This window comes from Haemaphysalis longicornis, unplaced genomic scaffold (genome assembly GCF_048455015.1).
Source record: "Haemaphysalis longicornis isolate Haplotype H1 unplaced genomic scaffold, Haemaphysalis longicornis Haplotype H1 scaffold_6, whole genome shotgun sequence".
NCBI classification, from domain to species: Eukaryota; Metazoa; Arthropoda; class Arachnida; order Ixodida; family Ixodidae; genus Haemaphysalis; species Haemaphysalis longicornis.
Window position 1 is genome coordinate 17,968,210 of NW_027526407.1, and position 72,089 is coordinate 18,040,298.

The 72,089-nt window shown below is 45.8% G+C and overlaps 1 long non-coding RNA gene across 1 annotated transcript; it reads left to right on the forward strand.

Moving 5' to 3' along the window:
* The first annotated feature begins 4,112 nt into the window (after window positions 1-4,112).
* On the forward strand, window positions 4,113-27,456 carry LOC144141421 (uncharacterized). Its single transcript, XR_013316591.1, has 3 exons — window positions 4,113-4,300; window positions 27,084-27,240; window positions 27,374-27,456. It is a non-coding gene; the product is annotated as an uncharacterized LOC144141421 (long non-coding RNA).
* The last annotated feature ends 44,633 nt before the right edge of the window (window positions 27,457-72,089 follow it).

Consider the following 72,089-nt stretch of genomic DNA (forward strand, 5'->3'; position numbering starts at 1 on the left):
GTCCAGGGCGTGGGGAGCACCACAGATGGCACAGGTAGTGATGTGGCAGAGGGCGTCGCTGCGGCTGCCTCTGTCTCCATCTCACCCGTGGCCTAGCGTATGCTTTCGGCTGGTGGAGAGGAAACCGTGGATGCAGCGGCATCCTCAACCGACGTGGTTGCCACCAAGGCCGCTGCTGGCTCAGCGAGTTGTACGGAGGTAGGTTGGGCTGCCTGGGGCAACCCGGTGGGAGGGGAAGGAGAGACCAAGTCAGACTCAAGGTGCCGGATCCCCGCTGAAACCAGACGCAGCTCCGCCCCCCAGCAAGCTGAGGCAGCGTACCTCCCCAGAGGGAAAAAAGCTAACCTCTTCCCCACCTCTGGGAGATGTTCTCGGTGACTTTCGCATTGAATATCCTGTTTTCCTGATGTAACTTTTGACACCTGCGGGACCATTCCAGGTACAGCTCCTGACAGTTTGCACAGCTGAAGGTGGTGGAGTCATACTTTTCGGTGGGGTGGTCAGGTGCAGCGCATTTTGCGCAGTCCGTTTTCTGGCTACAAAAAGTTGTAGCGTGCCCAAACTCCTGCCACTTGAAGCAGCGGCTCGGATTGGGTAGGTACGGACACAATAAACACCTAACGAAACCATCATTGATGTGCTCAGAAAGTTTTGATCTTTTGAATGTCGACATTATGCCATTTTTTGGTATTTCTACATTGTCGCACAGGATGGTGATTCTCCTGACAGCTGTAACGCCCTGATCCTGCAACCCTTCCAGAAGGTTGGCCTCTTTTTCACTTAGCAGATCTGGCTGAGATATCACACCCTGAGAGCTGTTGAGGCTGCGCTGGGGTGTGACACTTATGTCCAGATCTGCCTTGCGCGCTTGGGAAGGAGATTTGTGGCTTGCAGCTGCGTCTTCACTTCAAGCAGCACTTCGCCTGTTAGTAGTTTTTTTACCTGAAAAGATTTTCCAATATTCCTTAAAATAACTTGGAGACGACAAAAAAAGGCTAGGAGGAGTTGGGTTTTTATTAATGTACTGATTCAAGAACAAAAAAAACGGGGATTGTTGTCAGGTTTCGGAATGTTGATGGTTGATAGGGATTCAGAGGAAACTTTGGTGGGGCCCTTTTTCAGGGACCGATCCAATTTTGAGGGGGGTTGATTTATCCCTATCGCACATAAAAAAGCAAGGGACGGGGCACTTTCTTCGCTCGGCTTACCCTGATACTGCGAGAGGTCCCAGAGCTGCCTGCCTGGTAAACAGACTGGGAGCCCATCCGTCGGAGCTTCACCTTGGCTCCGACGACCACTGTCTATGGTTTATAACTCTTTAACTTTAAACACATCTCCATGGTTGGCTACTACTTATGTATGAAGTCCACTATGTCGTCATGCCGTCACCAAGCTTCAGGCTCATACTGGTCAGTCCAGTGTTCTACTACATCGAAAGCGTTGCTATAGAACAGGACAGTTGTACGGGCGAGGTCGGCTAGAAAATAATGAAATTCTCAAGCGCTTCAGCTTGCTGCGACCGCAACGTCATGCTAACTGCACGTGTCACCTGTGTCCTTTGGGATCCCCGGTCAACTACCCGAATTTCGGTGCTTGGTTTTGAAGACGTCAAGTGGTGCGAATACCGGGCGCCTTGCGGAAGGATCGCCTGGCCGGATTCACTTCGGGATTCACCTGCGGGGCCATGAGTGGGTACGCATCGTTCATCGGCAAACCCGGCTCCTCAACCAGTGTCACGAATGACACTTGGGCCGTCCAAAGATGAAGGCTATAAAGAAACTAATTATGTCTAAACTCAAAGCTGCATCGTAGATTAGTGACGGCAAGACCTTGTTCGAGCGTGCTCGTCTTCTTCTCTCACTTGGCGATGATCATAGTAGCAGCATTTCTTCTCTCACTTGCTGGGGATGGTAGCAGCAGATATTTACGTAGCTGTATTTGTGGCTTTTTGGAGAAAAGGTTCCTATCTTTGGAAGCAATTGTGAACTGTTTTATGCAAAACGGGCGAAGAAAGCCCATCCGGGCTCTGCATACGTAGACACACAAAAACAACGGAAACGAAGCGTCTCTTAGTCCGACGAGTAGGTCAGGCGGTGACATGGTGCCGTTCAAATATGCGAAAATTGGCGACGCGTACATCTTAGGACACTTAGTGGGAACAAACGTGGCCCTATTATAAAAATATTGTTTATTCATTGATTGTGCGTCATAAATGTTTTTTCTTGCTAAGAAATGCGTATTGCGTCTATTTCCAAGCGTGTGACACACATGACAATTAAGTTTCTCCATCAATATTAAAAACCAACAGAGGGAAGGAATCATGTACTGTACCGTAGAATGATGTGGGAAATGATTTCGCTTGGTCCTCACAACGGAAAATCCTTGACCTAATTTGGTACGCTTGTGTCTCACGGATTATTGAAAAAAAAGTTGCGCACGAAATGCTGTAATTATGAAAAGGATAAAGGGGTGTCTTGTAGATGGTGGGTAGTTTTTTCTGCCCCAAAACACGAACTAAAACATTTAGGCAAAGTTAGAATGCCACTTTCCACGAATATAAATAGCAATGGACATGAATGTTACTACGCTAAAGAGAAATTTAATACGTGTGCTCACATTACCACCTGACCTTCTGCATTGGTAAACGTATTAATGAATGTTTGCAAGTACACGCACAGAACTGTGATGGCTTGAGGCAGTAACCATTTAGGCAGCCAAATGATTGCACTCATTTCAGGCCTTCTAAAAATTCAAATATTGTATATTGTTTTGTTTTCATTGTATAATGTTTGGCCGTGATATGGTTGGCTGCACGTGTTGAAGCACATGAGTTGTGTTCGAATGTGCACACAGCAGTTTGCTGCGGCAACAAATTATAATAAACAGTAAGTCTTGAGAGTGCCTTTCTGCTGGAGGTAAAACAGGGAATATTAATTGGGGTTTTCTTTTGTATGCTTGCTGTATGATGGCTGTGGTGCAAATGCTGCATGCGTGGTCAGCAAATCACGCCTACAAGTGATGTTGCACTCATCAAGTTTGGGACACGGAGGCCGACAAAACAATTTATTGTACAAGGTACAGGACGCAGACCACATAGCATGCACAAAAAAGTACGGTAGTGCACTAAAGATTTTTTCCGTCAAGAATTATCTGTAAACATCGCAGGTTGACAACAGCGGCGGCGTATTACAAAGCGGCGGACGGAAAAAGTGCTTCTTTTTGCAAAAGTTCAAAAAGATTCGAACGATCTTTATAGTTCGTTGCAAAAAAAGGCAATAGTGATCTTCTTTTTGTCTGCCCAGATGACGTGAGCACTTGAATATAAATGAGAGCAGACTGGTAATTTTCATAAGAGTCGTCAATATTGGCATATTCTTAGCCGACGAACAACATCACTTCTGCACAATCTTCAAAATCGCAATCGATTATCAGGAATCTCACGCTTCTTGCCAATTTTGTGCTTAATTTCTGTAGCTGAACACAAACGTTTATCACTAGAAACACAGCGGATGCCAAACGTTTTATTTTGTAGAATTCAGAAACAAAACAAACATTTTCCAACACAGAGGTAACTAACAAAATGCCATACCATTTGCTTTATTATTAACACTTCATGGAGATTATAGCACTAGTAGTTTTGCCACTGCGAACAAAAGATGACAATACACCCCCGGCCCCTTACAACTACCTGACTGCGACAGAAATACTTTATTAATAGCAAATGTTGCCAACAAGACAGCTGTGTTTTTTCATTTTCCCATCTGTGCAGTTCATCAAATTTCTGCTAAGGTAACTGAATAAATGCGCCGAGCGAATACTTGCACGCGTGAAAGAAATATTGCTACCACTTTGCATTGCAAACTTGGCCACCGGGTCACTTTTCGCGCGCACAGAAGTGACGCATAACATGAACTTTTCAAAACATAACTTTATGAATTTCCCCAGTTTCAAAATGTGGGGCGTTGCATTGACCATTCAAGGATGACATTTTTACAATCTTCAAAGACCTGCGGTCTGTCTTTAGAAGAACCGAACGGTTTTTTTTTTCACAATGTTTTCACAAGCATTCTTATTTTTGTATCTGCGCGGTGTTTGCAATTTGCAATGTTTCATTTACCGTGAAGAACAGATATAGGTCGTAAAATCAATTTTACACCCACTTGTTGAACAGTTCAAGATGTCTAGCAGTAATATGCTCATGTTCTGTTCGTTGTCTGCTACTATTTTGGTGACAGCGTCAAACAAATCAAGCCGTTTCCCGGACCCTCCTTCAAGTCTTCCACCAATACCTCCATTCTGGGTATGATTTCGCCCTAATGTTTATATTGTCTTTTCATAAGAGCATCTTTGACACTCGCCGATGAGAACATTTAGTGTATTGTGAACTTAAGATGTGTATAAACACCTTGTTCGGCTTCCTAGCATCACTTCACTATGCTGTTCTCAGAATGTATTCTGCTAATATGATGAACATTCATTTCATTGCGCTTAGGCTGACCACACAAATGCTTGTTGTACTTGGTCTGTTTATTGCGAAACATTGTTCACTTACAATCTAAAAATGTTTATTGTGAACATGTCAAACCCATGTGAATATCACGCTCAAGCAGAACGTTTTCTTGCAAAGTATACAAGCCCTCCTTTTAAGGACTTCCTAGATGTTGGCACTTGTTACGTGGGAAATGTTGCTTACAATATTCCGGGCCAGAAAACTGTTCTTCAATTTTTCCTTCAATGTGCTTGTTGATATTATGAATAAGATGTGCCAAGTTTGCCTGTTGTACTTCAAGTCCATCAATATTTTCCTTCTTCGGAGATTATACATGCGCATGGTTAGGAAAATGACTAAAATTATCTCATCTCTGTTACTCAAGTGCTATATGGGTACAGTGAATTGATTAGCATCTCTACAAACGAACATGTTATTTTTCTGTACGGCTACCAACTTTTGTACCACACTGCTCATAAGAGTAGATTTACCGAAGCCAAAAATATTGAACTGGTAATGAGAATCAAAAATGGTTGCTATCGTCCCTGCGCAATCAGTTTTTTTTCTGAAATGGTTAGAACCCGGTGTGGATACATACACGTCGTAGCGAAACATGCATCTGTGACTACTCAATGAGCCTCTAACCACTGATATTCACTTCCAGCTGCAGAAACTTTTATTTGGTTCAAAACACAAAAATTTTGCTTTATTGGAGTGGCGTTGAACCTACTCCTGTCTGCTTGTATGAGGGCTCTTTGGTACGCTCAACTATTGTTGGGCTCTTACTTCATTTTACCTTGTTTTTTTACGGCACAACTGCCAAGTAGCGTTAGTAAGTTTTCTCAGAATGGTGCTTAAGCTTCTGCCTGCACAGAACGATATAGCTTGAGTAGAACGTAATCCGTGTTTTTTATGGCACAGGAAACAACAAAAATACATAGTTTTCTCAAGCTCTCCCCATGAAACAAATACAAACTGGAGATTGCATACTCGCATACAGTATTATACAAGAACGTTTTACAATTCGCAACGAAGCAATATTGCCACAGCAAGACTCCCCAGAAAGGCATAAAAGCTAGTGTATTTCACCCATGGTATCACCCACCAAACAATATGTACACAGACGAAGCTTCAATTGTACCTCAGCGAGCGTACGATAAACATGTAAGAATGTGTAGCCCAAGTGTACAGGTACCAAAATGAGACAGCGTGTGAAAAAACGCGTCCGCACAAGATAGTGTGCTTGGCATTGTAAGTGTCCGACGCGGCAATGTAGCTGAGCACACATTTATTGAGTTTCCGAAAACTGTGGCATGGTAGCATAGAGCATCGTAGGGAGATGTACTGCTTCATCTGGGTGCAAACCCTGTTCCCCGCAGAAGGCGGTTGAGAATGATTACATAGGGAGATGATGGCGTCGATACAGGGTGGCACCCGCCCGAAACCCCCTGCGCAGTAAAAGTTAAAGAACTAGTTTTTTTAAAACGCCGGCGGGGGGTGACAAACAGCAGCTTTTTGTGGTACTGTAGGCCTATGCGGAATATTAGGACAAGCTTAGTAGTCTGTACAGGAACACGTAAATGTTTACTGCAGTCAGAAAAAGTTCAGTCAGCAGTTCTTTTTCATATCCTGCAAGGGTTTCACAGATCGGTAGAAAGTGGTCTAGGATTGGAGTGCGACCCAGAAAGCACTGCGGAAGGTGGGGCAAGCTCTACAATGGTTTGTTGGGCGAACTTCAGACGTAACGCCATGGACCGCGAAAAAATGAAGCCTGGCGCAGCTCAATCACAGCCAACGTGCGGGTTTGACTGGGGTTTGGTGTGACCTTTGTGGCTTCTTGGCGGTCTGGAGAGCTTGTACTACCGCGTTTCCACCTGTAATTTATGGGAGGGCCAGCGTAGAGCTCTGATAACATGCACATGCGTTTTTTATTTCTACGTGTATGTGAGCTCCCCTGGTCTTCTTGTTAGGCTGCCGGGTTAGCTCCTTTAAAGACGCCTACCGAACACTACATTGAAGCGTGGTGTTCGTCTAGATCTTGTAACATGTCTTTTATACCTCCTTAATTTGCCTGACATGGCTTACTGTGTTTTTCGGTGGCTGTTGTTGGGAGGCCTGGCGTATGAATGTAGACCGTTACAGCTAGGGTCTTCAAAAACACACACGAAAGCGCGGCTGATGAGATTGGCTTACGATAGGTGTGTTTCACGTTTCTTGTGGCCGTTCACCCATCGGAATCATGGTGTGACGCTCGCGCATGGAGGATTTCTTAACTTCGCGGATATGTTGGGCTCCAAAAGTCTCCAACCAGTCTGTGGCTGCTGAAGCGGCAGAATCCGAGTTGGCAAGAGGGATGTCGGAATCTTCGAGTGGAGTGGTCCAGAAGATCCCTGTCACCCGTGCTCTGTTGCGGAGGTGGTACAGTTATCCGGCTACAACCACCAAACCAGTCGCAACTAGGCTGTGTTCGAATAGCGGACGCGACAACCCGTAGTGATGCGTGTTGATGTCTGAATCAATTTTACGTAGTGATAGAACAATTCCAGTCGTGCCGCAAGACGTATCTAGTGCTCGCGTTTCTTGACGAGGCGAGGCTGGGCATTCAGGGGAAGTTTTATATACAGGTGCTGTGGGATTGCGTCGTTTTTACTAGTAAAGGGACCAGGGTAGCCATTGTAAGGCACCACAGTCGCTTCAGCGAAGCAAGCCGACCGTGTGGAACCGCTCGTCAGTGTAATACCGGTGGTGGTCAGCGCAACATGGCTGTTCAACGCTTTCTGTCATTCCGTTGGAGTGTGGCTTGCAAAGAGTACCTAGCCACAAGGACGTTTTTCAGATGGCAATGTCTTGAACGTGCAGGTGACCTTTGTGAGGCATGCCATGCCTGTGATACTAAGTAATTAAAAATAGCAGACGATGCCTATTGCGAAGCTCAAGATGGAAGTAAATCTGCATATGCAAGTCCGTTCATTTCTACGAATATTTCATGCATACATGAAGTTTTGCGTATCGAGAAATATATTGCAGCTAAATGCTCCTACAAAGCCAGTGTGTGCAGCCGATTTAGGAATGCTGCGGCGCTGGCCTTTCAAAGTTGATGACGAAACGGCGTCTTTCACAAGTGAAAGAACATGTTGGAAGGGTGCAGTTAAAAGTTACTCCAAAACAGAAATTGTGATGAACGACACTTCTGGTAGTTCCTTAACTGCCGTAGAAACGTGTTTACCTCAACAGAAATTTGCCAAATACAGTAATCAGGCATCGCCTAAAGAATAAATACCGCATGATAGTCGAACGTCATTGCTTGTCGTGGGAAAACATTGGTTTACAAGAATTGCACTGGTTGCTGGCTGGGTGGTTGATGGTTTTTCAAATAAAATTCCTGCGTGGCTAAAGGACGACCGACAGGGGGTGCGGAAAACCTGTACTCAGTTTCAAAACTGATTGCTGAGATCGTTTTACGAGCTGCAACCTACGCCTGAAAAATACTGCACTCCTCCGTCTAACGACGATGATGGTTTTTTGCAACTCTGTCTAGTTTGGGTATCCTTGGTTGGCTTCGGATTTAAAGTTTGACTAATGGAGGTTTGAATTTTAAAAGCGCTCACTTTTCTCTTGCGATCACAGCGTCTTTGTCTTTGACCATTACCCATTTCATTAGGCATGAAGAAAGCTCCAATTTCAAACATTGTCGTTGCTAAATGGAAGCTGGAATATTTTTCTGCCTATTTTCAACTATCATGCACCCTTCTCCAATTTTTAATGGCTTCCAGAGTGTCGGAAATGCGTTTGTGCTGCACGAATGGTGCTGCTGTACTTCTTTTTCTTCTTTAATACCTGGTGAAAAAATAGGAGAGGTTGACGCTTTATAGAAGCGCCGGCTACTCCTTCTCGCGTAAGTTACTGTTCGTAATAGACATTTCAAGAGTCTCAAACTCACTGGCCAGTTCTTGTACTGGCTGCTGTACTTGTATTTGACGCACCTAGCACCGGGTTAGTGGTTTCTTCACGATGCATGACATGATTATTAGGTGGGCCGTAAACAACACGTAAGTGCTAAAAACACAGGCTGAGTTTAACGCTGCCACGTTTTTTAACCATCGGTGTCCGCCTTTATTCCAAGCAGGTGGTTAAATGGGAATAAGATATGGGGGGGGGGGCAGTGAAGGGTGTTTGAACCTTGGGCTGTTGGGTGGTTGAATACCTGTGGCTCTTGATAAAATGACCACTACAAACGTGGGAGTTCCCTTTGGCGTCTCAGGCTTCCGTGCTGTCACAGTGTCGCTCACCAACACCGAAGGCAAAAATCTCACGGCTACATAAAGAAAGTGTAAACTGCCGCGACGTTTCCACTGCCACACAGTTAATGAACTCGTACGCCAGAGCGTCTCGCTTCTAAGCACACGAATCGAGTCATGGCAGCGTTAAGGATGCGTTGATAATCGTAATCATTGGAAGCGGTGAATACAATTCAAATGAACAAAAATTACTACTAACAATTATAGTTTTATTCGTACTGAGATCGCGCAGAGCAAGGCGCGGAGTGCCGAAAAAAGCAGTGATGTCAATTCAGCCCATATCTAAGCTTAGAAGCGTGAAATGCGTTTTCGTAGCCATTATTGCAGTTATAAAAAATGAATAGTTGTAACAGTAGTTTTATTCGTACTCATAACGACTGGAGTCAAGCGAAGGTCGCTGCAAAAAGCGCTCGTGTCACTGTATCCCACAGGCAACATTAGGAGCGTCCGACAAGCTTACTTAGCCGTTATTGAATCTAACAACCAACCAAATCCGTCTAGACTACGATTCACAGAACTTATGCGCTCACAACACCGCCAAAACATTCAAAGCATCGAAGCAAACATGGCAAACAACGGGCTATGGGCTGCGTAGTGAAAGGCATCCGCTCATTTCACTAATGAGGGGAGCACCGAGGGGTGGCGCCACCCTTCCAGTGGCGCCACTCTTCCAGTCACGACAGAAATAGGAGTGTCAGCAGAACCCACACTGCGATATTTAAAGATGCTGCTGGATATGCCATAATTCTCGAAAACAGCCTTCTTAGGACCATAGTGAGATCTGTGGGCGTGATTTCAGTAACCGCAGCTGTGCAAGAAGCCCGTCACATACTCGCGTTATTGCGAGGTGGTAGCGCAGCGGTACGCTATACGCGTTGGTTGATAAAGATGGGGTTCTGGAGCAGAAAGAAGGAAGTGCCATAACGACGTCGAAACTTCTTTCCGGACCTTATAACTCTGTGACGTGTGGATGTACGCTGAGAATTTCGGCTCCGACGCATTGTACAGCGGCATTGAGCGGCAATGCCGTAATGCTAGTGGTGGTAAGTGCAGAAGCTGCTGTTGTCATTTTCGTCAATGGGTTTGGATATTAACTGGAGACGGCGTCGTTCAGGTCGTCATACGCACCGGAACCAGCTGCCAGCAGCTTGATCTGGATAATGAAGTCACCAGGTAACTTCTGCAGTGTAAACTGGTACTTTATTTGTGGGGACCACAAGTCGTTCAACAGAAATGGCTCTCCAAAATGACCAACCAAATGTGAGTGGTTTGCGACGGAGCAAGACGTAATGAGCCCTCGTATATCTGAGAGGTCGGATAATTTTCGCCTCAAGCCATTGTCAGTGTTGTGGCGGGGAGAGTAATAGTGCGCTACCATGACAAAGCTGATAACGTGCGGGCTACGAATTGTAGACCGACGAAGCTGTGTGTCCAAGCCGCTGTTATTTAGGCTGCCGCGGTTCTTCTAGGGTAAGGATAACCAGCGTTGAACGCAGTGCTTTTCCAGACGGGTGCCATACGTGTTATCCCCACTAGCCAATTTATATTAATGGTAGTTGCGGTGCTACTGAAGATTATGGCGTCGCTACTGCTTTATAAATCACCGTAGAATTGGCAATTACAGCATCTTCTCATCTTCTGAAGTCAGAAGTGCTTAAACAAATATAATAAAGAAGTCATATAACGATACCTCACAAGAAGATTTCTCGGAAAGAACGGCCATGAGTGTAAAAACAGTGAGCAGTATCACCCATAGTAAATTTGTGCATTTTGAATGCATAATCTGTGTTACTAAGGCGCGGGCCTAAAACATAGAAGAGGTCACGAAAGAAATGCAGGTGTCGCAAGAATACAGAATATTACCTAGTTTTGTTGACTGCGAATGCAAGTAAATGTAAATGAGACTATTACAAATAGAGTGCTTAGTAGGAAACCAATAGCTAGGGCATGCTAACATGATTAGAGGCCGCCCTAAATTATGCTTTGGGTTTGATGTTTGAACAGTAAGTGTAAAAGAGGAAGAAGGGCTGCCCGTCTGGCTAAAATGAACTCCCATGCGTCTCATGACGACTATGACAAAAACGCAAAGTTTTCTTGCCTGCGAAAAGAAAATGGTGAATTGCCCAACTCAAGGCTGCTCTAATGAATGTCAAAAGGTAAACAATCTAAATGAAAACTTTTCGCGAGTGAAAGACGGAACTCATAACCGATAAAACGAATACCTCACGAGAAATCGTGGCACCTCGCCTCTTCACCGATCATGTCTGAATGCCGTTATCGCAAAGATGCGGCCGTCATTACGCGAGAACCTAGGTTAGACTCCGACAACGGAAGGGTATTTTTCTTCTGTCATAATCAATACATCAGCATCATGTGCTCTGCCATTGCGTGAAGTTGGGGGTTCCTGCATTTTGGTTTGCTCACGACACCGCTGTCTGTGAGGGGAATAAAGGTTCGCTTTAAAAATCAGGGTGGAGAAAGTACACGAGATCACGAGTCGTTTGCTGTCTTAGAAACTCGTGGAAATATTTCTGCAAACAATAAATATTTCCCGCATTGCCAGATATTACAATAAAATTTGCTAACGCCATTCCTGAAACGAATGCCCATGAGAACAGTAATGTACACTTTATTTCAATCTTTACTGCAGAGTGTCAACGTTATTGTGGCATTGTCTATGGTTCTTTACTTATCTTCACACCACTTATGTTATTAAACTCAAGCTATTACAACATGCAAAGTTTGCTTTATTCTGAGTAATAATGTATTCGACGAATCTAGGGTTAACACGATAGTGAGTCAGTTTGTTTTACTTTACCCTTTTTTTATATTCTTGCACTTTTATTACGCGGTTTCTTCAGTTTGGTACTCTGCTTTTTTTAAGAAACAAAAATACCATTTAGGTTCATGCGTCTGCAAAACTTTGCACTGCATAAAAACGCAAAACTATCGAAATAAGCATTTTGTGTACCTTCTGGCAGTGATACAAGGCTAGAGAAACAGCCCAACTGCAAACACTCCTCCTTTGTCGGAGGCCCGCCTGTTCACCTAACATGCGTTTCTGTATTTGCCGCGGAAAGTTCTTCATGAGTGCCAGGCCTGGATCCTTCGGTTCGCGGGCCTTCACATATCTCCAAACGTGGACCACATTAGCAAGCGCCAGAATCGGCGGCACAGGGCTTCGTGAACTCGGAGCCCGTAGCGCGATCTGCTCTGTTCCCGCCACTTCAGGCGCCAATGCATTCAAATTGGTGAACATGAGAGCACGCGAGAGATAACTGAAAGAGCGATGAGCAGCGCGTCCTCGAATGCCAAGGTGGATGACGCCTGGTGCCTTTTCCGAGGGGCACGCTTACGTGCCCTAGGTGCTTTTTCCTGGTATTCTTTTTTGTTTACTTCAAGTTGCGCAACCAAAAGCGCAAGTCTGACCGACGCTGGGCGCTGTCCACGAGGCTCACGATCACGTAAGCTGGGTATTTTTCTTCGTATTTTTTGTGAACGCCACCGCACGAAATTCAAGCTTAACCCGATTTGCTCTTAAATTTCAGCGCTTTCTTCTGTTAGATGGAACGCGTCATTGATGCTTAGGTGACCTCCTTGATCAGGCTGCAATGCCACGGCAGGTCTACCTTGTCGAATCCCTTTTGCTGTGCTCGTTGGGTGAGAGAGAACAGAACGGGGTATTATTGATTGCTAGGCACGACGTTGTTGGCAGTGTGGACAGGATATATTCACCTCCAGGCGAGATACTTGAAGCGTGATTAGGAGAGGTATCTGATAAATGCTTCACTATGGAGTGGTTCTTATGGAGCGCCATTATCGGCATTGTTCTTAGGAAAGACTTTGTTTGTGCGGACAAAAATTTTCTTGTGGCTAGTGGAATACGGTACCGCTCAAATAAAGGAGCCGGCGCTAATTCTCCTGTATTGCCCTCGTGGCTACCCCTAAGGCAATCGCCACTTAGATTACCATTACCAGAGACTGCAAACAAGCTGGCCGACACTGCCTCTTAGGAGGAACACACCTCGGGTGGTCTATTTCTCCAAAAAGTTACCAAAAATGCAGAATCGTCATCTCAAAACCCGGCACTTTGCTCCATCCTTAGAATGAAACGGCATATGCAGTGGCTTTGGAGATTTACTCATGCGCATTTCGTCAAAAACAACTGACTTGGCTTCAACTGCGAACTTCAGTTCTGCCTTGTTATTTAATACGCGACTGATATAAGCATTGTTTCAATTACGTGTATTTTAATCCATCTCCGAGCTACATTTTGTGAACAATGCCTGCTGCAGTAAGGGTTTCAGCTGTTCTAGCTTATTTGAGATGATTATGTGTATTCACTCTATCTTTTGTCTCTGCGTTAAGAAAAGTACAAATGTGAATGACGTCGTTGTTTCCTCCGCAACATTCATTGCACCTTTAAAAACACTAGTTACCAAACTAGTAAAACAACAAGGTATATCACACAACCAGCTACGCGGTAGTAGTGATTCAATGTCTCTAAACCTGAATGCTTACGAACCAAAAAACGTTTAAAATATTCGCATTTTGCTTGGTTTGTTTCGTTCCTTCAACTATTTCAAGCTGACAATAAAGCAACAGAAATCTCAATTCTTCAATAATAATCTCACACAGCAAGGTAGGCAAACTAACGAGAAATCCAGTATTTACCCGCTGCGTCTAATTGCATTCCTGCATTCTAATAGTAGTTTCTAAAATAAAGACGCCAAATACGTCAATCTGAGTGGTTATTTGTCTGCGTGTCACTGGTCAACCTCCATAATATCGCAAGTCGGGAATCTGAGCTCTTCTTTTCTACTTAAGTCTTAATTTTATGGTAAATATGCATCTTGAATATCATGTAGAAGCTGTCACGTACACAGCTGTCTTCAAGAAAAAAGTTTATTGGAGCAAATTTATGCTGCCCTAACAACTCATCGAATACACAGGCACCGAAGCCGCGGCAGCAGTCAACAAAGTGACGTGCGCAGGCGAGCGTCGTTGGGTCAAACACCATGACATCCGTGGTGCGGGAGTTTATCTTTCGATGCAAGTATTTCTCGAACCGTCGAATTACATCCAGAACACTGTAGATCAAAGAAGATTATACTAGACTGTGAATGTTGGCTCGAAACGCTCTCCCTATAAAAACATATAACATGTACTGCAAAAAGTGAGAATAGAACAAGCGCTTCACTTCGCACAGAGATAACACTCACCGGAGGTGGTAAAAACAAAACAGGTGGTAAAATTCAAATATAAAAGAGTACACCCGAGGGATTGTTCGCGGTATTACCCCTCCCCACTAAGAATGGAGCGACACGACGCTAAATTACAACTGCAGTGCGAACCAACAAAAATCCGTCATCTTGCGTAGTGACGTTTTAGGCGAAACACGTGGACGACGCCGGCCCGCGTGCGTCGTCGTGGTGTTCCAGAATCACCGTCGGGGATCACCTTGTAGGCAAGTCGCCAAAAGTCGCGGTATCAGGTATGTTCCAAATTCCGTCGCAGAAGCTTCTCACTGATTTCGCGTCGTCGCATTGGAGTCCATACCCACACATGACACACTGGGTGGTACCCGGCGTATCGGTGTCAGAGTTTGTAGCGTCCGGAACCCAATAGCTGCTGCTTCGTTGTATCTACTCGAGCCAGCTAAATGGGCCTAATCCACACGCGGAAGGTATCCTTGTACTTCGGCATTAAGTTTGTCGTCTTCTACGTGCGCAAGCCTGGCGCGGAGTATCGTATTCGGACGTAATCTGTAGACAAGCCTGAACGGTGACATCCTTGTAGTTTCTTGAATAGAGGTGTTGCATTCAAACTTGACATACGGGATCACTTCGTCCCAACTCTTATATTTAACGTTGACATACATAGGCAGCATATCCGCAATAGTCTTGTTCAAACGTTCCGTTAGTCATTCTTCGGTGATCCGTGTTGCTGTTGAGCAATATTCCTTGCATCCGCTCAGCACTGAAGGCCGTTCCGCGGTACGTGACTCGGACTTGAAGGCTCCATGTCGCCGCAGAACTTGGTATATGAAAAACTTCGCTACACCTTCTGCAGTCCCCTCCGCAAGAGCGGCGGTCTCTGCGTAGCGCATCATGTAGACACTGCGATAATTCAATTGTTCTCGGTATATGACCTAGAGAACGCACCCAAAAAGTTCATTCCAATCTGCCGGACGGGTCTCCATGGGACAGGCAATCGGCTGCAGAAGTCTGGCGGGTATTGTCGGCGGCGTTTTTCGTAGCTGGCAGTCACAGCAGCTACTGACGTAGTGGGACCTATCGGTTGTAGTTGGCGACTTCACTTTGATCCTTCCAATAGTGCGTGCAGTCCCGAAATATCCGGACGACGGGCCCTCGTGGCACGTTTCCAAAGTTCATCGCGAAGGTCTGCAGGGACGACTAAAAGTAATTCGTTCTCCTCCCGGTGTTGAACGTTTTCTTCCTGAGGACGAAGGTATTTAGGCTGAATGCTGGTAAGTTACGTTTGAAGGCCCTAGGCACGGCAACGTTGCGTCCTTCGAGGTAGTCGATTATGACGCTGAACTAGGGGTCGGAAGGGTGGTGGGCGCCGAGGTCGCTCTCCGTCACGAGTCCGAACAATGCGCCGTATTCGTAGGAATGTTGTGGTGTTGGGTCGACGGGGGCACGGGACAGGCAGTCGGCCTTGGAGTGTTTCTTGTCAGGCTTGTAGACCATTCTAACATCGAGTTCTTGCATGCACAAGCTCCACCTACTCAGACGGCCAGAAGGGTTCGTCAAATTGGTGAGCCAACACAGCGCATGGTGGTCTGTCACAACCTTGAACGGTCTTACATACATGGAAGGGCGAAACTTTCAAATGGCCTATATGATAGCCAGGCACTTTTTCACGGAGGCACAGTAGTTTTTCTCCTCCTCTGACAGACCGCAGCTGGCATGGTCGACTACCTTTTCGCAACAGCTTTGATCTTCCACGAGGAAAATCAACCCAACCCTACATCACTGGCGTCCGTGTGTTTTCCTGTTTCGGTGTTGTCGTCGAAACCAGCGAGCATGGACGGGCTTTGAAGGCGTGGTTGCAGCCCGCATAATCCTTTCTCTTACTTTCCCAGCTGAAACGGGTGCTATCTTTCGTCAAGCGTGTCAGTGGCTCTGCAATACGTTCGAAGTTTACGACGAAGTCCGCCATGGATGCGACGACGTTCGTTATCGATGAAGTTTTCGCGTGGCGAGGCAGGACTCCTGCGGCGTTGACGACGTGGCCAAAAACATGACTTCCTTGTAGGGGAAGCGGCAATTTTCAGGCTATAAGTACGGATCGCCTCGTACGTACTGCTGGCCTCGTGTACAGGCTACATCCTTGCAAGGTGTTCGTGAAAGTCCGTGCAAATACCACAACGTAGTCGAGGAATACGAGGCAGGTGTGCCACTTAAGGCAAGATAGAAGTGTCCATGACTTTGAAACACTGCTGGTGCCATGACTACCCCAAACGGCATTACCTTGAACTCTTATAGGCCCTCCAGTATATGAGTGCAGTCTTCTTTCGATCTCCCTCGTTCCCGTAATTTGCTAGTAGCCTGTGTTCAAGTTCATTGATGAGAAGTACTTCACGTGGCAAAGGTGCGAGAGAATTGTCGATTTGTGGCATGAAGTAAACATAATTATGGATGATTTGTTCAGTCACCGGAATTTAACCCTTAACCTCAATTTGCCGTATTTTTCTTGACGAGTAGGACTGGAGCAGCCCAGGTCTTTTGAATGGCTGTATATTGTCATCGCTGAGCACGTCGTCGACTTGTTTCCGGATAGCTTCTCGCTCGTGTGAAGACACGTGCTACAGTGACTGTCGGATAGGTCGGGCTCCATGTCGGTTGTAATTCGGTCCTCTGCTAGGGGAGTCTCCCGTAATTTTGAGTTTGACGTAACCCACACACTGCAGGCACCCAGCAAGTTAAAAAAAATTTGTACCCGGACATTTGTACCCGGAAAACATGTACCCAGAGCCACCTTGCGGTGGCTCCGGGTACATGTCGAAATGACGGGCCAGCTTGAAAGCATCTGTGTGTGCGCGTTCAAAGTTTCCCACCGCGTTCACTTGACTTGTTTCTTGCGTTTCTTCGAAAGACGCCATTGCAGCTCCCTTGTTTGGACGATTGTACTCCTCGGTGAAATTAGTGACAAAAACATGGGATTAGCATTGGTTAATTCACGCAATGCATCTTGCGACATAGACACCACGGCCGAGAAGCAAACTATGGTCACTCTGTATGATTGCGTTGACGTCAGTAGCAGCATCCTGACAGTTCACAGTGATCATCAAGCTCCCGCTGGGTGGCAGAGCAAAGTGATCGCCGGCAATCCTTACAGCAGCACGTTGTTCGGGGTTATATTCCGGTGTCACTGAGTAATCGGAGGAAAAGTTATCTACATTGTCTGCCGATCAATTATTGAACTGTTGCCTGTAAACAAGCCGATTCCAAAAATTACGTCGCGGGAGCAGTTAGGCAAAATATTGAACATGAATCCACGAGTGCTGGGAGTTACGCACGTTGGTTACTCCCTTGGATCTAGTGCCTACAAGCCTGCAGCAGTACTTCCGTGTCTAGATTAGGTAGACTGCTGTAGTGAAGGCTACTGGCACTCTACTTCCTGGCGTTGTCTACACTGTGTGTTCCTCTCAACTGTATGCACAGTATACTGTAAGGACACTATTTGGAAAAATGTCCTTCCAAGTACAACGAAGGCATTGTCTGTCAACTGTCCACTTCTTCAATAAGCCCTTTGGACTGATGTTGGCGCCGTATAGCAGCGTAGAGGGCTGGTCTGAGTCGCAGAACAGACTCTTGGGCTCTATTGAAGCGCTAGAATTTTGCACCGCTGCCATTGGCGGGATGCCGATACCTTGCCTTCCACCTTGTGCTTTCGGATGAGCTTGTTCCTTTTGCTGTCACCTTCGCTATCTTCTCTGCACTCTACATCAAAGACAAGGCGGTTCAAAAGCGCTTCAAGGTCACCCTCAAATGAAGCCGCTCTGCCCTCAAATGAAGCCGCAGCTGCTCTGCCGACGGAGGCCTCTCCGTCTGTCAGCCTTGATTTGTACGAACTGTGCGCTATCGGTCGGTGGTAAGCAATCATGATGCCTGATGTCAAGGCTCATAGTAGCACGTTTGCCATCATCGTAGAGCCCATGCATGAAGACACTCGTAGAGCCACGAGTCCCCGCACATGACACTGCTTGTGTTTCAGCAGTCGCCATAGTCCGTCAACGACCTTCGATGGCACCGCTGATAAAAGAGAGCGAAGCTGCGCCAAATGATCCTGCACAATTCGGCGGTTCTCACCGAAGCATGGCGAAATGCTTTCTATGACGTCTGTATAATCATCTTCTGTTAGTTGTAGAATGGCAATCCATGAAGCACACATGACCCACCAAGCTGCGGCTCAAGATAATGGAAATTCTCTTCGTTGTTGAGGTTGCGGTTTTCGTCGACAGCTGCCGTAAACTGCGTCCAAAATATCAACCACTTCCACAACCCGCATTCAACCTTTGCAGCAGCAGCGTCGCGAGGTTTACAGAGCCTCCATGTCAATGACCCTCGTCACTCTAAGAATCAGCCATAGGGGCTGGGGCTGCCGGTCCAGACAGAAAATGACCACTTTGAATCGATTTACCCTTCGCCTTACGCTGGCCGACCATGCTTTTGGTGGTGTCGTCGTACTAAATCATTACTGAGGACTTCGTTGTGAACTATTTGTCCAGTGTAGCATCTTCAAGCTCGGCATTCAGCTTGCTCAACTCATCATTGTTCGACTGCAGCCGCTCTATGAGTGAACCCAACGTTCCCACATCATCCAGCACCATCTTACCTTCGTTTATATGCCTTCTGTGTTACTGCCTAGGAACCGTCCTCTTGTCTTTCAGCTTGTGCATGCTAAGCTGCCTCTACCGGGTAGATACAGTCGCCGATTTCACTTCGTTTGGTTTTTCATCTGCGACCTCGTGGCTCCGACTTTGTTCCAGGGGTCCCAATCCCCAACAAAATGTCCGATAAACGACTCCAACATTAGAAAAGGAAATAGTTACTGTATTTTTCTTGAAACTGGTGTAGAACTACTAGCTAGTACAACGGCGTCCACTGACCATCGTCTGTCTCACCTTTTTTTTGTCCCTACCGTCCTAGAGTCATGTCCTCTTCTTCATTTCGGTTACTTTGCTGTGTGCGACACAATATTTCCTTACTCCTGTTGCCACGAAATTTTATTCCCGAGAGCAGATTTGCTTTTCCCCTGATAAGCAGTACCGTAGACTGCTGAGGGCGCCATGGCTGCTGGCTGGTCACCGGTGACCATTTCTCGTCAGCATCATGGACGGGGATTGTGGGCCGCGCCACCATGTCCTCCGAACCATGATCACAAGAGCGGATAGAGGAGCCTCCGGTACTGTTCCAACAAACCGCCGTCGCGGTGAAGAAAGCTTCCTCGCGGTCATTACGTTCCCACCACTGCCCAGTTCTTTTAACGGTTCGCGTGATCCGATTCGTATCGCCGGGGCGTCGATCAGAGTTGGATACCTCTAGAATCTCTAAACACAGAGGATATACAAATGGCTGAAGCTGTACGGCAACAGTCTTGCATATGAAACGGTGCAAATTCGCGACGTCCACCCACTGGCGCTCTGAAAAAGGAACCCCCTAGCGGCACCGATGTCTACATCATCGGAAAACACCAAGCTGAGTGCGTCCGGGACGGCCGCAGTCTTACACATTTTGATTGCGAGCTTCTTGGCGAACTCCATGTCCCGGCCGGGAGCATATTTCCGACGTCGCTATGCTGGCTCCTGAGGGCACCCGGTCGTTTTTGTAGCGAAAGCTACAATACGCTACGTCGGTCAGTCTTCGAGGGGTGACCAGATTTGACATTGAGAGCTTGAAATCACCTTGAAGTGACCTTGAAATCACACCCGTTCCTGTAGTGCCCAGTACCGAGCAGCAACCCGATATCGCGGGGATGTAGGCCCAAGGCGAGAGATAGGCTTAATTTTTTGTGAAACCTGGGTTATTAACCTAGAAAAAAAGGCAGTAGAACACAAGGACATCCGCTAGTTTAAGGAATACTTTAATATAAAGAATGTTTAATATAAACACCAAACACAAACAATAACAAACACTGGTTATTAGCTGAAGTTTACAAAAGACAGAATGATAAAACTAGATAGGCACCGGTGACATTCAAGGCCCACGCAGATATGGAATCTCTTTAGGATGAAGACAAACGCTTGCTTGGCTGCCACATGTATCCCCTTTTTCTGTAATGTGAAAAGGTTGCATACGTTCGCGGGGCATTTGTTTACGGTGCCTAGAAAATGTCGATGGCAGAAAAAGTATTGAGACACGACGGTTTGCGTGGCCGTTTATTCCAACGCTCGGGCCAAGGAAGAGGATCAAGCGGTGATGATGATTATTTACAAGTGATGATGATGCCCAGCCCATCGGGGCTACCACTGATGATAGTTGGTGATTACGAAGAAGTGCCGGTAACATAACCCAAAGTACTGGGGATGTAGTCACTGGGTCTCACAATTTCCCTCCGCGAGCGGAAGGGGCCTCCTGGCCGCGAGTCAGTCGCTGGTACGGCGGTTGAATGGCTTCAGGCGGGATACATGAACTATTTCAGTGCCACGGCGACGGCGGTCTGTAGGCGGAGTTACCGGCGTGATGCGATAATTGACAGGAGAAGTCTCTTCTAAGAATTGGTATGGTCCAAGAAAACGGTGGAGGAACTTCTCGCACAGTCCGGGGACGCGAACGGGTGTCCATAGCAACACTTCATCCCCGGGACGGAACCGCACAGAGCGATGCTTCACGTCGTAGCGGGTTTTCCGTTCGTGCTGCCGAATTTCTGTTCGACGTCGCGCGAGGTCTCGACAGTGGGCGAGCCGCGAAACGTACTGATCATGCGATGGTGCATCAGAGGCGACAGGAGCATAGAAAAAACTGGATTCAAAAGTAATCGATGGGGAGCGGCCAAAGACGAGAAAGAACGGTGAATAGCCGGTAGTCTTTTGCTTTGCGGAGTTGTACGCGAAGGTTACAAAGGGTAGGATAACGTTCCAGTTGCGATGATCAGGACTAATATACATGGGGAGCATGTCCGACAGTGTTCTAAGAAATCGCTCAGTCAGACCATTCGTCTGGGGAAGGTAGCTGGATGTTGTTTTGTGGGCCGTGTTCGAAGCACGCAGAAGCTCTTCAACAACGGTTGAGAGAAAAACCCTGCCGCGGTCGCTCAGAAGGACGCGTGGAGCTCCATGGCGCAAAATAATGTTGTGCAGGATGAAGTCTGCCACATCTGCGGCGGTGCCAGAGCGAATAGGCGCAGTTTCGGCGTACCTAGTCAAATGATCTACAGCCGTAACTATCCATCGGTACCCAGATTGGGTCGCAGGTAGCGGTCCATACAAGTCGATGCCCACGGTCTCAAAGGGAGCCGAAGGACAAGGAAGAGGCTGCAGTAGTCCGGTCGGAGGAGTAGTCGAACGTTTGCGGAGCTGGCAAGAGGCGCACGAGCGGACGTACTTGGGCACAGCTGCAGAGAGGTCAGGCCAAAATTAGCGGCTACGTATTCGCTCGTATGTTTTTGCGACGCCAAGGTGCCCAGCGGTGGCCGCATCGTGATATTCTTCGAGGATACGACGTCGAAGTGGACCAGGTGCTACAGGGACCCATTTGTTGCCATTGGGATGATAATTTTGGCAGTAAAGGACACCATGGAGGAGTTGAAACTTGGCGAGTTGAGGGCGTGCACGGCTGGTCGGAGGCGGCACATGGCCGTCGAGGTAGTCCATGATGGGGCGGGATTATGCGTCTGCTCGCTGTAGCGAGGGCAAGTCACCGTGTCTAGCAGAGCTAGGGAAAGTGATGGGTGCCAAAGGGACATCGTGGTCGAGGCTTTCCTGGAGAGCAGTCGACGGAGAAGACAATGGGCAACGAGACAGAGCGTCTGCGTCCGTATGCTTCTTTCCGGATTTATACGTCACGGAAAAATCATATTGTTGGAGGCGGACAACCCAGCGTCAAGGCGCACAGACAAGTTTTTCATGGAAGATAACCAGCATAGTGCATGGTGATCTGTGACCACTGTAAAGTGACGACCATGGAGGTAAGGCCGGAATTTTCGAACAGCCCAAACGATGGCAAGGCGTTCCTGTTCTGTAATGGAGTAATTCTCCGCGGGTGCCAACGAACGATTAGCATAGGAAACGACCCTCTCCCGGAGTTGAGCCTCACTTTGAAGGAGAACAGTGCCGATTCCGTGGCCACGTGCGTCTGTGTGGAGGATAGCGGGCTTGCTTTCATCAAAGTGGCAGAGTACCGGGCTAGACGTTAAGGCGGCATTCAATGCCTCAAAGGCTTGTTGGCACTCATTCGACCAAACGTAAGCTACGCCGGACTGTAGGAGCTAGTTGAGGGGAGCCGCAATGGTGGCAAAGCTCCGGACAAAGCGTCGGAAATACGAGGCCAACCCGAGAAAACTGCGCAGATCTTTTTGTTGGCATGAACGCGGGAATCCGACAACAGCAGCGATTTTGTCGGGGTCGGGTCGTATCCCGTCCTTGCTAACGACATGGCCGAGTACCTTGATATTTTTGGTCGCAAAACAGCATTTTTTTTAGTTGAGCTGTAGTCCAGCATTGGAGATGCACGTAAGCACTTGGTCCAAGCGTTGGAGATGCTCAGCAAATGTCGAGGAAAAGACAACCACGTCGTCAAGATAGCAGAAACAGGTCTTCCAATTTAGTCGTCTGAGCACTGAGTCCATCATCCGCTCAAAAGTTGCCGGGGCATTGCACAAGCCGAACGGCATGACATTAAATTCATATAGGCCGTCGGGAGTAGCAAACGCCGTCTTTTCCTTGTCGGACTCGTGCATCGGTATCTGCCAGTAACCAGAACGCAAGTCAAGGCTCGAAAAGTATTCGGCTCCTTGAAGGCAGTCCAGGGCGCCGTCGATCCGGGGCATAAGATACACATCCTTTTGGGTAATTTTGTAGAGGGCCCTAAAATCTACACAAAAACGCACGGAACCATCCTTTTTCTCCACCAGGACGACTGGGGAAGACCAAGGACTGGATGAGGGCCGAATAACGTTACGCTGCAGCATGTCCTTCACGTTCTCCTCAATTACTTGCCGTTCTGATGAGGAGACTCGGTACGGGCGGCGCTGAACAATAGTTGATCCATCAGTTTTGATGCGATGCGTAGCTGCAGGGGTGCGAGGAAGGAACTTTGAATGGGTGTCGAACGAGGCACGGTGCTTGTGTAAAAGTTCCAGTACTGAGGATTTCTGTGATGGGGTAAGGTCCGGACCGATGGTGACCGCAAGAGACCACGTAGAGGAAACGGTCATGGAAGGCCCACTGCCTGTGGAAAGAGTACCAGACGGAAGGATGGACACGTCGTCGGCAGAAACAGAAGCAATCGCACAGCCTTGCGGGAGCAGAACCGCTTCGGAGGTCGTATTACGCACAGGGATAAAGGCGCGCCCTCGGGAAAATCGTACCAGACAAGCAGCTACTGCAAGACCTCGTGAAACGAGGCGGCCGTACGGAATGGCCAGCACATCGCCGTCAACGATTTTGCCAGCGGAAACTGAAAGAATGTGCTCTTGGCGGGCGGGCACAACGTGATCGGTACGTAGCACCAGACGAGGCATACTTGTTTCCGGGACAGCTGAGTGATGAACGTCTGTGATGCTAATAGCAGGAGTGCGGCAACAAATAACAGCGGAAGTCGACCAAAGAAAGTCCCAACCAAGAATAAGCTTATAGGGGCACTCCGAGATCACCGCACACTGAATGTGATGACACAGCCCTTCGATAGAAACGCGTACCATGCAGAAGGCAGAAGGTTGGATGGACGTGTCATTCGCACCACGTAATAAATGGCCACTGCATGGGTTTTTACCTTTCGTAGTCTCTTACAAAAGTCAGCTCGAATAATAGAAATACTTGCTCCAGTGTCCACCGAAGCTCCGATATCGTTACCTTCAACTGATACTAACAACAAGTTCGATGGGTGTTCTGGAGGAGTTGCTAATGTACCGATAGATGCAGTTTCCCCTCCAAAAACTGCATGACTTAGTTTTCCGAGAGGTGGGTGGGGTCATGCACGAGAGGGCGAAGCGGAGACACAGATCGTCGAAATGGTGATGGGGAACGACGTTGCGACGCACGAGAATTGGTTGGGGACTCGGAAGTGGCAGAAGGAGAGGACCACCGTGGCGGAGATGGGTAACCCCTCTGGCGGTAGTCGTAACGAAGGTTTGGTCGGTCACTTTCGTACGTGTCGTAGCCACGTCGCTCATCAATTAAACGCCTCCTACAGAACCGCAAAATGTGCCCGCGAATTCCGCAGTAGAAATACACCGGCCGGTTGAAAGAGGGCTGAGGGCGCTGCGGTCGCCAAGCTGGATAGTAAGGCTGCGGCCCAGGCACCGGGTTGACCGCTGCCACGTAGCCAGGAACTGGTTGGGCGGGGACGCCTGCCACGGACAGAGGCGGCCTGCCAGCCACTTCGGAATAGGATGGCGTGACTGGAGGAGGGGTAAGATCTGCGGGAAGTCTTCCGTGAGTACACGCGGCAAGCTCCTATCTAATGACCTCTCGCAGGTTAGGTGTAGAGGAGTAGGGACTGGTAGAAGAGACGTGCACAGAGGTGCGGCCGTCAAGTTCTTCCCGGATCAGTTCGCGTATTAGAGCTCGGAGGTCCTCATCGCCGCTGTTCCGGGCCATGGTACCCTGCTGGAGACGGAGCTACTGAAGGTCGTCCAGGCGTTGGCACGTTGTCCTCACATCCGAAACGGTAGTCGGATTCTGAAGGGCCAGGTCATTAAAGGCGAACTGGCCGATCCCTTTCAAGATGTGGCGCACGCGATCAGCTTCCGTCATGTCTTTGTTGACCTTTCGGCACAGGGCAAAACATCTTCAATGTACGACGTGTACGTCTCGCACGGTTGTTGGAATCGTCCATCCAGCTTCTTTTTCGCAATGTCTGAGCAGGCCGAGGAAGAGCCAAAAATCTGGCGCAGCTGCGTGGTGAAATTCTCCCAGTCATCAATGCGGTGCACATTGTTCCGGAACCACGTTTTGGCCACTTCGTCCAGGGACCACGAGTCGTTTTCAAGCTTCGCGCGGTCGTCCCACCTGTTAAAGGCGTTGACGCGTTCGAAGGTATCAAGCCACTCGTCAACGTCCTCATTACGAAGGCCAGCGAACATCAGTGGATCCCGCTGGCGGCTGGTGACGAAGTACGGTGGGACGGCGGCTGAGCCCGCCCCACCGGTTCCGCTGCCGGTTCCACTGCCGGTACCGCTGCCGGTTCCGGTGGCACGTTCCGCTGTCATAGGCATGGCGTCTCGCATCAAGCGACGACCCGAACGGAGCTCCAGGGGTGCACTCAGAGATGGAGGACGAGGGATCAAGAATCACGCTCCACCACTTGAGAGACGACGGTTTGCGTGGCCGTTTATTACAACGCTCGGGCCAAGGAAGAGGATCAAGCGGTGATGATGATTATTTACAAGTGATGATGATGCCGAGCCCATCGGGGCTAGCACGGATGATAGTGGGTGATTACGAAGAAGCACCGGTAACATAACCCAAAGTACTGGGGATGTAGTCACTGGGTCTCACAGTATGTTTACATCCGCTGCACTCGGTACAACGCGTAGACGGGATGATGGGGCCCGTAATGACAATTCACGCTCGGAAACGCACATTGATTCAACTTGTGTTCCTCTTCCTTTGTCTTTGTTTAGGTTTGCGCTGGTTTCATGCGAGAAAATATATTTCTATGTAGCCCAGTTTGCAACCCTTCCGCTGTGGGGGAGGTGAGGAGGGAGCGTAGGCGTGCGGTGGACCGGGGTCGCCACCTGGCGGAGTGCCCGGAACGGAGCAGCGGCCCTTTACCAGGGAAGAGATAGGTGGCTTCACCGCAACGGCGCGGGCACGCGTACATTGCACATACTTCAATGACCGTGTGTTCATTGAATATTGGGAGGCTAGCATAGATACAACGCAGACAACTTGACCAAGTCTCGAATTATAACCACGAGTAATTTGAGCCGAACCAATGAAAACGCAGTAGTGGCCGCAAGTTTCGCTATTTTGCCGTCTTGGCGCCACGAGTACGAGGCTCCTCCAATTTCGTTATATGAATAAAAGGGCGCTTCCCATAAAAAACCTTCCCTTAAACGTCGAGGCAGTCGGCGCGGACTTAAACCCCAAATCTAACGTCCGGTTTGCTATGCCCGCTAGTAACACCAATTCGGTCGTATACGCCATATGCGGCGAATACACAGTGGTTGGTGGAACACGGACGAATTTTCATGCATTTCAGCGAAATGAACATAGGCGAGGCGATGCGCGGAGAGGTTCATAATAACCTTTGAAAATGTTAAACCACGTTCAAGGGCACACAAGCGCAAAGCGAGCACTGACACTAGCGCCCGCACTCGGAGCCGTCTCTATTTGTTTACTCTATTTCTTTACGTTGACTTTTAGATTTTGTGCTCTATTATAGAAACGAAATTACTACCTGCACAATTACTTCATCCTGTCGCGTCGATAAAAATGCATATAATAAAATATTCCAAGCACAGCCAATCTTAGGGACCCGGAGTAGCACCATTAAATCCGGAAGCTTGGAGTGTGATGTAGTCACTGCTGCGTTCGGTTGTATTTGCTCACGTTAAAATTGAACATTTCGGCCCGCTAATTGTTTTTGTCACCGTGCATTAACGACCTGAAGAAGAACGTAGTACCCGAAAATAACTGAAATAAAAGCATTGGAGGGGCATTTTAGATAATGCTTGCGGAAAGGCAGGCAGCTCAATCTTTTGTGCGGAAGAAACTATTTTTTGCCGATCCTTTGCCGCCTCGCAGGTCTCCTGGCAATATAACCATTTCTGTATATGCTATTGAGTGCCCTCGAACTAATACTCCATGCAAGGGGAGTGTTCACCCTGCGCGTTGGCTTGCTAGCTAGAACCCTTCATGGGCTCCATGTCAAACCGTTTCGATTGAGCATGCAGGTAATTCGACAAAACCGCACCACATTTACGACTGCTGGTACGCTGGCCATGAGCATAACCTTGCGTCTTTTATATAGTACAGGATATAATATTATGAATGAGTTTTATATTGTATCATTTTAGGTAGAAAAACAGCTTGAACGTACACCTAACACGAAAGCGTGTGTGTATTCTTGCTCCTAATTACACTTCAAAATGCTTCTTTTTAGTTTTACAATCAGCAGCATATGACTGTGTGGACCTATAAGGCAACCGAAAGTAAAAGCGACGGTGTGTATTGTGAATGGGAAGAAGTAATTGGAATCTCAATCCAAAAGAAAGCTCTGATTACAAAGTAACGAGGCATACGACGAGAAATTCCCGTAGGTAAGATGGGCTGTTTGTGAATACGTGTCCATATTTACAATAATGTGCGTATTTACCTATCCACAGCAAGGCTGTATTGCCATTTTGAATTGCTAATTACACAGTCCTAATTTCTGAGGGTTTTTGCTTGCAGTAGGACTAAAAGATACCTAGGGTTCATTTCTCCACTTTATAATCGGACGACAAGAAAAGACGAGCATGCCGCATTAGAGCTCATAAATGGTAAGTCGAATGCTCATTTTTCGCATAAAAGACGGTAGGGTGCCAAACGTAAGAGAGAAGCAGCGATGTAAACATTTAAAATTTTGTTAAAAATAGGACGGTCACGTCGCTATGGAATGATCGTAGTTTTGCTGAGAACTGAAAGCGCACTGGTAATGCATAAAGCGGGAGCTGAAGGATGCTGCAGCTTGAATATTAGGCGAGGGATTTAGTACAGTGAGAAGAGAACACATGTTCATGCGAAGAGTTTGCATTTGGCGTGTAGTGATGCGCCTATCGAGGGCCTGCACCGATGCATCTCAGTAGCTGTGCGTTATGCCCAATACAAGTGACAGTCCGGCCTTCAGTGGCATTCTTTAAGCACTGCGGGCCCCGGCGCCACGGACCGCCCAATGGTGCCTGTACAAGATTTCATTTTCTAATGCTCGACGCCAATGTTCCTTCATTGCCATATCTGCCGTCGTGTCTTGTTGCGCGTAAGCAAAGGTGTTTCTTCTTTCGGGCATTATTTGTACTTCTTAAAATATTACACGTATACCAACGTGACCGCTATCGTTACCCTATCGACTCTCGAGAGCCATCTAGAACGTTCATGGGTCCCCAAAACAATGTGCCGCAATGAAACGCTGTGTTTTTTTGTCAGGCCAAGAGTCATAAGTGAGACCAACATCATCCTTCCAAGTCCTGTGCTTCGTAGAGAGACGACCCTACTCTGGCACCGGCCAAACTTTTGGTCGACCACAACCTATGGGGAGAAATGGCCGTTGCAATTGAGCTTATCACCATATAAGTACTATATACGACCTTCAGAGGCACTTTTTGAACAAACAAAAAAATGCTGAAATATCTTTTTGGGGAATTCATACCTTTAATGAGGAAAGGAGAAATTCTGCGGAAAAGTTTCGAAGTAGTCAGCTGAACAAAATACGCTTAGAGTGACTTCCAATGCTACGTGTTTCATAAAAAATGGGTAAAGAACTTGGGACAAATGTATAAAAAAAGCAGCACGGTGAGTAGCACCTTTTGTTGGCTCATGTGACGAGACCAGCCTTTCAAGATACGGCGACCACTGAAAGAATGGGCAATGTTTTAACTGGGGAATTTTTGAGGGGGATTGTCACCTATAAAATATTTTGTAAGTTGCAGACACCCAAGCGAACCAAGTGCATCTAAGTGAAAAATTTTGTCTCTGGATGAATACCAAGACTAGCTAGGAGCCTTGGGCAGTGTTTTTACTGCCTCTGGTGTAACATGGCTACAGGTACGCGATCTAAAGACAGCAAAACAGGATCGGTTACTTTAGTTTTCTTGTGCAGAACCACCTAAACAAATTAATAGATATGCCGCAAGTGTCCTAAAGTGATGTGAGGCGGATTGAAAACGTTTATTAATACATTTACACACTCTGGAATAATGTTAATGTCCCTGGAAACAAGTCAATAAATCTATTGTTCCATTCTTTATGCCTTGATTCTCAGGCCTTCTTTAAAAATGATTCTAGGATACCACCAGCGTTCAAAACTGTCGGCTTCTGCGTTAACATCTCGTCCAGTTTTGGTGTGAGCAGAACAATTAATGGCGTGGAAAATTGCGGCGAGTTGTTACCTTTTTCCGACACAAAATCGTGTGGACGGATCTCTTTATATTCAATGCGTCTTTAAGTACCATGGTAAAATCAAGTGAAACCCTAACCGAACAGAAAAGAAGAGGTGTTTTCGCTCAATCTTTTGGCGTGGCGCCATATTGATGCAGTCAGAAGATGCTAATTCGCTTCTCGCTAATAAGCAAGATGCTAATATGCCACTACGCTAGATTAGTATTGCAAGGCAGAAATTGTTTTAATGTCGGAGAGGAATGCTTTACTTCCAGAATTCGGATGCTTATTTTTTTGTTCAACCAAGAAACACGGCCCAACTGCACCAAATTATGTTTTTTTTGCTTGGGTTGCAAGCAAAATGCTGTTTTCTATGTGCGCGACGCAGAGAAAAAAACTGATAAAAAATCTTATCTGAGCACCAAACGCGTACTCTCCCGAGAATACAGGCTACATGTTCTCTTTGAAGCTCTGGCCATCAAGACTATTGTCTTATAGAGCGCCGAATGGTACAAAGTTATTCAGCTAAGCTATGCGAGAAGCAAGGTTTATGGAAGTTGTAATGGCTATTCTTCAATTATGTGGTCTTGACCATTTCCCTTTTCAGAGAAGGAGACCATTGAAATATTGATAGCTGGGCGACATGAACATTTATGCGGGCATGCTGCGTGACACGAACTCAGGAACAGTAATTGCACACCGGGATAGCTCTGGCCGGGCAATGCAGTGTAATAATCAGGAAGGTTATATATGCAACAACCAAAAAACAAAAAAAGCAAAACAAGAAGGTGGCAATGGTACCTGCGAATGGAATAAAAAACACAGGAAGGAAACGAGGACACCTACCAAGTAAACTTAGAAATTTGAAAAATTCCGCAAATAAGCAATTCTGTTGGATGGGTAAAGACATACATTCAACTTACTAGAAGTGGTTTTCCACTGGTTATCGTAAAAAAAAACATTTTACATTTGATATGTTGCCTGCATTGACCAAATGGTTAGCGCCCCAAACTTGGCGTCTATGCACCCATTAAGCAGCGTGTCACGCCCTTTAACCATCGTCTATGCTGTATATGGCTTCAAAAAATACGATTTCTTGGCAAATAACGCCGGGCACGAAGATGGACGGGTTTCACCGAGGAAGCTTAACGAATAACGAAAGTGTCATGGCTCACTACATAAAGCATTCAGATATTAACCCCGGGTTTAAAGGCCCTATTTATACGCCTTCTTCTCCCACTACGTCGCTAGCGCAGTAGGCGTATGGATCTTCCAATATTTCGAAACCAGAAAATAGAAAAAGGGTTAACAAGAGGAAAAGCTTCTGTAGATATAATACGATCGGAATAGCTAATGTCAATAGATTGTGATGAACAAGCTTTTTCTGTTCCTTTTGTAACATCAAGTTCGCCTTGGCTCATTCATTTGAACAAGAAAAGCATCATGTACCCATAAATAGTCATTAGGTTCTGAAAACGATTGATTATGCAAGCAGATTTCGCAGAGTTAAAATGTTTTAGTGAAAGTCTGAAAAAAAAACTGCTTTGCCGAACTCATAACTTTACCCTTTTGGTTTGTTTCTAGACCAGCGCTGCCCTGCACAAACTTAGAATTCCACAGCTTGTACCGAAGAAATTTGCGAGAGAAATTGAGCGTTCTTCATTTTTTTCGGAGTCTAAAAAGCGAACCGGCTGTTCGAAAACGCAAAGTTGCAACTAATGCAGACTAGGTTCCAGAATACGCTTGCTCAGCTTTGAGAAACGTATTGAATTTCTAGAGATAGGCAAGTCGTGTTAGGATCTCGGCAAATGATCTCTCTGAAACTTTTTTAGTGGAGGCACTTTACGCATAGTGCGGGAAATTCTGTTCAATAGCGAGAATCGACTGCTTTATCGTGATATGAGCAATAAAATTGCAGGAACACTACGGGCGTCTTTGCAGAGGAACTGCTCCTATCTTCTATAGAAATTTTGTCATGCGATCACACAAAATCCATGCATTTGGGTTGCTTTTTGTACCGAGCGATCAATGCGAACTCTACACCAATTTGTATTCCTTCGCTGGATTTATCAGACTATACACTGAGAACGCGGAAACTTGCAAGGGGGCTTCAAGAGAATTTCATGCATTCTTGAACGCAGTAAAGCACCCGCGGACTTACTAGAGTACTGGGTAGTTTGTCTTATTTACGTAAACTTTAGTGCGAATAGTAATATTATGACGAGACAGTTCTATGAAGAGACATTTTGAGACATTATGCTGTTATGACGAGACAAGGTAGAACGAAAAGCTGAGATTACACGAAGGGCCGTATTTTGATGATCCATAGTACTTCCTGACCTTAACGCATTTGTCAATTTTCTTGCTCTGTACGCAGCGTAGAAAGGCGAAAAAGAGCTTACTCATTTTTAAGTGGGTAGTTTCCGTCTTCAGTGCAACCGCATCGGGTTACCCAGTAAGCAAGGTTGTATAACAGATCTGGTAATTCTGTGGAAATATTTGGAAATTAAAACCGTAAGAAAACGTTCAATCCTTATGTACATAAAAATGCAAAACGCCCAGAATGTTGGCATAATATGCCAAGCTAGGAGTTGTACCTGGCTTGGAAAACTCTCCCGATTCAGAATTTTCAAAAAGAAAGCTCCAGGTGCTTGATTCTGGAAAACGGAATTTCTACTTTACGGCACAGCAAACGAACAATGCGGCTAAAAATAAGTAATTAAAAGAACCGCATGCCCTTTCAAATTTCTAATTTCACAGCGAAAGTGAAGTTGGACCATTCTTTGTTCTTCTAAGGCATTCTGATACGATTTGGCAAAGACTGTTACCACTTCACAAACCCCTGAAATAGCACGCTACGAAACAATTTTCACTCCCTGGACATCGACACAATAATCCTATTCGCTCTCATCGGTACCTTCAGCTCTCAAAGTGACTCATACCACACCTGTGGCAGCGCCTTACCGTCCTCTGGTGCCGTGCTACGCTGCCATTTATTTGTATTACTTAAAAGTACGTATGCAACATTTTGAAATTTTGGTGGGGTATAACTCACAGTTCGTTGTTAGTGAGAAGTGACTGACAGACTTATGAAAGTACGACAAACATTTTCAAAGTGTTTTTACACTTATTTTACGCTTGCATAAAGCCATGTTTTTAAAGTATTAGCACCTTTGAACGAAGATAGCTATCACATTGTATAAAGAATGAGCAGTAAACTATAATCTGAAACCGAGAAAAGGTTTTTTATGACTCTAACAACTGTACCTAGTGATCGTTGTTATAATGCGGCGCAATATTTATGGAACATTAGTGCACGTCGTGGGTTAATCGACTCCAACAACTTATGCGCATAGAAGGTGCACGCGGCTCAATTGAAGGCTGGGGTATCTGCAGAAGCCATTGTAGTCTAGACGTCTATTCCCGGTTCTCAGAACTTTAGAAACACGGACTACTAGATCAAAACAATTTTACAGGCCAAGATATAAAACGGAGCAGCTTGGCGCACCAGCGAAGTAATAACAAGATATTATAACAAGCAAAGAGATGTGTGCGAATAAACACATTCAGCAATAGAATACACACAAGCGGGAGCTGAGCTTGGAACATCAGGGTTGAGGTTTGTTCGAAAAAAGGAAAATTAAGGCCACTGGAGATATTTTTGGGCATTGGAGTGAGCTGACCTGCATACAATGCAATGCAATGGGAGGCAAGGGAGATGGGGAGTGCAAGAATAAAGCAGAGATGAACATATAGAAAACAAAAAGATTGTAACAAATTAGAAATAGGGTTGTCAGTCCGGGCACATTAGTCAGTCATTTTCGCCCGGGCTAATCCGCTGCATGAGCCCGTCGTGTTCAGGTAAGGGAAGAGATGTGCGAAGAGTTTCCGTTGGGTGGGCGCAGTCCCCTTCGGAAGCAGAAGTTCCTTCATGCCGGCGCTGCGAAGGCATTGACACTAGAGCGCTCGGTGGAGCTCTGCTCTCGGCCCAGCGTTATAGGTGTAGAAGCATAGTAAGTGCTCGAGCGTCTCTGGTTCCCAACAGTCCGCACATGTATAGGCGTTTTAGTATAGTTACTTCCAGCAGTGCACACGGAACCCAAATGGAGTCGGCAACAACCTAGCCAATCAACATTACAACAAATGCACCAAACCTCCGATATTGCTCTAAAAATAGGTTCTATATGGTTTGCTTGCTTTCTTTTATAAACAGTTTACCTCTTTGACAAACTACTACTGTTTTCATGGAGGTTAATTGTCTCCCAAGAATAACACGGCCAATCACATCTGGTGAATGTTTTGAGTATGGCTTTTCACACACTTCTGAGCAACAAAAACTGTGCTTCAACTAGTCCATTGAGTATTCTAACTTGATTCCAAATTCCGTACAATTTTTAACGAAGTTTTAGTCGCAATACAATGAATGAAAAATGAATGTTGGCTATTGTACTGAACATATTTTTTTCTTTGAAGCACCTAACGCAGTGACACCAAGAAACGGTGTACCAGAAAATATATCCACAACCAAAGGTAAGCGCATGTCATTACCCTTTAGAGGAAGGCGAATTTTATGGGTGATTGATTTCATATTGCTGTTTATCTCTTTACATAATAAAGAGGTGCAAAAGAGGGATAGAACGTTTGTGGGTTTATAATAAGGAGTTTGCGTCGGCGCTTTGTTGATTAGCTTGAGAGAGAAGGCGCCGTCGTTTTGATTGAAGTTTTTATAAAGCACAAGCTTTGTGCGTTTTATATACCACTGAAAATGACTGTAGTAACTGCACTCGTCGTCCGCTGCATTTCGAATGGTGAGTGAGTGAGTGTGAGAGGGAAAGAGGTTCCCAGCCTGCACCACATATGTATCGCAGGGATTTCAAATGGTATTAAATTGGGAGCTACTGCAAACATAAAACCAGAGGCACATTTGGTTTCATGAGGTGTTTGAACATGGGTGGCAGGAGCTGCCGCCAACTGTGGTAAGCACCGCGCTAGGGTGATGGTAAGCACCGCGCTAGGGTGATAACAAATGACATGATGCCTGCCTTGTAACACAATAAGGTAACAACACGTAGGTAAGTAAGGTGCATGAGGAGGACTGATCTGACTGCCGAAGCTGCGGCAGGAATTCAGAAGGGTGTGTTCTCCATATGATTTGACTCAAAAGCCGGAGAAACAAAATCTTAAAGGCAGCCGCCCCTCTCCCCTCTCGGGGGTGCTTTTAACACGCGACACTCGGTTTGAATGCCAGAAAACATTTTCTTGAATCAACGTCATCTCGCCCCCAAAATGTTTTGCACTGGATGTTTCATGAACATGAGAATATTAGGCTGTACATGGGCATACCATGATATCATAATTATCTTGTAAAGCCAAAGTCACTGCCCGCAATATTTTAGGCAGCACAAGGTTACCGGATGTCACTTCATACACCTGTTGCCTTGATTACATTTGAAATCTGTACTGCAACTGTACAGCAGTGAAGTGAAGGAATGCCATGATTTTTTACAGGTAATAAGGAAGCAGTGGCCTCTCGGGAGTTTCTTCTCGCCGTGTCTAACTCTTCCCAATGTGGTGTATTCTACTTGTACCAACGCAAACCTAAGCAAGGTTAGAACCGTGTTGTGTATTTTGATTAACCACATTTAGCCAAAGAAACGAAATTTACCTTATGTAAAAAAGCAATTTGCTATTTATTGTTACATTCTTGTTCAAAAACGCTGGTAATCCAAAATGCGGAACACATCACATATGTTTTCGTACATGTCGTTCCCTAAAGCAAATTCTTGGTGACGAAAGAACAAAGCTGAGTAAATTTATTTCAGTGAGGCTCAGAGAACGCATCACAAAAACCGTGCACGCTTCAGAATTTACCAACATAATCAAAAACACTCCAAGATAATCGCAAATGAGGAACACATCCTCATTCATCTTGTAATGTTCGTAAGGCTCATTTATATCACAGCTTTTCTGTGAAATAAAGTTTCGCGGGGCTCTAAACGGGGTACTCTGAATTTTTGGCTAAAAATAAATATTGTAGTCTTGGCCATATATTAGGCAGACTTTACTGTTACCTCTAAAATCAGACGCTGGACACTACTGTATGTGAATAATTTCAAAAGGAGGGGCCTTGGAGGTGGCATCAAACTGATGAATAGTTTTCAAACTCTGGCGCTTTTATTACAAGAAAGGCCGAAATGCTATGCAATACTTATATAGTTATTCGTGAAGTGTGCGGCGCCTAAATATTTACGAAAATTGGTTACGGCAATATTTCGACCCATTGGTACTGTATTCACCAAGGGCAGAGACTCTTCTTCCTAGAAGCTCATCAAGACGCCTACCGCCAGATTTCAGCCATCATGTTAAACAATCGTTGGTGTTGACGTTATAAGTTGCGCTAGCCGAATCCTATTGTCTGCTAAAAATTCCCGACCGACTTTTATACCGTGGATAACCTTCCCGTCATTTACAATTTCTTGCAAGATACTTCATTACAGAAAAGGGAGCAAAGCACCGAGTCAGAGAAAACACATTTTTCTGAAATGTTTCAGCATTTTGCAGAAGTTATTTCCTGAGCATAGCGAAGTGAGAAGAATGCAAAGTTTTAGTGCTTACTATGCACGTTAAGAGCCAGTGACGCGATCACGGTAAACCTTTAGAATTTGGAGAAATAGTCTGTGGTACCGGGGTTCTTGCACCCGGCCGCGGTTCCCCAGAAGGACACTGAGCCCCCTCGATCACACCTTTACTTGGAGTCCCGCTACGCCAAGGTACACTGCTCAGCCGATCCGGCTGCACACACGTAGCCCAGCCGAGTCCGCCATGTTCCATCCAGTCTCATCTCGCGCCACCTCCCCATCCTCAGCCGGCACATGTCCATCGCGCGGGATTGTCCACCGCCACTATTGCCGGATTACCACACTCTCCCCCCCTCCGAAAAAAAGGCCGACGCTGGCTGCCCTCGGCTGCAGTCGTCGGCACTCTCGAGGGACTCCCACGGCTCAGCCCGGATGGCAGTAGACCGGTGCCACAAGTGGCCTCCTAAGACCCGGGGGTCCTTGCAGAAGGTCCAAACGTGGCAAGGTCCTGTCCGCGGGCCTTGCTCCGCGGGTCGCGTCGGCACTCTCGAGGGACTCCCACGGCTCAGCCCGGATGGCAGTAGACCGGTGCCACAGGTGGCCTCCTAAGACCCGGGGGTCCTTGCAGAAGGTCCAAACGTGGCAAGGTCCTGTCCGCGGGCCTTGTTGCGCGGGTCGCGTCGGCACTCTCGAGGGACTCCCACGGCTCAGCCCGGATGGCAGTAGACCGGTGCCACAGGTGGCCTCCTAAGACCCGGGGGTCCTTGCAGAAGGTCCAAACGTGGCAAGGTCCTGTCCGCGGGCCTTGCTCCGCGGGGGTGGTGCCCGGCGCAGTCGTCAGCAGCTGTCCGCCTCGAGCTCCTGCTTCATCTTGGCGAACTCCTCCTTGGTCATGGAGCCCTCACCCTCGCCGAGCTTCTGGAGCTTCTCCCGCGAGGCGTCGAAGTCCGGCCGTGGAGGGGCCGGGGGAATGATCATCCCGGCGTAGTCCTCGGTCTCCTCCAGGGCGTCATGGAGCCAGATGAACTCCTCGTGCTGCCGAAGCACAGAGAACTCCGGCTTCTGGAAGTCCGACAGCATCGTCTTGGTGTGGACAGTGAACTTGACCTTGTCCCTCTCGCTGAGGGCATCCGAGATGTCCACCACCAGAGACTGGTCCGCCAGGTCGATCGTGTCTGACCGCATCTTCAGCGAGCTGTCGGTCACATTTGCCGTGTCATCGCTGCCGTCCTGAAGAGTCATCATCACTGGGCGCTGGCCGGCACGGCGACGACGCAGTCCACCGATATCACGCACGACCCAAAGCAGCGACCGCTCCGAGCCGGCCTCGCTGCTTCCTCCATTCGAAAACGCCCACTCACCATGTCCTGTGCCACTGCATTCTGGGCGGGAAGAAGACCACAGTGCCCTTCCCAGGAACCACGGCCGGCCCCACGTTCAGGGCGCCAAATGTGGTACCGGGGTTCTTGCACCCGGCCGCGGTTCCCCAGAAGGACACTGAGGCCCCTCGATCACACCTTTACTTGGAGTCCCGCTACGCCAAGGTACACTGCTCAGCCGATCCGGCTGCACACACGTAGCCCAGCCGAGTCCGCCATGTTCCATCCAGTCTCCTCTCGTGCCACCTTCCCATCCTCAGCCGGCACATGTCCATCGCGCGGGATTGTCCACCGCCACTATTGCCGGATTACCACAAGTCATACATTTTCAAAAAGGGTTCCAATTGTGAAAACACGAGATTCTTCAGAAGGTCTTATAAATTAGCAGAAAAGCTCAAATCTATATTTTGTGACGAACTTATCGCAGGTGGAAGAAATTGAACCAGAAAAAAAGTGGAAAAGCTTCCCCTATGTTGTCACTAGCAGACCACTTAGTGCAAAAAAACAACTTGTCTGAGATTTTTGATGTTTTTGGTAACATTGCAGTACTTTTGCTTTGCTTGAAATCGTCAGCAAGCATGCGTTGTAGTAAAAGTTTTCTTAAGCAGTGATTTTTCTAGTTAAACCAATCAGTCATGCTACTGTAAATTGGTACCAGCACCTCAGACCAGTGCTCCTTGGCAGGGGGTCCGTGTGTGCCAGGGATTTTTTCATAGGCTGTACCTAATGCAACTACAAGGAGTTCCCCTCCATAGGAGGTTTGCTTGAAAAAAGAACACTTCAAAAGGAGAAATGAGATCCCACCTGCTGTATTTCCCCGAAAATGGGCAGAGCTAAGCCAGCGCCGTTGATTTGCATAGTATTGATTTTTTTAAATCACGCGAGGAACAGTCACGGCCCATGCATGAAACGAAATTAGCATGTCATTGTACGTTTTGGATGAAGGAGTTAAACGGCCGGTTTCTACATTACCTCAGTGTGTTATTCCGTAAACATTTGTGGCTACCAGGACCTCAAAACAGCGGCAATTTTGCGGGGAGTTCAGGTTTAACAATTCAACTGGGAAGACAAGTAGCAAATTCTAACCCAAGTTAATCGGTGCAGCGGACGATAAGTCAGTGATCTTTAAATGGACGATGACATCTCAATAACTGCTAATAATTCAATAATTGGCCCTACAAATTACACACATTCTCTAACGCTGAAAGATACTCGTTTACGGGTGGTAACCTTTTAAAGTCCGTCTTAAGGTATTACACGACGGCATGGGGACTGTTCAGTCGCTACATACTAAACTGCCAGAAACCGCTGTGCTCCTTCTTTTGGGCGGAGCAGCGACACAGCCAGAAAGATTGCCTTGGTGTTTCTACGAGAATGCACACTCAGTGTCAGTTAGATTCTCACAGGCGAGATTATGATTGCACCTTACTACATTGCGCATAAAAAGTCTACCAGTACACTTGCTCAACGAACATATGTTTCTGTTGCGGAGTGCTGTCGGGCATAGTCTTATCGTCGTACGTCGTCCGGCGTCAAGCACCAAAACATCCCGTGCTGGATGAAGGTATATTACTGATGCGGAGCACAGTAGGGTTCAGGCTTGTCGTCCTAGGTTGTCCGGCGCCACCCACTGAACACTTCATCAAGGCGTGAAGACCGCAAATAGGGGCTTCCTAACGAAAACCGCTACCCCTGGTCCCCATCAAACCTAAGCCTTTCGAGTAACTAATGTGATGCCAATTCCATTGTGGCACACGTCACACATATTAAAAGTGGTCGGGGTTATTTTTCCGTTGTGTTGGTTCCACGTGTGCTTCCGTTTCTAGACTGAAAATAATTACACAATAATAAAACGTAGGGAAAGTGTAATTTCGCGCAAATATTGCTCCAAAATATTGAAAGCCTAATTTAGAGAGTCTTTATTAGGGATGTGAGTGGCTGCAGGGCCCTTTCTTTAGTACTTTCTTTTCAACGCCAGGCTGATACTGATAATAGTCAAGAGAAGGCCCCACAGCCAATCTTAGCGGCCCTCCCTTTCCCACAGCTTTGACGAAGAGAGGTACTGCTTTAAAACAGAGCGAGGAACCTGTAATTTCCGCATGACAGTTTTACATAGTAGTTTCTGTACCTTTCGCGCAGGTGATTTCCAGGTTTTTCTGAACAAAACCTTCGTCGAAATACCGCCATAAAGCCTCGTTGTTGCACTCAGCAGCTGTTGACACGAAAAATTACTTAGTCTCGCTGTTTTTTTTCTAAACAGCTAAGAGTTCCTTCTCTGCTACTGCCAGTCAAAATGCATGGTGGGTATAACGGAGCAGGCAATATGTATAACGTTCTTTTGGCACGCTTGAATACACAAGCTAAAGCTACAGCAGCAGGAATTTTGAAAAATGCTTTCCGCAGTTCTTTGGTAAAACGTTACCGGTGGTTTGACTACAACAAACCTAAAGTTTTTTTCGGGCAGCAGTTTTTGGCTCTGCCCTAAAAGCACTGTGAAATACCACACTGCGAATATGTTTAGCTACGTGAGGATGAGCGGTTTAGTGTGCTTGGGATAGGTTCGTGTGCGTATGCAAGGTTTAGCTTTGTGATACTTTGTTCGACTGAGGTAAAAGCCTGATATTTCCGGTGAGAAGCAGAACGTTAATATAGGTGGTGGTATACCTTACTTTGTTTTTAAACAGACGTAATTGACAACCCACCACCCATTTTTACAAAGACAACAAGAAGAATTTATCATAAGAGTATTTTCCCGTAAAAAAAATTACCTGCATTGCCAAAAGTTACGAACCGCTGCAGCTCGATGCCACTCCATTCCTGCCAAAAGCCGATGTCTACCCTTAAACTATGAGGCCGAACTGCGATGTTCAATTAAACAGAACCAGTACATGGCACTGAGCACGTACAGGAGTTACCATGCTGATACCCAGTGAGGTACTGAATCTCACTACATGGTATACGCCTGGTAAACACCTCTTATGGTTTTGAAGATTTCGCAGCTGCGTTGATAGGCCGCCCTGCTGGATCGTAGTCCTCAATGCGGCTTCCATTGTGTAACGTTTAAACCTGTCTCCCCACGATAAAAACCGTCACTCAAGGGTTATCTTTGAACGAAAAAAAGAACACATTTTTCTGATAGGTACAGGTTCAAGACGCTAAACATAAACGGTAATGTTTGGCCTATGGTCTTTGGTTTCGGTCTTGCAACAAATACGCTTTAATTCAATGGTGCGGACTTGACAAGCAAAGTCCTTCAATTTTGATATCAATTTTGGCGTACCCGTGGACGTTGCATGTCTACCACCTTCACATTATGAAAAACGCTGGGAGGTGGCAAGCCCATCTGCAAAGACTTCTCAAAGGAGTTTTCAAGGAAGCGGCTTCATAATAAACGATTTAAAAATTTTGCGCTAAATTGAGAGACGTTTGATTAGTGTCAGCCCCGACTAAAAAGTTTCTGACCATGAGATAATCCAAAATACGACGTTTTAAGACACATTTTTGTTTGTATTATTTTTAATAAACCCTGCAAAGAGCTTCGGCTACGCAAGCACGAATCCAAACTCGGAGTATTGTATTGATTCGCAAGCACTATCAGACCACCAGTCGATATAATTGATGTAGAATATTTTTAACCCTGGGAAGCTTCGCTTGATTTTAATGCACAACTCCCTTCCGAAAAGGTTGATGGCAGTTTATTGCACAGATAGGCGTGTGAGTCAGAGCGCGATATTAAGCCTAACATCACACCTCGGAGCATAACGTAGATCACTGGGGTGTGGTGGTCGAGGTACCCAACGGTCATTGTGCGGCTTTTTGTTTGGTTTACGTAAACGTTAAGTAAGGTCGAAATCAAAGCGCATTGCCTAAAGCCAAACGCTTTGTCGTTTACGCTGGTATGTCAGAACCGATTGAAAACTTTACCTATTTTACACCCAGCTGGACACACCAGTTGAAGGCGTAATACGTCACTCCAAAACTCTTAGGCCTAGCGGTGGTGCATATTCGATCCTTGCAGTTGTGAGGCGAAATTCTAACTCTTTCTATTCAGCGAGAAAACCGCAGTCTGGCGTCTGCGCGAGAGAAGTGGCTCCTAGGGGATAGTAAATCTTGTACAGTAATCAATGTACCTTCCTTTTTGGTGCACTGCGCGCATGGTGCTGGGTGGTGAACATACCTGCCGCTCTTCAGCAGCGCTCGAAAAGCTCAGAAAGATGTTGAAAACGTTACGTGGACCACGTTCACGCTATATACATCGCAACGTGTTTACCGGCGCAAGCTTCAGCGGAGAAGCCATTGTCCAGCGACGCCTTCTCAAATAGAAAAGATTACAGCCCTTCAATTGGTGCAAGAAAGGTCCGGCAAAGCTGGTGCTCTGCTGGAATTAGCTGTTTTGAATTTATCTATATTGGAGATTCGCAAAAATGAATTATAGATTCAGTGAAGCGATGTGTAAGTCGCAGACTAAGGACACTATCATTGAATAAAGACAATGATGTTTTACCCATACGTGGCAGGGTAAATCAGATTGCCGTGGGTATACTCGGTTACAACTTTAGAACGGCACCACCTCATGTAGTCTATCACTCCGCCGAAGCTCCGAACCCATGATGTCTGTGCGCGCGCGTTTTCATAGAGGATCGCGGTAAAGGCGTGACATCATCCGTTTTTCTCACAGAGTTTTTTTGTCGTCACTGCAGTAATTCGTAGGCAGATTAAGTCCGAAAAGTCCAGGAAACGGCTTGTGTCCGGTGTGGTTATCGTGTGCGTGCGCTGGCGGTGATTGCTATTGGTTGTTTATCTTGCGTCTATAATTTTAGAACTGATCGATTTTCCACACCTCACCCCACCAGTTCGTGGAGGGCGCGATATTGTGTAATTATAACACACGAATGAACAAATAAGTTTCAATATAGCGCGTAAAACAGCGACTGCTTCGTTAATTTGTATAAGACGCACCATGTTACAAAGATCGATGCAGTTATATGTACGTTGAGTACTCGATGTGCTGAAGCATTATTTTCGCGAGTTACGCAACATTAGGCGCCTTCGGCGACGACGCGGAGAACAATGTTCGATTTTTAGATTATGCTGATGGGTAATAACAATGGCATCAAGCACTCTTGTGTTTAGTAATTTGTGCACAAACTCCACGCCAATCGGAGGTGCACATAGGTAGCGCGCTGTGTGTAAAACAAAAACAAATAACCCAATTGCTCCTGTCAGATCATGCGTGACAAACAACTTCGCTTCTGCTTCGTTATTAAGCGTGAGTTTATTACTTTTTATTCCTAGGTATTGCTCCTTACATGTATGTACATTGCCTAAGCACTGCCGTCATTTCTACGACTGTACTTGTTATCGCGCTGTTACGCGTTTTTTACGCAGTCTTCGCAAGAAAGCCGGCAGTTTACAAGAAGCGTCCATGACGTGTCTGCGAGTAAAAATCGTGCTTCATGGCGCTGCACATTTTTGGGAAAAAGCGCTGTTAAGCTTAGTTCTGCTCAAGTCTCAACGCAATGCAATTCTGATCGAGTCTACGCAGGCGTTTCCAAATAGATGGTAAATTTTCCATTCCTGAAAAATTCTCTTTCGTAGCTGTCATGGCAATTGCGATTTATAGAACGTAGTATAGGTTATACCAGGCTATTGCACTTCTTTCAGATTGTTATACGCCCTAACACGCGGCATTTGGAGAGTCATTTTACGATACGGGGACAAATGCCTGTACAGGGAGCATTGTTTGGCGTCATAGTTACAGCTCACCTTTTTATGCCCATTGCTTGAATTTACATCTGCTGGGGCAAGCTCAAACAGATTGCAGTCCAAACAGCAAAAACGTTTGCTTTTCTCCTAATTATATGTAGGACTGAAATTTTCACACTTATAATTTGGCTAGAGAACCGCCTCTTATAATTAGCGTTTTTATTCCCTTTTGCGCTGAAGTGTTTATGAATGGAAAGTTGTAGTGTCTTTTGTGCAACTTCAAGTGCCAAAACAAGGGCATGATGCAGACAGTCTCACTGGCATCCATACTCATAGATACGAGGTTGGGGTACCAATTTACAAATGTGAAAAGGTTATTAGAACCCAGAAACATTAGCAGGCGCCTACCTAACCCCAATCAAAATAAGTTGGGATAAAACGCGTTGTGTGGTTTTGACATGGAGCTTCACTGAACACCAGAATGCCGAGTGCGACATATGATTATCTGCAGGCCTTCCATCTGAATTTACCACTGGGGCGCTACCACAGGTGTATGAAGACATTCACAGTGCCCGTACGGAGTTTTGTTCAATGTTTCGTCCACATTATCACAATAACCCACTGCTGAGAACCTCGATATCTCACATTTCTATCTGAATTATGCTTTACAGCCCAGATGTTGAAACAGCTGCTTACACTTCTGTTCATCTGCTCATTTATATACGGGAGGTTCTTTCGAGAAACTCGACACTCAGTCTTCTTTATCACATCAAAACAAAGTTGCATTAATTGAAAATAAAGTTGCATTTAATCACCTCCTATGCCCTTAATATGAAATTCACCTTTTATCGTGTCTAACAAGGAGCCTGAGAATAATATACCGGCATTCGTTATAAGCAGTGTAGCCTACATGCACAAAATTCGGAACGGCTGTTTTTTTGATACCATTCAACAGGACACCCAGCCAGGGATGTGTTGCAAAATTACAACTGCACCGTCAATTGTAATTTTTTTATTACATATTACATACAATAAATTACACTGGAAGCTTTGACTTGAAATCCCATGAAAGCACACCTGTAGTGAGAGGAAGGCGTACAACATCCTCAGTGAACGAATAAAGCATCCCATATGTGGCGCTGGCATGAGAAGTCCATTCAGCCACATAGGTAGCATATGATGCCAATTAGAACACTGCAGTGATTTCACTTACACCTTTATTCCAAATGCTGGCGGTGCAAAGGCGCTTAGTGAGATGGGTATACACGTCCTTTTTGCCTCAGCACCTCGGCAACTCTTCGTTGCCAGCAGTTTCAAATGAAATAAAATTACCATACATAGAGAAATATTTGTGCATGTAATAGAATGCTGCCAGATAATTTCAAGCTTATGGACAGAAGGTTCCTACTCATCAGGCAGAACGCCACAAACTAGACGTAAAGGGAAGAAAACGACATGAGCACATTTTGTACAGCAGCTAGTTTTCGTAGCAGCTATTTAAAAATTTCTGTACTGCCGTGAGGCACAATCCCCTCGTTGAAGCTTGTCGCTGAAAGTTTCAGGCAATCTCATGATTTATTCTGACAGCCTTGCCCTGGTGGCATTCAGCGTATCTTTTGCATTGTTGCTACATGTTGACATTCGTTTCAAGGGTAGAAGAGTATTGTGGAAAGGCAGGGCACACGTGGTAGCAACGTCAAAAAATGTGTTGGTTGGTCAGTAGTGCGGGCAGAGCAGCCATTATTACTAGAAAAAAGACTTCCTTCAAAGTGTTGACTACAAGCTTGAGCAGATGGTGGTTTCTCCCTGGTCGATGCAAAAATGAGCGGGAAGTATTTCTGTTTTCTTTGCGTTAATTCCCCCGACAAGGCGCATGGTCGTACTGACCTGTTTGCTTCCCCACAAACAGTACAACGTAAATTACCGGAAATTGTATTTCTTCTTTATCAGGAGATATTAACCCCGTAAGGTGTCAGTGACACGAGAGAGCAGAGCCAGACCCTCTCAACTTGTACGTTATTCTTCGTTTTGTGGGACAGTGATAGAATGCATGGGGACCGGGACGTCAGTGGGGTGATTCCCCACAATATATGGCGGCATGCCACGTCTCAAGCTCATCTGGACTGCTGCTGCGTTACCAGGAACTTCTTGCAGTGGGTGGTCAAATACAATGTCGCACGTCTTTTCTGACCATGGACTACTGTCTTCTTCCATATTAATCAGCTTGGCTCGTGTGGAAAGAAAGACCAGCAATCGTCGGATAACGAATCCTGACACTGTTTACAAACCTGAACTCGTTGGAAAGGTAAACAAGACCATTGGAAACCTTGAAACCAACATTGATGACGTAGTTGCATGAAAGTATTTTAAGGCAAGGATTGAGCGTGAGGCCACAAATATAGTTAGGGGGGAGGCAGCCGAGCAGAAAGTTACAGAACGTCACCTCAATAATACCAGATTGTCTTTTCAATAATGCAAGATTGTCTAACCATGCCCCTTAGTGCTCAGCCCTGCCTTGTTGACCAGTCATGTAAACAACCTTGCTATTGTTCCAGAAAAAAGTTGAATTCCGCTTGCATAAAGCGAACATAGTGGGGGGATACACAGGTGGCAAGCTCGCTGTAGGGCAGACTGCTATACAACCATTTGATGGGCTCTTAAAAAAGCCGTTTGGAGCTTGGGAGCTGAAGACTGCAGCATGGTAAGCCTCACCTCATTTGCTCGATGCCGGATAGGTCGTCATCTGCGATTCCTCAGCTGTCGTCGTCTTCCCCCCCGAGGCTGATGATGATTGGTTTCACATGGTCACTAAAGCCACGCACCCCTCGGCACTTGTACAAAATGTCAATGACGGGCTCAACACCCTTGGCCCAGTTGTATGAGGAAACATTCTCAGCTGCTGTGATGAGGAGCTTCCACACACGGTCAACCTTGAAGTCAGTGTTCAGCCTAGCAATTTCACCTTTCATGTACGCCCACATCAGCTCGCTCGATGTGGTTAAACTTGCATTGGTATGGTGGCAACCTCAGAACAATGCACCCCGCCTTTTCTGCCGTGACATCAACTCTGAACTTCACAAACTGGGTTTAACCGGCGCCACCAGTTCAAGAAGCTGCTTCTTTGTCATGGTTCCATCACACGGGATACCTTTTGATGTGAGCCAGGCTAGTATGTCAGGCTTGCGTGAGGACACGGTTTGGACAGTCTCCAGGTGCCTGGAGTGGTAGGACACGTTGTCCAAGACGACAACACTACCCTGGAGCAGCTTAGGGACAACAAAATCAAACCAAGCCCCGAAACGCTCGCCATCCATTTCCTCGTGATAGTCTCCCGACTTCGTTGCTTTATAGACGCACAGACAGCCGTCAACAAAGCCATCCTTGTTGCTAATGCGGGTGACTATCAGCTGCGCTCTTCTCCCGGATGGCTTTTTGAGCCCAGTTGTCAAACCACGCTGGAAAGCGTCCTCAGGCGTTTTCAGTGTCTCGTCCCTCCAAGCATTCGTCACGGTGTGGCCAGCGTTTACACAAGTTTCGTCTGTAGAACACCTTGCGTTGCTGCTGCCTGTACTCCGAGATCTGACGAAGGTACCTCTGCTACCAAATCACAACGTCCTAACGCTCGATCATCATCGAGTTTCGTTCGCGTTTCTCGAAGACGAAGCCGATGTCACTCAGGAGACGGCGGATGGTCCACGTTCGAAGGCTGGGGAGATGCTCCCTCCGCCGAAATTCTTCCGCAATATTATGTGCAGTAGGAGGCTCGTTGCGCCGGAAGGGATCGTGCACAGTGTTTCTCAACGCGCACAATGTGAAGCCCTCATATATCGCAGTGTGCCGGCCGGTGTTCTCGCTTCCCTGCCTTTTCCGCGAAGGTGTTGTCAGCTTCCCGCCCGTCACCTAGCTTTGAATTTGATGTTCAAAATCTTCCGGAAACTCACACCGGTGTACTCACTTGTCGTGCGGCAAGTTTCTTTCACGCCAACGTGCGGGTTCTCCTGTCGCACCTTCATGTAGACGTTCAAAACTGTCTGCTGAACGTGGCGACAAAGAACAATGCCGCTGCAGTTCTTCCTGTACAGATGATTCGGCGTTGACGGGCACAGTTGGGGAGGGGGACTCGCCCAAGAACGCAAAGGCGGCGAAGAATCTGGAGTCGAAGAAACAGTAACAAATGCGGCTGCGGGTGGCACTGCGTAGTCATGCTCAGCCAAAAAATCGACCACGTACGAGTCGTCCTTGTTGGACAATGAAATGGTAGAAAATGTGGGGACAAAAATACAATGCGCGAAGCAAAAAGGCCACTATACGCCAATACTTCGTAATTTCAAAGCTAATGATTAAGGCATACGGATGTAAAATACAACACGTAAGCCATAAAAAGTAAACTGCACTTTGTTATTTTTTCCTTATAAGGATCTGTTTTGTCATTTTTGCAGCGGTTTTTGTCTGGGAATGGCAATTTTTTACGATATTTTCACGTTTTGATACACGTTAGTTGTGGTAATGTGGTAATGAAATTTTAAAATCCCAATAACATTACGTTTACTTGTTTTGTTTTGGGGGTTTCTTTTATTTTGTGCTTCCAAAAAATATTCGCAGTAACGCTCTCTTTGCGCCCAGCGCAGGAAAATCCGGTTGCAGTGATGAGGCGCAAGGGCACCTTCCGGTGCCGTTGTTAAGTTTCACCCGAGTATAGTGCACTCCACGGCTTGTCGCTTAACAGGGCGCGGAAATGAGTAATTTTAGGGGAAGGCAGTGCTGCTGTGTATAGGCTTGTCGCGAGGGACATTTAAAGATATTCGTAAATGTACTTTGGTTGTTTCAGTTCCAATGACCAGCCCGGTCGGTTAGCTCGTCTAAGTTGTCTGCTAAGTTGTCTGGTAGATAGGACTGACGCAGCATAACTTTGATTGAATAAGCCATTATTGAAGATTAGAAACGGCCTTAGCAGAGGAGTCCAAAAAAATACGGGCCTTAGCTTGATGACTTGAAGAAGTAAAGGCATTTCTCGCTAAGTGAGTAGACGCGCCGTTGATTTCGCTCATTGGAATCAAGAACGAGACCAAAGGTACATTGTTCCTTCACTCATACCAGGCATCTCGATGTCGTGTGACGAGTGGTAGGCTGTGAATAATATGTACGTTGTTTTCTCCCGGGAGTACTTGATGAACATATCCACCAAAACAACAGTTGGAATAACTCGATATTTTTAAGTGTTGCCTGCTGTGTTTTTGTACTCCTTTTGCGGCCAAATAGCAATGGTATTAGCGCGAAGTGTGTCTCGCATTTACAGTATGCTGCGTAGTGCTCACGGGGTTCCAGACAAAATGCGATTAAAAAAATTGAGCAAAACGCGGTTGTAGTTGTGCCCATTCGTTTTGGTATACTTGTTTTCAAAATTGTACCTCCACTCAAAAATTTCTAAATACACCCTATAGCTGTCTAAGAAACCGGTTAGGCGTCCGCTTAGACTTGTTTGATGCAAAAGCCTGATTGTGGTCGTCCCTAAGAGATCAATCTCTTTTCAATAGGGTAAAAAATGCACGATGTTAAATGGGTTAAAAACGCGATAAGGAGCTTGCTTCCAAATCTGAAATGTGTGCTGGGAAAACCTTTTCAGCCAGCGTGAAAGTGCAATTACGTGAATAATTTTGCGTGAGATGGTGTGGTAAGTTGAGCCAAAATAGCTTCTCCAGGCTAAGAGCTTCAATACGGCACAGGAATCAGCCTGGTGAAGACATTGAGCGATTCATGCCTCTTGCCAAGTTCTCCAAAGGTCACCCAACACGAATTTGTGATTCTATTGGTAACTAATGTGAACTTTCTATCAGCCAGTTCGTTTCGAAATTGGAGCGGTGAGTTTTAATGTAAGTAAAAAACTACAACTCCGGTAGCAAGAAGCGCACCCCACCAGTAAGTATGCGTGAATGAACTGCCCAGGCGTGTTTAGTGGTCTAGTATTTGAGCAAAAGGTTCTACTGGTCGGGATAATGGAATTCAAGTGCCCCATTTTTTATCATTCTGAGGTGTTACACTAATTGAAATCAGAAAGACAAATGGCGCGAAGAGAACTTTGTTGTTACCACTGCTTCTATTTTGGTTGCGCTCGTGCTCACATTCAGGCTAGTGCTAAAGTTGGGCCAGTGCTAACGTTTCAGGCATCTCAAACCCTACAAGTGTTTCACCCAAAATCTGTCGTGTTCAATGCGCTTGTGTTGAATTCATTGCGTTCAGTTTATTAAATACACACAAAGAGGTGCCCTTTAAAAGCCTCAGGTCACCCTTACCGGCAACGCACTCCTGGGGCCATAGGTGGATTGGTTTTGTGGCTATGGATTTCGCCTAATGAGCGTATCTGTAATGTTTGCACTCACATTTTCAAAGCGTTCGCTACTCATGTTCCAGGTCATCTCAACACAGCTTAGAGTGCCTTAAATGGACAAGTATTTGGGCTCAACAACTTCGGTTGTCTGCACCGTGGCTTTCTTGCAGTAGTGCACCGCGAGCAATTGTCGCATTGAATGAGCATTCAAAGTGTTCTGCATGAAGTGTGCTGTGATTTAAACAAAAGATTCCTGCAGTGTATTCCACCTAATTTTGCGTAAAGTTGAAGTAAGCACAATAATTATCGCTAATATATGTAATCTAGGCTCCGTAGAATGGAGCCTTTACTCTGTACAATAGCAAACCTATTTATAGCTTTAGAAGAAAAAAAATTGCTGGCTAATATAAATGCAAATTGTGCTCCGTAGATGCGTGTGGCGATCATAGTTCTTCTAGAATCTTTGCCTTCAAAAGCGTGGGCTCACCAAGTATTCATATCACCATGCACTGCCAAACAGCAACACCTACTAGCTGAAGTAAAAAATGGACTCATTCTTAGGAGGTCTGCGCTGTTGGAATATACTATAAAAATGGCAGCGGTGGTACCACTCGAAGGCAGTCGTCAAAATGGCAGTCGTCGGCAGAGACGTCTACATCCAGCAATGCCCGGAGGCAAGCAACACCTAAGGATCTCTACAGAATACACAGAATAATTCAAAGATACTAGTGCAGAAAACCTCGAAAGATCAAAATATTATATAATAGAGTGAAATATTTCAGTGATACGTGCAAGATTGATGCAGAGCTTACGCCAAACGATACCAAGACTAAATATTCGCATCAGCTAGTCTAGAGATAAGGCTCAAAAAACGTGTTCCACACCTCTGCGAAATAATTTAGGTACTCCCGTGCTGCCGGCCCTTGTTTTACCCCGCGTGCTCCTCATCCATGTGATCTAATGGTTACCTAAATAAAGCCCTTGATTTCTATTCTGATGGTATGCGGTTTATGTTTCAGCCTGGTTTAGGCGCGCTCCTCCATTGTAGGCAGGACTACTTGCAGTGTCTAGCAATTAAAACTTCGTCGCTTTCAGTACAAGTGTTTCGAGAAACACCGCTTCTCTATCTTGAAAAATAAAATCAAAAACAGAGAAAAATATGTTTAAGCAGCCCATTGCTAAACATAACGTACTCAAACATAAAACGTCGGCGTATACTTGAACGTGTGATTCTTGTTTTGCGACGTTCAGCTTGTGGTAAATATTTGGCACCTTTGTGAACGTTCAGTTGCAGGGCACTGGCTCGTACGTACTTTGTAATATTTTGTACGCAGAAAAGTGTTTCTTGTGTTGTAGCCCTGGTATTCCGCTTAATAACGCAGTACAAGAAGTTTCTGCTCCAAAGTATTTCGAAAGAATTCATGTTACCCTGAATTTCAAAACAGATAACTTAACCTCAAAGAATAAACGCGGCCGTCTTTTTACATTATATCTTATTGTTACGATAACTGCTGTTTTCTAAAATATCTCTACAAGCAAAGGTAATTGTTTTATTTTGTTTTCTTTTTACAGGAAGCGAAAGAAAAGGCAGGTGCGTTCTGCGAGTGAAGAAACCTAGGGGAACACACCTAAGTCACTGGGTGTACTTAGAGTGCCAAGCAGCGTTTATAAAGTGTACAACGGTCATAGGGTGCGATCTTGGAATAAGAAAAAATAACTGTTCTTCTATTGTGTACCAATGCCCGGTGACTTCTACTTAAAGATAAATAAACTGAGGAGTCCCAGATTTTTACTCAGACGTTCGTTTCTTCTGAAACTGCACAAAAAAAGAGTGTAGAGTGCGTTTGCACTATTCGTTCGCATTTGAAGCCAAGTTGTTGCAAAACAAATGTCGATTTATTGAATAAATTGTTTTCTTAAGTATTTTGCGGTTTCACTTGGATTAGAAAGACATAGGTTAATTTAAAAAATAGCTGTGAGTATTTATTGTGCTTCGCGCATGTGAAAAGCCTACTTGACGTACCATTTTGTTGTGCAATGGCATCACGTTGTGTAGACAATAGGTATATGCAATCTAGGTGTCCTTAGAAAGCATAGAAAAAACAAGAAGCTAAAGTTAATAATGCAGGAAACCTTTCGAGGTCAACGGAAGGTCAACAGAACCCTTTTAGTGACATGCACAACATTGATATAGTGCTTACTCCCAGATGATAAGCACAGTAAATATTCGTATTAGCTCGCCTAAAGATGCGCTCAGCAAAGTGGCTGGGAAAGGGGAATGGTATTACCAATAGATACTGCAGTATCTAGCCAGTGGGTACATATGTAATCCACACGACATTGTGTAGTACGACGCTAGAAGGACTGAAATATAGCTGTGAGGATCCTAACAAGTAAAAATCCGCGTTTCGCAAAGTAGGGGCATGTGTAGCGTTTTTTCGACGGCATTTACACACACCTTGATATTACGTTCTCAATACAGATGTTGCAAATATTTCTTCTCTAGGGTGTCGAACAGCACCCAGGGACCATGAACAACAAAAAAACATAACAAACATGTCTGTCACATTACTTTACCTACGTTGATTATGAATCTGTAGATGCCGTCTTGGCAACTAAATATCATACCTTAACCAGGTTGAAGAAATAACAAAGAAACCCACCACAAGAGAACACCCTGTTACGAGCCTTAGGCCCCCGCTCTCAAGCGTAGTCACGCTAACAGCCGGGGAAGAAATCTGATAGTTTACATAGGTTGAAGCATGTGACGGAAGCACCACGGTATTCTTGGGCTGACAACCGTGTGCCGGGAATGCTGCGTGGTCTCCGTGAGGCGCATTCACGCAAACGGTCGGCATTGTCTTGAATTTTTAACTGCCTGGCGGTGGCCGCAATCTTGGTCAATCTATCTAAGCAGGTATGCTTGGCTTGACGAACATGTGCTGCGGACGCTGGGCGGTCTTCGCCAGAAGCGCACAAACGAGTGCTAGACATTTGCATGGTTTTGTTACCCGTCGGCAGCCTCGGCGAGAAGCGCGCTGACGTGCCCGGGCGAGGCAATTTCTTGGTATATTATACTGCGTACCAGAAAATATACCAATTTCTAAACAGCTTCCCTGTTAACAAGCTCAAACCAATGACAAATTTCGTTATAGGCGTACTAATTTTGTGCGAAATACATCAGAATAAATCAGTTCAAAAGACTCACCAGAAACCATACGACCAAATTCACATTGTGGTTGAGGGGCCGCACGTCAACCATTAGTCCGAGAGGCCGAATTTGGATAATAGTAAGAATACAAGCATGGCCACGCGTTCATCTCCCCATTACATTCAGAGGAGGTGTCAGAGAAATCGCAATATAAACCAAGAATAAAATAAATAACCGGCTATGCCACATGTGATACATACACACCATCTTTCTTGCATTTATATAAAATAGTAGAGCTTCATAATCATGTAGGGAACAAAAATGTTACCATTACGAGTTGTTAACTTCAACACTTCAGTTCGCTGCTTTACCTTAATAAAACCTTTGACACAAGATTTGCCAAATTCTTTTCCCTTTGAATTGGGTTAGGAACCATCTGCGCTACAAAAACAAGTCAGGGGAAGGATTTTTGTTTGCCCTTTTATTCGTGGTTGTCTAAATATGATCATTCCTTTCTTGTCTCATAGGAAGGAGCAGTGACCTCGAGTAACGAATGCCTAATCGAACTTGTGGGTTTTTAAACTGACTTCGTTCCGGCGGAGGCATCCAAAATAAGTCAAAGTGTTAATAAGAGGAATATTTTTTACGGTGCCAGAAAAAACTGAAATACGCCGAGTAAAATATTTGACGCAAATTATTATTCCCAACCTCTAGAAGCGTGTAGTGGGGACCTTTGTGACTGCTTTTTCTTTGCTTCTCCAAAGTCATGTATTCGTACTAGAACAATACGTTTACGAAAGGAAAACACTTCAAGCCATGTCTAACTCACGACAAAAACAAAAACCAACATATTCGTAGCGGGAAATTTGAAGAACATTGCAGTTGTCCTTTTAAATGCCCCGGAAGGCCAGATTACGACTCATTACTGGACCCTTTGTGATATATGCACCAAACATAGCGCTCAAACAAGGAAAGGGGCAGAAATACGAGGCCCGAGCGCTGACTAAAAGCTAACACGTTTTCTACTGCACGAAGCAATATAAAGGGAAAAGTACAGTGACGTAATGCATACATCCCTGAATAAAACACAAACACAAACAAATGCCTTATGCACGGATTCAGCCGCTTAGCCACCATCCCGCAAATTACGTGTTTAAGTAGCAACGCTCCTCAGTGTACATCGCTTTGGAGGGAGTGCTGACGCAATCTTCGCAAGGCTTAGCTGTCATTCACGCCTTGTAGATGTCGTGTGCACGTGTGACGCCGAAATTATTCAGCACTGTCGTGTCTATTAAACGCGGGAGCACATGCAAACTTTACCATGCGTTGACACATTGCTTTCTTTACCAGCTCGGTGGGAGTATGCGTGTGGTTTCAGGCGTTAGTTCAGGCATTGCGGGGTTTCCCCAAATACCTGCGGAAGCATGCGAGTGGCAGCCCACACAAAACGCTATCTAGGCATGCCACGAATTGCTTCACGTAGTTTGTCATGCATAGCAACTTTGAGCGCCCAGGCGTGTTGATATTTTTGTACCATCCTCCCAGTTTGTTTGGGGCTAAATCACAGTCCTTACATCTGCTTTTCCACCCAATCTTTAGAGGCGGCGGTAAACGTTGCGTTTGTAGGGAACGATTCTCTGAGCCTTCTTCCGAATTTCATCTTCCCTCTCGCTATTTGAGCGAGAATTTTTCAGGACTCTGTCGACGATACTCGGAATAAAGCCTGCCGACAGCATTAGCTCCACTTAGGTGTTTATGCTGCGCTCCATCATGAGGGCAAGACTTAACCACTGCATTCAAAACTGGGGCGTGGGCTCTTTCATGCTTTGTAAGCTGAAATTGGGCGGAGGAAAATCGCAAATTTATTTTAGGTTCTAGGGGCGTACCTTAAGTGTATGTGGCAAATGTGGCATTACAATTGTGAGAACTGAAATCATCGAGAGGCCACCTCCGGGTCTTTATTGGTGAGCGCCATTGTTTTCAGTGTAGGCACAAAAAGAACAAAAAGTTCATCTACAGGGGAATGGTTTTGCGGCCAACTGTAGAACTCGAGTCTATAGTCTTCCGCCCTCGTTTAGGTTCAATGACGCACGAAAATAGCGCAGGTAATGAAGTGGTTTGAAGTTGTTTCAAGCAAGGCTGCTGATTTTTGTGTCCATAGATCCTTCGCTTCAGGGCGTGCACCAAGCGAGCAATTGCGGATTGATCTATTTTGTCAGTCATGCTGCATCTGTGATTGCGAGAAGTCTAATTTAGGGCTTGGTGACGCAGCAGGCAATACGGCTTTAGGAACGCGAGCCCTTTAAAAAGCCGCGCGTTTTGGCAATCTTTCTTCGTGGCGCAGAACATTCAGTCACCTCAGCCGACAGAGTGGTGGAGACAATTTTTCGCTTGCAAGCCTCTTGCTGCTCTTACCTCTGTGGACTCCAATGCACGTCACTTGTGTTAAGAATAGTTTCGATGCCTGTTTTAAGCTAAGCTGTGTTACCCGCAATTCGCGAGGAAACGTTAAAGACAACTGATGTTAGTACTGCGATGTAGGAATTCTTGCGCTTTCAGGTGAAAGAAATAAGGCATGAGAGGAAGATGTCATAATAATTTCTGATTTGTGAGAAAGAAATGCGGTATTAGCGAAAATGTTAGCTTGCTGAGACACTGCTGTAGGCCATCTTGCACTCAAAGTCAGGCCAAAGGCAGCTCAAATGTTTTGCCGTCATGAGGACTGGATTCAAATATTTCTTGGCAAAACCTTTATGCTCCGGGCGAGAAAGTGCCACAATTCCTCAAACTGTAGTGCTATTGTCTAGGTGGGCGTCATTGCTTGTAAACGGAGGTCTAATGCGAAGCATTGACTGGCTAGACATTCTCCGTTTACATTCCCTGCTTTTTGGTATTTCATAACAACGGCTTTAGAATACATAGTGTCAGTGGACGTCGGCTCAATGAACACCGTCTTCATACCCCCGCCCTCGCAGACGGTCATGCACACTGAAACAATCTGCTGTGGTGGTTCAGTAGAGAATTAGCTGGGATTTAGACCTGGTGAGTGCACCTTTCTACTAGGACGCAGCGATTGCTTGTAGCGGAGACCAAATACGACAATATCCTGGTGTCAAAATCGCGGGGAAGTTATAGATCTAGACTAAGCGCATATATAATCAATATTCCTCGACTATGGTGCTGGTAATCAGAGGTTGGTTGTGCATAACCCCAATTTAATACTCACACACGCTGCCGTGCATGCGCTTCTCGCGCAATGCCCCACCCGCACTTTCCTTTCTGTAACGACCATAGGGGCCTCATCTGCCTATGGTATATTAAGTAATATCTAGTTTCTGCTTGAATAAAAGCCTGTTTGTACTTCTTGATAACCAGCCTCTAAATTCTGCGTTATATTTTAAGAGCGCAGTAGCTTAGGACCGCACAATGTCTATCCACGTCCGTGCGCACAGCATTTACAATCAAATAAAATCACACAGGCACCGAGAGAAATCGAGCCTGTGTCTGGTAGAAATGAGAGAGTTAGTGTCAGTCGTATTGCCCATTGGGCAGCGACAGTGATTTATTTCTGGAGACTCAAACGGCTTGCTCCCTCTCCTGTAACGGTGTGGAGTACCTTATGGACCTCCCAATATCCGTCCGAGTCCATCCGTGCGCATACCATCATCAAGCAAAAATAAAGCTAAATTAGATTGAAGCCGTAATTTGCAGTTTCATTAAGGAAATAATGAAAGTGCAACTCACGGGTTAAATCGAATGACGGTGGCGGCACAAACCGGATGTCAGGCGGGGTGCAACTTGGATGTCATTTCGTGTCCACGTATTCCGCACCCTCGCCATCATCCACGGAGTGGAGACGGTGACATTTTTTTATTTGTGAAATTAGGCTCTCCTGTAGCTGCGATGTTTGTTTTCATCGGAATTATTGCCTTTTTAGCTAAAGTATGGGCGACGCTAGTACCACTGTAGCATTGTCAAGTCGGACTGCAATATTGTGATTTTTAATTTTTTTACTGTGTCTGTAATAAAAATGGAGTTGAAATGAATTAAACAGAGTGAAAGAAATTGAACCTGCACTATTTCAGTCTTTGTACTACAGGCTGGGGGCTAGAAACAGGTTCGTAACAGTGGTGGTCACTATGACCATTCGTATTGTTTGGGAGGGCCACCACTGGAGAGGCTTACGCTGCAATATTTTTATGTCTCTAAGGATCGCCATTCTGGCATTATTGCGTAGTTTGCTTCCAGCGAAAGACATTTCGTTCAATTTGCGCTTTTAAAAAGAATTCAGTGTTTATTCAGTAAGCGTCTTTTGACCAAGTGAAGGCTCCATGATCGTATTGGCCTAGGTAGGCTGTCGCAAACTGCTTGACAATTGTAGTTTACAACTGGTTGATGCTACATAATCCAGAGTAAGCGAAATCGGCACCTGGCTTTTTTATAAAAACATTCTTGGCGGCAAAAATTGCTCACCGAAGTTTCCAGATTACGTTCGTCTTTGGCAAGCAATAGGTCAAGCGGAAAACCAGGAAGCGCTCTCCTCACTGTTCAACAATCCAGGCACAAGCCGGCCGTGCTTGCGTGCACAGCAGACGAAGCTGTTAGAACCATCGGAGGCCGCAGCATGAACAGCTTGTCGCGCCTTTTGAATTCACACTGATCGCGAGGACGAAACTCCGCGTGTTTAAAAGTACATGTTAGTGTAGTGGAAAAATTTACAAAGGATCGTTAGCCTCGGTGATTTTCTGAGGGGCAATAAGATATCTGCGGCAATGGTATGTCTACATCCTTCTATGTCGACGGGCGGGGGGGGGATCGTGAGTGACACGGCACTGCCGGCTTCAGCCCTTGCCTGTCCATGCGCGCTGCCACCCACAGCCGAGGAATGGCGCTACCTGCGTGCAACAACCGGCATAGGCCGTGGCAGGGATATTGACCTTCGGTTGCTATTTTTGTAGTCACTCCAAAAACAAAGTAATACTTGCGAGAAAATGGCTGATAGTGTTGCTAAAACAGTTCGGAATTACCAGTCACAATGCTGACGACAGCCACGACGAAATACTTGCGGCTACGCTGTCTAAAGTTCCGAACATAAAAGAAACCAAAGCTGGCCCTGATCTTTTGGAGAACAACTTCTAAATTTCCTAGCGCGCATGCGTGTGCGTTAAGGTTCTCCCTATTTTTTCGGATCCCCCGAAGCTGGGTTCCCTTACACTAAATATGTCTATTACACCACTTCCTTACCCTACGGCGTGTTGGGCTTCGCGCAAAGAACTGAAAAAATTATAGAGGAACTACAAATAAAAAGCATGGCTGTAGGACTGAAACTAAAGAGAAACAAATAAAAAAAAATACTCAAGAGTAAGCAGGCTGGAAGCGCTCTTTTCAGGTTAAGAGAAGAAGCGCTTGACGAAGAATAAGAGTATTACTACCTCGGAAAGATGTACTGTTTACTCCAACCACGTGAGAGAAATCCGGGCCAATATAGGTATGGGCTGGAAAGCACTCGACAGGCACTTCTAAAAATAAAATTACGCTGCCTCTCACGCTCAAAACAAAACACTTATAAACAGGGCACGCTGCCTTTTACAACATACGGAGCAGAAACTTGGCAGCTGACAAAACAAGCTTAGATCGGCGCAACGTCCCTGGAACGAATAATGATAGGGGTAACACTGAAGGACAGCAAGCGAGCTTCCTGGATCAGGAAACAAACTCCAGAAGATGATATCATAGTTCAAATAAAGGAAAAGAAATGGACTTGGGCTGGCCATGTAGTGAGAACCGACATTCGGTGGACAATGAGCGTACCAGAGTGCATACGAAGAGATCTGTCTAGAAGAAGGCGAAGGCCAAAAACATGATGCAGGATGAAATGCAGAATTTCGGGGGCCAGCAGTGGACTCGAGCGCCGCAGCACAGAAGCTGTTGGAAGTCAATGAGGGCCTAAGTAGGCTCTTGTTGTTGTTGTTGTTGTTGTTGCTGTGGTTTTTGTTGTTGATGATGATGATGATGATTACAGTGTGGCGTTCTGTGAGCATTCGTGAGCTCTCGAGTTGGTGCAAGAATTGATGCTAGAGAATCGCACGCACACTAGCAGAAACTAAAGATAGAAAGCGGCCTAGAAATATAAGCTTACACGCTGATGTCCTAATACTACATAAAAATAGCCAAGTATAAACCGACCCCGAAAGGAAGATAAGCAACCGTTAATACATTCCGGACAACTTGTCAGGAAAACTAAGCGTATTATCCGAACATATTACGGTTCTTGTCGTTATCCAAATCAAGGCACGATTACAAAAATTGGGCGGTGAACACGCATTGACTAAGCTAAACTTCTGATACTACTTGCCCTGTTAGACATGTGTGGCAAACAAATCCGCTCACCCTTCCCTCGTCATTACCACGCTTTGCGCGCCGTATACCCGCGGGCTAGATTACTACTCGGCGCCATGTTTTCACATCTGTTGCAAGGTCTATTGTATTGTATTCTTGTATTCTTGTTGTATTCTTGTATTGTATTCTTGCTACTCTTGTTGATATTTAATATACATATTTAAAAAACTGTTGTGGCACAAGCTTGAGCTAGACCTTCTGTTTCTGTGCCTATCACCTTTGTACCACTAATTTTTGTAGTCTCCCAGGCCTAAATGTGTTTTAAATACATTAAAAATTACAAGAAATACTTGCACGGTTGTCATTCGTATTCTAATGCCAATATTTGTTTTACTCAGTTTTACAACAAACAGAACGTTACTGTGTGGAACGTTATGGGCCCTGATTTAAAACACGGCTGGCAATGCGAAAAATGTATAGTTATGGCAGATCTTGATACAAACAGATCTTTCGACTATAGAATTGAAAAAAATAAATTTCGAATGGCAGCATATGGCAAGTTGAGTTTCATGACAATAATGGCATGTACCTGTGCATAAAAACGGCATTCTTCTTCATTTAAGGAAGGTGGAAGTATTACTTCAATACACATCAATTTTCAAAACAGTTGTTTTCAGGGAGGTTCAGCGCTTTGGAGGGTCACTTTCTACGTTGTCACATCCAAAAACGAAGACAGACTACCACGTTGGGTTGGATCTGGAACCTGGTAAGTGCGTTCGCAAACAAACTTACCAGTTAACGTCCCCGCAGCTTCATATTTGAAGAGCCGTGAAAAGATGGAGTTTCTTTTCAAAGAGCATTAACACGAATTGTTCTAATCTACTCGCTAGAAATCTGTCTGAGCTAATTAGAAATTCTTGGTACTTTGCAATTTTTCGCAAAACTGTTTAACAAAAGACGTAGCTCACGATGACATAGGGCTTGTGATTGTTTTTGATGTCCTTCGTTGACAATAGTTGGGCCAAATGTTTGTGATGGCGCTCCCTAAAGCACAAAACTACAACAAATGATTCCGACATATAAAAAATGTCGTGATTTTTTCTAGAGTAGGGAAAATCAGGCGTCATATCAATGGTTTTGTGGCGGTAGAACTGCGTAAACTGTGTTCGAATTCTCTAGGTGATGAAGAAGTCTATTTGGTGCTTTGAATAGGTGCAAAGTTTAATTGCCCAAAATCGCGAATAAAACATTGATGTGGCGCCCCTCATTTATTCTCTGTGTTGGTGCCAATATTTAAAATGCGTTTTTGTGCCGTCACATAAACTTTCTCGAATAAAAAAAATAAATGGATTACTTGTAAGCTTTTTATAGTTTTATTTAAACACTTTTAACTTTGTTTGTACGGTTGACAACTGTTCCCAAAAGACGATTGCATAGCGCATGTTTTTATCACCCTGCCTTGGAATGGTTAATTTACGTCTGGAACATTATGTTCTACACGGCCATTGGTATCCATGTCGACTACAGAAAATAACTAAATCAACTACAGAAAACAAAAGAATCGGCATTGGCAAAGCTAAAATTCTTCTCGGTGGATGCTAGTTTTGATAAGTTATCCTGGTAACGTTTGTTCCTAAGATAGAACTGCGCTGTCTTTGCTGGTTGTGATTGGTTTATACACAAAAATGTGCCGTAGAGCATATTTCCCGGAAGTAACTTTCTATGCAGGTGGAATGCATACACACCACACTGCTCCTATTACACAGCCAGCCCTACGTGGGCAGCTCCAGTAAAACAAGAACTGTGCAGGCTTACGCATTGTATCAGTATAACGCTGCTGGCTAAAAATAAAATGTTTTTTTTGCAAATTAGTGCTACGTTGAGAAGAACCACCAAGTCTTTGATTGCATACTGATGCCCGGAATTCCAGCATCTCTACAGAATTCGTGCTATTTCCGGTAAAAAGCCCAGTAAAAAGCACGGCACTATTCAAATTTTCAAGCGTTCCGAAGAGTAAGAGGTATCTAATGAGGTCCGAAGGCCTAACTACATATTGTGAAATGTTTTAAACCGTTCCTGAGAGGTAAGCGAAAAAAGTACGTTCTAAGCGGTACTATGGTTTATCGGAATGCATTAGGTTGAAGCGAAACGAATTCGGTGATTCGGCATAAATACGTATAAAGATACTTTCAAATGACCTTGTATATAAATTTTGATATTTTTAAATTTTAATCCATTCACGATTTGTTCAGGACTTCGAGTTCACGGCTTCTCAATACTCGCACCTATACCACGATATGTATATAGGTACGCTTGAGCTCGCCTAATGGTCATGCACAATACGAAATAATATGCGAATTATCCTTCCTTTACAGAACTGGAGCAGACAACAGAAGATAGCAAATTACAGGGTTGCCCGAAGAAACTCGAAGGTGAGCTAGTCATCGCTGGTTGTGTTTGTCGGTCTGATCTTTAAAAAACTATATTTGTACACGAACATACCTGGGCACGTTCCACTCAAAAATATCATCATGACCTAAGGGAAGAAAGAAAAGTGAAAACGACAGTGCCTTCAACATTTTGTCGTAACTTAAAGATACCATTCTGGCAAAAATTATTCTGTAGGCCTCTGCTATGGCGCGCCTCATCGTGTGTGCAGTGTCAGTGCGTTACAACTGATAATCACTTATCAGGTATATGGTGAGGAAATAGGCAAAGTCGAAAACGCCCGAGTGTTCGAGATTCAGACGACCTTAAGAGATCCCCGGGTGTTTTAAATTAACCCGGAGTCTTCCCCTACGAATCGCTCTACTGTCTGAGTAGCGTTGGTCTTTTAGTATCCTTATCAATCATCAAATAAATCATCAAAGTGGCCCAAACGTGGTTTTAGAACAACGAATCCGGGATCTCTACACGGCCGGAGTTCCGTCAGCGGCTACTTAAGACGTACGTTAGCGTCGACCGCAAAGAGAAAGCTGAGGCTGCACTACACGCGAAAATCCAACGTCCCAACGATTCCGTAGCCATGTACGCAGAAGACATGGCGCGCTTGTTTCGACGCGCAGACTAATTTATGGCAGACGACAAGAAGGTGCGGCAAATAGTGCTTGGTGTGAAGCAGCAGATTTTCGACGGGCTCGTGAGGAACCCTCCGCGCACAACCTCTAAGTTTATTGCAGAGGCCACCGCAATAGAACGGGCACTTCAGCTAACTCACGGCAGTACTACCGAGCTGATGTCACCATCTCCAGTGCAAACTGCATTACAGGGCTGGGGAACAACTTCGACGATCTTCGCAAACTGGTGAGAAAAATCGTGCGAGAAGAGCTCCAGGCACTCTTTGCAATCAAGGTTCCCCTCCGACAGTGTCCATCGCCGAGATCATAAGTGAAAAAGTGAAGCAAGCGGTGCGGATTCCTGAGCCAATGGAGGAACCGCTGCCTGAAGAACCGCGGTGTTCTTACGCCGCCGCCGTACGGCAACCCTATTACGGCGCACCGCCTACCGTCGCCAGCATTGCGCCCAAGCCGCTATTCAACCCCAGGCCTTGTAGCAACCTGCCGTACCCACGGGAAATGCCCCCACGCAAAAGTAACCTCTGGCGCACTCCCGACCACAGGCCACTTTGTTTCCACTGCGGAGAAGGACATGTCCTCCGCGCATGTCCCTACCGTAGTGCCGGTTTGCGAGGATTCGCACCGAATGCGCGGCGTCCGAGAAATGGCGAGCGGCCACCGGAGAGAGAAAACTACCTCGCCGAACGCCATGAATCCTTCACGCTACGACGCTCTGAGTCGCGCTCGCCATCCCCCATGCAACACCGATCCCTGAGCCCACGCTTTTCCCCGAATTCCACCGACCGTTCATCGCTCAGCCTTGGAACATGGAATCTGAGCTCAGCGACCCCGGGAGATGCGGCCGCTGGCGGCGACATGAATAAAGATCCTCCATTGCGACGACGACGACGACAACTGCGAGATTCGGCTGGCCAAGCGCACACCGGAAGCGGCACCACTGAACATGTGACATGCGACGTATTTGTAGAAATGCACGGGTGCGAGATGACTGCGTTGGCCGACACTGGTCCGGACTATTCCGTTATGAGCCAGACATTGGCCACAGAGCTGAAGAAGGTGCTCCCTCCCTGGGCTGGCTTGCATATCCGTACTGCCGGAGGCCATTTGATTACCCCTGTGGGTAGGCGCACAGCGCGAATCACGATCCATGTATTCTATACATCGTCACCTTGCTCCCCGATTGCTCAAAAAGTTTAATTCTTGGTATGGACTTCCCACAACGAAACGGCGCGGTTATTGACTTGGAGAAATTCATGATCAGCTTCTCCACAGAAAAAGCAATGGACCTCCACGCATCGCTGACGACAGTGTCATGCTTCCCGCTCGCACCAGCGTGCTCGTCAATGTGAAGAATGACGCAATTTATGACTGTGAAAAAATAGCCAAAGGAAACATAGGTTACTCCTGGATAAGGGTATCTGCATAGCGATGGGACTTGTCGAACTGAAAATTGGGTGCACGTTGGTTTTGCTCACTAATTTCTGTAATGAGCGTCGACATCTTGCGAAGAACACCACTATCGTTCATAGAAGAGGCAGCCGACGTCAAGCATCTAGCTACACTGGGAACAGTGCCACCGGATTCAGTGACAGCTAACGTCATGCTACCGGTCGAAATTAAACGAAACTTCTCAGCCACTCAAAAGGATGCTTTGATGACTCTGGTGCGCGATTTTTCGGATTGCTTCGCGACGACGTCTAAGGTTCGCCAGACTCGGGTGGTGAAACACCGCATCATAGCGGACGAATCCGCCCAGCCTGTTCATCAGCATCCATACAGAGTATCCCCAAAGCAGCGTGAAGCAATTCATAAACAAGTGAAGGAGATGCTGAATGATGACGTTAATCAGCCGTCTAAGAGTGCATTTACCTCACCCGTCGTGCTCGTGCGGAAAAAGGCCAACACGCTTCGTTTCTGTGTCGATTACCGCAGATTAAAGAGCGTGACAAATAGCGACGTGTATCCACTCCCAAGAATTGATGATGCATAGGCCGCCTGGGCGACGCCAAATTTTTCAATTCATTGGACCTAAAATCTGGGTATTGGCAAATTGAAGTTGATGAACGGGACCGTGAGAAGACGGCATTCGTGACACCGGACGGCCTCTATGAATTCAAAGTGCTTCCTTTCGACCTATGCTCTTCTCCGGCTACGTTCCAGTGCATCATGGATACCGTTCTCGCTGGGCTAAAATGGCAGACGCGTCTGGTGTACCTCGACGACGTCGTTGTCTTCTCTAGCTCGTTTGAAGAACACCTGTAATGGCTGAGACGTGTTCTAGAGGCCATCCGCTCAGCAGATTTAACAATCAAGCCCGAGAAGCGTCACCTGAGCTTCGAGGAGCTTAAATATCTCGGCCATGTTGTAAGTGCGGCCGGCATTCGGCCGGACCCCGAGAAGACGACTGCCGTCGCTTCTTTTCCTCAACCTACCGATAAGAAGGCCGTGCGACGCTTCTTGGAACTCTGTGCCTACTACAGGTGCTATGTGGAAGGCTTCTCAAGAATAGCGGAACCCCTCACGCGACTTACAAAAGATGACGTCCCATTTGTCTGGGGGAAAGACCAGCAGGACGCATTTGACACGCTGCGTAGCCGCCTTCAAACTGCGCCAGTTTTAGCCCACTTCGATGATGCCACTGATAAGGAAATTCGTACAGATGCCTGCAACGTGGGAATCGGTGCTATTCTTGCCCAGTGGAAAGCTGGCGTAGAAAACGTTATAGCTTCTACGAGTCGCGCCCTTTCCAAAGCGGAAACAAATTATTCGGCGACCGAGAAGGAATGCCGCACATCATCTGGGCAATTAGCCAATTTCGTTCATATTTGTATGGCAGGCCATTCAAAGCAGTGAGCGACCCCCATGCCCTCTGCTAGCTCGCGAGCTTGAAGGACTCATAGGGGCGACTAGCTCGTTAGAGTTTAAGGCTGCAAGAGTACGGCGTCACGATCGTATACAAGTCCGGAAGCAAGCACAGCGATGCTGACTTTTTGGCACGGGCACCAGCTTCCGCGGGTTCGTCCAAAGGGGACGGGGAATTTCGCTTCATCGGGATCATCCATAACACGGATATGGCTGACTGCCAGCTGACCGACATGGTGCTGCGACTGCTTATCGAATACCGGCGATATGGCACCGTTGTGCTGCCGCGCGCCTTCCGTAAGGAAATAGCTTCGTGCTGTATACGTGACAACGTGCTCTATAAGCGGAGTTACGACGGCAGTAACGAGAAATTCCTGCTCATCGTACCATCAGCACTACGCAGGAAAATTTTGCAAGCGTACCATGACGAACCTACGGATGGGCACTTGGGCGTCACCCGCACAATTTTCCGAACTCGCAAGAAGTACTAATGGCCAAAACTGTTGGAATCGGTCGAACAGTACGTAAGAACAAGACGTGATTGCCAGAGCCGGAATTGACCTCCGGTAAAACCAGCAGGCCTACTCCATCCGCTAGACCCCCCGACGCGCCGCTTTGGCAAATCGGAATGCATATACTTGGACCCTTCCCGACGTCAGCCTCGGGGAATAAGTGCATAATCATAGCCACGGACTACTTTACGGGCTACGCCGAGACAAAGGCCCTTCCCCGTGGAACCGCTGCAAAGGTTGCTAATTTTTTCCTGAACAACATCGTCCTCCGACATTGTGCGCCTGCCATCGTATTGACCGACAGGGGCACCTCTTTCACAGCCAAATTCCTGCACGAAGTCTTACGCCTAACGCACACTACTCACCGCAAGACGACCGCCTATCACCCCCAAGCAAATGGCCTTACAGAGCGTCTTAACCGAACCTTAGCTGACATGGTGTCTATGTATGTGCACCTGAATCCGAGGACACGCGATAAAATTTTCCCATATGCGACATTCGCTTATATTACAGCTGAGCAGGAAACGATGCGAATTACGCCATTTGATCTTGTATTTGGCCACGCAATCACGACAACCCTCTACGCAATGCTCCCTGTCGACAACGGCATGATAACCAGCACCGAAGTTGACGATATAAAGCAGATAGCGGAAGAGGCCCGTCAGCTAACTAGATTCCGCATTCGCAAGCAACAGGAAACGGACGCTCGACAATACAACTTGCGACGACGACTCGTAGAATACCAACCCGGCGATGTCGTTTGGGTACGAATGCCTATTTGCCGCCGCGGGCTTTCAGAGAAGCTACTTCGGCGCTACTTCGGGCCCTATAACGTTATCCGCCGTGTGTCAGACGTAAACTACAAAGTTCTACCAGAGAGCGAAGCACCTATTTCCCCTCGACGGCGGCCACATGCTGAAGTCATTCACGTGGTGTGCCTTAAACCGTACCATGCCCGGACATTTGACACTACCAGTTCACCTGTTGTGCATGCTATTTTTTTCTTCTTCCCGTCCTCGTCTTGTAAACCTGCGTCTCCTCCCCCGTCCGTTTGTTCCGTGAACTTCTTTTCTTCCCTCGTGCCCGGCATGCTAATGGCATCGGGTCGATGCCTACCGGGAGCGGGGAGTAATGAAAGATGTTTAAATATTATGCGTTGACTAGACAATGACGTCACGCATCAGCGAACAGGAGAAAGGCAAGGAAGAAGACGAGTGACCCTAGAGGTAAAAAGATGAGGTAGAAGACGTTCCAGCTCTGAGTCTACGAGCAGCGCATCATTTTGGGCACAAGTTCGCCGTGTAAATAAACGTTTCCCAGTCCTTATTCACAACAATCGTTACTGTATAACGACTTTTGACGATGTGAATGAAACTTTATGACCCTGTGGAAGTTGCTGAACAAACAGCTCAATAGAAAATTACGTGAATAAAGTCATCCGTGCTCGGGGCATACACTCATTGTAATTGGGTCCCATGCGCACATTGGTATATTTTCCATCCTCATTTCCCCTTCTCCCGCCCGAGGTGGTCTACCTATCCTTGCTAAACAAAACAATTCATTCATTCAAAAACGGAAAAGGTCAGACCAAGACCTGTGTGCACCAACGTTAGGTTGAGAAACTTTACAAGGGGATCCGGTTAACGTAGCCTTGAGTTGACACAATTCAATTCATATAAGAGGGATTCCTAAGCATGAAGTTAATGGGCATAGTTTTCGAAAAAGGTGATGACACCTTCTCCATCATCTCCAGATGTTGATATTGGCGTAATATTGCAGATATCGCCAAGCATATCACGCGTGCACGCTAGCAGCCCTTTCGGAGCAGAGAGTGATTTACTAGTGCTGGGGTCGAAGTTACTTTGGCGAGAAAACGCTCCTGGATAATCTGAAAACAAAGGAAACGCCAAGCCTCTGAATACTCCTTAATGGCTTATGCACTGTACGCAACGAAATTTCGCCCAACATCGCAGCTGCAATAAAAGCATCATGGGGTAGTGTTAACATGCCACTCAACCAGATATAGTTTACCAAAACAGCGCCGCCGAATCCTCCTATCACGGATAATACGGGAAGAAGACGACGGTGGTAGAACGCGAAGCTATCTCGTCATAGATTCCCTGGTTGGCCAATCTCTAGGGACATCCCGTCACAATCATCATCAACGGTGCCTGGCCACGCATGCCTAGTGGGGGTGTGGTACTCGGGTTCCCCTACGGAAAGATGACGACGGTGGTTGAACGCGAAGCTATCTCGTGATGGATTCTTCGGTTGGCCAGTCCCTAGGGGCGTCCTGCCACAATCATCATCAGCGGAGCCTGTCCAGGCATGCGCAGTGGGTGGGTAGCACTCAGGGTTCCCCTACGGGAAGATAAAAACGGTCGTTGAACCCGAAGCTATCTCGTGATGTATTCTTCGGTTGGCCAATCCCTCCGGGCATCCTGCAATAATAATCATTAGCGGAGACTGGCCAGGCATGCGCAGTGGGTGTGTGGATGGTGGACAACGACGACAAGGATGGGAGGCACACAGCCCCGAGCGTGAGATGCTCCGCATCCAAATGGTATATTTTGCAAAGCCTATCAAGAAGTGGGAATACCGTGATCGAATAAGTGATAGATAAATTCGTACAGTATACGGGATAGCTAGATATATCACTTATACATTAGTATAATGTATTTGATGTGAGAATAATAGGCCGTACAAATAGAAGATGTACAAAGGTCTATAATGACAATCAGGACATATTCAATGACCATTATTATTTATCAAAACCAAAATCTCCCTCTTCCGAATGAGTGCCCATTGCCCAAATGAACAGGCCTTATGTGAACTATTTATGCAGGGGATATACCAGTGTAATTTCGATTATTTAGCGTACTTGAGCATCGGATTTCCAGCTTTGGTTAGTAAAGATATCATAAAGAGCCGATCAAACCTAAGGATGTTCTGGCTGGTGTTCTCGCCTTAGAAACACTGCAAAACGCTCGTAAAAATGAAGCAAATCTTATGGGTGCCGACTCACATCTAGTATAATCGTTTAATACGCACAAAAGATAAACGTTGGCATCGACAGAAGAAAAAGCAAAGCACAGCACACCACTCGAACACACTTGACCACCCTAATTACAGCATTTCACTATCCATACGCGAAGCCCTCAGAGGGCGAACTTATGCCCGATAATAGGCTAAGGAAGGAATGAGGAAAACCACGTTCAACGCGGCAATTATACTTTACGGCCTGTGCTGAAGAAGGGCGAAAATTCTTGTCAAGGAGCGCTATCAACGTTTAGCAAATGCACTCACCTATTATTCTTCAAATGTGGTATGTTTAGAATAATAGCAAACGCTATTTTTTTAAACTGTTGTATTCCTGTCTCTCTATGTGAAAACTTTTCCACCTCGCCACACACAGGAGTACATGGAAACGGCTGTGGTTCTTGTCCTCGGCTCCAATCTTGTCCTGCAATCAATCTTGTCCTCGGCTCCAACTTCCCCTTGTAGCCCAATTATCACATTTGTGGAACAATATAACTAAAAACTATAAATAACACATTAAAATAAACACCGTTAAAGTAACCTGCCCTTGGCAGACATAATTAGGTACAAGCAGGATACACCATTCTGCATGCAAACATATTTTTCTCTACTTGGCAAGGAATGCATGACCAGGGAGGTGGGTTGGAGGGGCTTCCAGCTCAGGTAGATGTGTCCGTTGCACTTGTGCACAAACAAAACTATCACTTAAGCTACCCGTCGACGAAATTTGGCCTTTTGGCAAGCGTGGCCAGCAATGAGACCTGCAGGTGCTCAAATGCAATTCAAACGAAGCACCTCAGGGGTAAAACCACCATGTTTCTTCAAACCTGATTCCTTGAATTACGAAAATCAAACGCTCCTTGTATGCCCTTTGTTACCGAAGTACTATATTATAGGACACAAATCTTAGTGTTATTTATATAAGAAAGTATCGTCTAGGGAAGCCCAAGCTGTATCAAAGCGTGCAACATAGGTGCACTCACCCATATTTAACCTTTAAAATGGAAAACAATTTTTCAAAGAAGTCGTCCTCCCAGAAGAACTGTGCTCCCAAGAACGCTATAATGACTGTATTTATGAGGTTTTGTAATACCTCAGGGGTTAAACCAAAACGCCCTTGTTTAGAAGCCTTTTACCTGCTTCTATATTGTGGAAAACACGGAAAACACTTGGTTTGATGAGTCTTGATAGTTTTGATAATTCTTGCTAGTTTTATGTCCTTGCAAATACTTTTCTACATGCTTAACCACGGAGATTTCTTTACGTGTCGCTTACCTGAAAAGCGTTTGGGCAAAGCATTCCTTTTCGAGCAACTCAGATTGCCCTGGCTTGGCAAGAATTATTTTGGTAGTTCTTGAGAGCATGAAGAATGCTGTCTTGTGTAAAAAGTCACATCATATGCCTAGTTCATTACCATTGCGGTTTGCTTCGAGGAAGCTATAAGTCCAAGGCGTTTGTGTTGACTTCAAATTAATAAAGCAAAGTTCGATCCCGCAGACAAAAAATAGCGAGAAACTGAACACACTTCCCGGACGCCCCTTCTCATACTAGAGATCTTGTTATTACCTGTTTGTTGATGATTAGGTCGCTGCTGTTAAGAGAGTGGCTTCCTAAAAAATCTTCCAACAAGAAAACACTGCCAAAATATTACTAAACGGTTGCTGTTATTGAAACGATGATGACTTCGGAAATATGTCGTTGTGGTCGACTCTGTAAAACGCCTCAGTTCAAGGGATCAAGGAAACAAGTCCATTCCTTGACCTGCCTGCCTTTGTCTGCGCAGTTATGTGTGGAATGACCATATCCGTGATTTTCCAGTGTTTGCTCGTCATGCAACAAGCTTACAAGGACGTTATTACTAAGGCAACGTGAGTAGCACGCGTTTTATTAGTACCCATGCAAGAATTTTATTGTCCTCACCTAAAAGTACGATGGGGCTCCAACTCAACGTTTCCTTTCAATCCCTACAATTTTTTGTTACAAAACAGTTTCCTCGTCTAAAAGAGTGGGGTGTGTATGAGTTTCCAATATGTAGTAAATGCTAGTCACAAAAAGGCACCAAATGGTGTTCCAGAATGTCCTGCGGAACTCAACTGGCAATCTGTCTGCTCCTGTCATGTTACTATCATTCTATCATTTGTCAGTTGTGTCAGGGAACACACTTTGCTTCTATCATTCGTTTGCTGCAGGTCCCACCACGAGAACAAGAATAGAGTTCATCCGTATTCTTGCAGTGGTCTTAAACAAACCATCAAAAAACTCGTTGAATAAACATGCCACAAAAAAACTTCCAAGTACACAATTCAAGGGCACTACAATGTACGTGCTGTTTCTTAGAAAAGTCGGGTTCGAATTTGTGCGCCGGATTTAGGAATTCTAGAGCCAGGTTAGAAATTTTGTTAGGAGAGACAGGTATTTGAGATGATCTAGTAAATGCAAGCAATAAAAACACAAACACCGCATAATCAATACAGTAGGATAATGATTGCAGGGACATGCTTAATACTATTGTGGTGGTAATGCAATCAAGGTAAGTGAACCGGCGGTTAGTAAGCTCATTTTATTCCGTCGTCGTCTCCAGAACAAACGGTATCTATATGCATTGTTCTGTTTGCGTAGAAGACATATTATAATTGATGTAGTTGTCTATGGCAGAATTGGACAAAAATGTATATATGAAATGTTTTCACTTTGTAGTTAAAACAATTTATGTTTTGATCAGGCACCCCTAATGGCATTTTTTAGTATGTTATTGCGTATAAAGGCGCCCGCCCACACAAATCGACAAAAACCATTAATGGCAACATATAAACTACAATGAAGAAAACACCAGAAGGGCAAGTCTTCAACACGTAAATTAAAAAAAAACACATCACTAAAAGAATGTTTGGGTAATTTGTTCTTCCAGGTCTTCGAGTTTTTTTAGTTGCCTTCAGTGGCATGGTATTTGAACAGGTTTTTGGCTATATTTGCGCTGGGTACGAATAACAGTGTGAACACGAATAAATTCAATTAAAGAACGTTCTCTATTTAAGCGCTTGTGCTAAAATAATTGATGAATAAACAGCCTGATATTCGATCGCCACTGTTATTAGTGAACAAACCGTGATTTTTACTCTCGCCGCGTCAACAAAGCAAGTTGTGAGAAAAATACGCAAGTAGCGAGGTTATGCGTGGATTACCTAGTCATCGGTTGGCACATGCGACCGGTTGAATAGTTCCAACACGCCTGGGGAAATTTCACGAAAAATGCTTCCGAGGTAGTCTTTACAAAAGCGCTGTCGTTACCCGAGCTATGAGGTGAAATTGTGTAGGAAGAATGGTTAGACGAGGCGCTCATTGAGTAAGTTCCACTGAGCAGGTAATGCAAACAACTGTTTGGTACGTGAAGGCCCCAGTGAAGTGCTTGGCAGTCAGTGTCAGTTTAAATATGAAGGCCACACTGAAGTACTTCGCTGTCTGAGTCAGTTTACATTTTCCTATTTATTATGCAATCACGTGCCGAAAGGCTTACTCAAAAAAGTAAACCGTTAGGTAAGTAAGCATTATATACTACACCAAGCAAAGGGCTAGGAGCCCAGCCTTGGGGCACCCCGAAGTAACTTGTACCAGAAATAAAAATTAGTACTTAACCGATTTAAACGATGCTCTGTGGCACGGATACTGAGTTAACCAAGCTAGAACATAAGTCTAAGTGCTAACACAATTTATTTTCAAAAAATGTGTTGTGTGAAAAGCACTAGAATGTATAAAAATTCAATTAAATATGGTCGACCTCAGTATTAACACCGAAGGATGAGTAGAGGTCTTTGGGTCAAATGACTAACCCTCGTAGAAACTGTGCTCATGTTCGTGCAAAATGATGTGCTCTCCCAAGTGACAAAATACCTGCGAATGTATGACATGTTGCAGTTCGAGGAAAGCTTTTATAATAATTTGGCACAAAATTTTGGGGTTATGCACAATTGCCTGATTAACAAAATGCGACCAGCTATACAATATGAACATCATAACTATGCATGCAATAAAGCAATCTTTGGGAAACAGCACGCCTTATACTAGGGA